Below are 60,948 nucleotides of genomic sequence, written 5' to 3'. Positions count from 1 at the left end.
AATGTTTAGGCTTATATTTAGTAAAAAGTAGCCTACTAGGCCTACTTTAAAAAAAAATATTTAGCCTATATTTAGATTTTAAGCTTGTTTACTTTCTTTTCTTCACTCTTATGTGTGTATGGAGGGTTTATTTGTTATTTTATTTTATTTTATTTTATTTTTTATAAATGTAAATAGTTTATAGGCTACTGCTGGTCCAAATCAGCGTCTCCGCTCGCCACCTGAGTCACGCGAAAACCGCATTACAGAGCGCTGCATCCCTCCACCCTTCAGAAAAACAACTCAGGGCCTAGCTGCAGGATTCTCTAAAACTTTCATACATGAGTCTTACTCCCCACAATCCACTGTATTTATAAATTATGACTGCTGGTCATTTCTGAGAATATTCGCGTCATATATCAATGTTCTGCTTCCATATACAGGCGTGTTTTTGAGCGCTCGGGGATTATTTCTCCTGCACAGTTGCGGATGGTGATCGCGCTGGGAGGGGTTGTGAGGTGTTCAAGATGGCGGCGCCCTGTGGAGTGCAGTTGCTCTAACAGGTAAACAGGTTTATCAAACGATGTTTTTTTGTGGTGATATTTTTACATCATACGCAGTGACAGTCTAAATGTTAAATTTGCTCGCTCCTCAGAATTTTACGTGCATTATAGAGTATTTCGGTCGTTGTTTCTGGTTTGCACTAAGCTTGTCGAAAATAAGGCTCTCTTGATTGGGACTGTCAGTGAAATAATAGTCCTCATTGATTGTTGCTGTTACGAAATGAATTTCAACAAATCTCCGCATGCATATGCTCGAGTTTAAGGGGGAAGTTGACATGCATGGGGGTATGTTACATTTGCTGGCGCATTTATGGAGACAGTCCCGCAGATTCTGGCCATTGTTCTCGCGCGCTGTTTACGCCAGTGGTCATTTCAACACAGAGCTACTGTCAGTGCATGCAGCCGAAAACACAACATCTATCTGCACATCTGCACATGTTTGCACAATTTAATTTAATTTTGCACCATGCATAGGTTAAAATACAGACATAGGCTATGTTGTGGGTTTTGTTGCGCGTTTGCTTTTAAACTGAAATCCTTTTGCAGGCGAATCATGAAATGCAGTTTTAAGCTATTGCCTTATTTTTATCTTATGATCACTGCATACTAGCATAATTTGCACTATGACTCTCATATATATATATATATATATATATATATATAATTATTCTTTTGTTTTGAATTTTATTTTTTAAAACAATGCAGTCTGTGTACAAGGATGTGTAAACGACATATAAACTGAAAGAGAGATTTGAGACCCAAAACTCAGTTAGGCTTTGAAAAGCAAGGAGTCTTCATGACAGCTTGTACACAACCTCTTTAAGGAATTTGTTTATGTGGCCCTAAACGTGGCATATAAAGCTTCTTTGTGCTGTTAACGGCCCTGTTTTCCAATTGGCAGGCGCAGCCACAGTTCGCGATGAGGTCGTCCAGAACTTCATCTTATTAGTGTGTTTTTTTTTTTCTTCTCCTCAGTGTGATGCATGCTCTTATTTTGTGGGATACGATCATGACGGTAATCAATGAACTTCTTTGTATTTCCATTGAGGGGTCAGCTTGCCATCACCCTTCCCTAGGTGGTTGTCATCTTGCACAAGTTATGCTTAGAGCAGTGCTTTGTGTTTTATAACAGCTGTTTGTTTGGTGGGTAACTGGAATGGTCTCCAGCAAGGAGAACGTGTTGTCTTATGTTGCATGTTTGGCTGTCAACTTGAGATTTTGGTGACTCACATAGTTCTCAAGATTAATCTGGTTAAGATGTAGGTTAAGACCCAAATCTGAAGAAAGTTATTGCTGTTGTCAAATACAAAGAAAAATCGCTATTATATGGGGAAGATGTCCTGTTAAAGGTTGTATCAGTGATTTCAGGCCCAAATTTTTTTTTAGCACATTCATCTAATCTTTCCTAACGATCCGCTAGCTGCCCGCCCCATAAGCATGCCGTCAAAAAAACGCGTCTCTGTAGGCAGCCTAGGCTCTGAGATCTGCACACAAAAACAATTGGTTTCACCAACCACTCAAAACCAAAACAAATAGTGTTCCAACCAATCACAGACAGGGGGAGGGTGTGGGCAGCTAGCGGATCGTTAGGAAAGATTCGATGAATGTGATACTTGAAATCACTGATACAACCTTTAAGCATCAGGGCTAGTGTGAGAGTGGTTCGAGCCAGTTAATAATAATAATAATTCGTTACATTTATATAGCGCTTTTTCTGAGACCTCAAAGCGCTTTACATAGAAGGGGGGAATCTCCTCAACCACCACCAATGTGCAGCATCCACTTGGATGATGCGACGGCAGCCATATTGCGCCAGAACGCCCACCACACACCAGCTTACTGGTGGAGAGGAGACAGAGTTGATGAAGCCAGTCAGTATATGGGGATGATTAGGAGGCCATGATGGACAGAGGCCAAGGGGCAAATTTGGCCAGGATGCCGGGGTTACACCCCTACTCTTTTTCGCAGGACATCCTGGGATTTTTAATGACCACAGAGAGTCAGGACCTCGGTTTAACGTCTCATCCGAAGGACGGATGAGACGTTAATGGATCTGTTACTAGAACTGGAACTTTTACTAGTCTTGCATTGTAGCATTGCCAGCTATTACATTTTTATAGCATTTACATTCATACAAACAATAATTTGTATTTCTGTTATGTATTGTACACCGTTTTGTAAACTGTGCTGATTTACCATTCCAAACTTTGGGGGTCAGTAAGATTTTTAGTAATAATACTTTTATTTATTAAGGATGCATTAAACTGATCAAAAGTGACTGTAATAATATTACAAAAGATTTCCATTTCAAATAAATGCTGTTCGTTTGAACTATTAATATTGAAAATATTAAGCGTCACAACTGTTTTCAACATTAATATAATAAGAAAATGTTTCTTGAGGACCAAATCAGCATATTAGAATACTTTCTGAAGGATCACGTGACACTGAAGACTGGAGTAATGCTGCTGAAAAATCAGCTTTTTAAAATATCTATATCCATCCATCCACAAATTTCTATAATTATTTATACTTTTTTTTTCTTTTCTTTTTTTTCTTGCGTACAGATGTGTAAATTAAGACGTGTATTGCATATGAAGCTGTTTATGATATTTGTTTACCCAGGGCCTGTGAAAATGTTGGCTGTACTTTGTAACATTTTGTAACACTTTGTAACACACTGGCCCAGCATGCAAGCAAAAGCAATTTCTTGCTGATTAGCCCTAAATATGCTGCTCTATCACTCCAGTCATAGTAAAACTTCACTGCTCAACTTCAAAATAGTGTGTTGCGTGTGCATAACATGATACAGTGTTCTTGTAGTATGTAGTCTATTCTAATCAGGCCATTGAGGCATGTCTCATGAATTTTCTTTGACTTCAGCTAGTACTTGTTGACCTGATGTTGTCAGGCTGGTGTGACAACTGCTGACTTTTTGTCATGTTTGTGCAAGAACAGGTCGCAACATGTGAATCTTGTATGCTTCAGATTCATAATCTGTTGTTTACTTGCCTGAAACTTCCAACCCACATTATCACAGTTGATGTTAATGAGATCTAGTACTCTTAATAATGGTACATCATAATTCTCTGTGAACTTTCGTATGTTGCAGTGTTTTTTTTCTCACTCTTAAACTTGAAAAGTTTACTTAAAGGGGTCATGAACTGCTTTTTTTTAAGTATAATGTTAAAAAAACATCTTAATTTAGAAGTAATAAGCTATTTTCCTGTTTTTGACCCTCTCAGTCTTTCCCACAGGATTTTGTGAAACTGTGGTGGGTGGACCTCAGTCCCTCTAGCTTTCATTGGAAGAAAATTTTGTACATTTTTAGGTTAAAGTCATCAATCTGGTGCACTTTGAGAGTTCAAAATTAAAAGCTCCAAGCCATATTCAGTGTGCAAATTGAACCAAAAAAAAGTCTGTGCGTTGACTTGACTTGTACCTAAACTTTAAAGGGGACTCAAATCTCTTTTAGTTGTGATATAGTGGTCAACATTACACTATTAATGTTAAAAAACATGTTACATAGTTGAAACATTTGCCAACATTGTCAAAACATTAATGTTTATTACATAGGCTTTATACATCTTGGTTGTGGCAAATACATTTTAAAGGGATAGTTCACCCAAAAATGAAAATGATCCCATTATTTACTCACCCTGAAGCCATCCTAGGTGTGTATGACATTCTTCTTTCATACGAATACAATCAGAGTTATATTAAAAAATGTCTTGGCTCTTCCAAGCTTCATAATGGCAGTGAATGGCTGTATGTCTTTGGAAGTCCATCAAAGCGCATCTATTGGTGATTAAAGTGCTCGACACGGCTCTGCGGGGGTTAATAAAGGTCTTCTGAAGTGAAGCGATACGTTCGCGTAAATATCCATATTTAAAACTTTATCGACTGAAATATCTAGCTTCCGGCAGACGGCCGTACGCATCGACTTACGCCAAAAGAGTAACCCTTTAACTTGACGCACAACGTAATGACGAACGCAGTTGCCCAGCCCTGTTTGTTTGAACCAAGAGAGGCGTCAATTACCGTCATTACGTTGGGCGGGGCTAAAGAGGCAATGATGTAGAAGTAGGCGTCGATCTTTTTAATGTCGTGTTAGCTAACGCCTTAGTCTTGGTTGTATTGTGTTAGTTTAGCAAATCATCATCAAGTCTATTGCAGATACTTGCTCTCGAATGTTCACGGACCGGCTTTGACCGTTCCAATATGTCGGGCGGCTTGCGTATAGCCTAGCGGCCCATAGAAACAGCCTCTAATGATATGTATATATTTATATATTCATGTCAAAAGATCAAGGAAAATTTGATTAGTCAATTCATGACCCTTTTACTTAAAGGCAGAAACTACAAATTGTTCTCATGAATATTTCATCGAGACCGGCACTTCTAGACAAGTGACGTGATGTAAGGCCTCAAATGTCTCTTGCAGGTGTGCCTGGAGACTGTATCGACGGGCGGCCCTGGAACCCTTCCAGGCTGGACAGGACACGGGACGCTGTGAGAGTGACGTCTGAAAGTCCTTCCCCTCTCCCTTGACTGTTTCAGAGACACCCGCCTCCGAACCCTCCATACCATCATGTCCAGGGAACAGCTCAGCGTAGGGGACCTGCTTCCTCTGCTGGAGACCTCTGACCTCCGCCAGCTGGATGAGATCAAGGGCCTTATCAATGAACACCTCAGCACAGGTCCAGCCAATTTTCAAACTTCTCGATATTTGCTACATGATTCATATTCTCCATGCGTTTTATTGCATGACTGACAGTCAGTGTGGATTCATGTTTTGCAGATCGAGGGTCCGTGCTGCTGAACGGCTTGGTGGATTATTTCCTGGAGACCAACTCCGCCCAGGCAGTGCACATCCTGTCCTCAGTGAGGGAGCCACACGATAAGGTGAATGACTGCTCACTGATATCTCTTTTTTCCTGGTTCTGTTTAATGTTTCACACTCAATTTAAATCCATGTTCCCTGGGCTTTTCACTACCCCAGTTTCTCTTGCTCCAAATTATAGGTAACTACATAGTAAAAGATTTTTAAAGACAAAATTGTCTAGCTTTTAGTGATGATTATTTATTATAATTATTGTATGTGATTTATATATTATTTGTATATCTATTATAACCCTAATAAGAAAATAAAATTATGCATTTAGTCTAAATGAATATAAAAAATATACCGATAATATGTCAAATAAACAAGATTTGAAATAAAGCTTAAAAAAATGACTACATGTGAGCTTACATGTTTAAGTCTCTGTATGCATATAATGTTCAACTACTAACTTCACTGATGTAGCTAGGTATTTTCTTGCTGTATAAATGCATTTGTATACTTTATATTCCTCAATATCTTAATCTTCAGCAGAAGAGTAAATTGAATCTCGCTGACTCTGAAGTGAATCGCATGTTTCAAGGCATGTGATTGGCTTTTTGCTACTGATGTCACACTTTCATATGCACACGCTCTATGGTCTCAAGATCAAAGCCTGAGTTGACAGAGAAAGTTGATGATCAGCGTCATGGTACCAACAAAGCCTGATTGGATTGGTTTGGTTTGGTCAACTAATTCTGTAACCCTGAGTTTGTTCAACTACCATCATGCTACGGGCCCCAGATCTTTGAAACCAAAAAATATGTTATAGAAAATACATTTTTGTTGCTATATTTTGACTTAACTTATGGAAAACGTTATAGTTGCTGACCAGAGCAGCTGTGATGTAATACTATAGTATAGAAAAAAAATCTAAATATACACTTATTTCATGCAAAGAATTATTAATGGACATGAATTAAAAATGACAAGTTGTAGCTTGAGCACAGTTAAAATGTATTATAATATAACACATTTTTCACGTTTTTCCCAAATTCAACCATTAGTCAAGACTCAAGTCTCCAGAGTAAACAAATTATAGCTTTTTAAAATTATTAATATTTTCTCTGCAGATGCCCTACCCCTACCCTACTTTTTTATTTTTTATATCACAATAAATATATCAGTGTAATTGAGCACATAATCGTTTATATAAATTACGAACAACCCATATCCTTAAGGTAAATAAACACTTGTGAAATATGAACAAATGAAAGGAGCTTTTCATCTAACCAGCATCATTTAAACTCCTGAGTCTTTGTATTTTATTTCATTTATATTTAATAATAATAATAACTGTCTAGGGCAGAGAACAACATTATTAACTGTTACGGTCTGGCCTGTAATGTGACTTGGCTGTGTTGTCTGTTTCTCAGCACCTTTTTGATAAAATGAATGAATGCATGGCTAAAGCCCCCTGTCGCCTGCCCACTCTCACTCTACTGGGTCACGTCGTCCGTAAGCAGCCGTCTTGGATCCACAAGATCGCTCGCTATCCGCTGCTGCTATCTCTCCTCAAATGCCTCAAGGTAAGCTCATCATGTTAAAGATCTTTCAGATATGCCTCTTGGTCTTGGTATCAAGTGCCTGGTTGTTTTGTAACATGCAGTATATATATGATAATTTGTGTGTTACAGACAGACACAGATGTTGTGGTTCTAATAACTGGAGTCCTGGTGCTCATCACACTATTACCCATGATTCCTCAAGCTGGCAAGCACCATCTCTATGAGTTTTTTGATATCTTTGGCCGTCTGGCTTCCTGGAATCTGAGAAACCCAGGTAAGAGTTACTAACATTCAAATACTGTATGACTCTGTTATGCAATATTTTTACCTCTGAGGTATGTATTATTATTCCTTAAAAGTCTCTGGATCATTTTAGTCTCCCACAGAAATCCAGAAAATATTATGAGGCCTCTTTAAAGTAACAGACGAAATGATGGTTAACTAGCTGTATGATCAATCTCTGTTGACAGGACACGTACCGGAGGTTTATCTCATCCACCTGCACGCAAGTGTCTACTCGCTCTTCCACCGGCTGTATGGGATGTACCCCTGCAATTTTGTGTCTTACCTGCGCTCCCATTACAGCATGAAGGAAAACATGGACACTTTTGAGGAGGTGGTCAAGGTGAGCTGTTAGTCATACAGTTTCCCAGGAGGTTTTCCAAATACATAAGATGTAAGGAAATTCCATCATTGTTTGCTCATCCTCGTTTTCCCTTACTTTTTGTTCAGTACAATAAAAGTAGAAGTGACAAAGTGCCTAATATGGATATGAGTAAGGATCTAGGATAGTAGCATGCATGAGTAATATATTGGTTATTGGTTAATATTATCAGTTGATAATTTGTATATAGATTATATAGACACTGTTAAAAATAATCCTCAGCAAATCTCAAAATGAATATCCATGTTTTATACCGTATACTATAATATTGTGCTGCCTAAAATTCACTTGTAGCATTTAAAACTATTATTGATTTTAGTGTTTACTGTTTTATTTTTAATTTATATAGACAAAATAGTATAGAATTTGATCAACCATTCATCAGTTATTAGCCAAAACATGAAAATAATGATTGGTATATGCTATCGTTCAAAAGTTTGGAGTGGTACGTTTTTTTAAATGCTTTTGAAAGAACTGCGTTTATTAGATAAAAAAATATAGTAAAAACAGTAATATTGCAAAATGTTATTACAGTTTCACAGGATCCTTCAGAAATCATTCTAATATGCTTATTTGGTGCTAAAGAAACATTTCTTATTATCAATGTTGAAAACAATTGAGCTGCTAATTATTATTTTTGTGGAATATTTTTGTATTCATCTTTGATGAATAGAAAGTTTAAAAGAACAGCATTGATTTGAAATAGAAATATTTTGAAACATTATAAATGCCTTTACTGTGATTTTTGATTAATTTAATGCATTCATGACAGTATTAAGAAGTATTCATTTATTTAAAAAAAACTTTTGAATGGTAGTTTGTCTGAATTTTAATATTGCTGCATCAATAACCAGTAAATGTCCAAAAATGACAAAAAGTACCTTAAATTGACACATATTGCTAATAGTGATTGTCATTTCATTCAAATATAACTAGTCATGTTTACTTTGTATTTATGCCTTTATATATTTCAGCCAATGCTTGAACATGTCAGAATACACCCTGAGTTAGTGACCGGAACCAAGGACCATGAACTAGACCCCAGCCGGTGAGGCAATACTGAATCATGTCACTTATCTAATCGCATAAACCACGAATGTCACAGTCAACGTTTATCCTTCATTTGCTCAATTTTTTCTGTACAGGTGGAAGAGATTCGAGATCCACGATATTGTTATAGAGTGTGCCAAAGTCTCTCTGGATCCGAAGGAGGCGTACTGTGAAGAGGGCTATGCCAGCATGCCTGAGCATTTCTGTGCTCATCTACAACAACGTCCGGCTGATTGCACTGCCAGCCCTTACGGTGACTTCCACAGTAGCCACGGTAACACAATCTCAATTACTTACTCAAACTTTGGATACTGGAATATAGCACTTAAAGAAGGGGTCATATGATGCTATTTTAAAAGTTCACTATCCCTCTGGTGCTGCTTGCTAGCCTGACTACGTCAGACTTCTTACTTCCGCTCAATTTCATTTCGCTTCTGTACTCAGTCTGAGACAGCGTAATAGCTTTCCGTTTTCCTCTGGCCTGAAAACAGCCGGCCAATCAACGAACAGAGGGCGGGCTGAGAGCCGTGACGTAGACGCTGATTGTACCGTGGATGCGTAGATTTACTTCACATAATCTGCAAAAGTCGTTCAAAGCCATGTTCACTCCGGTATTTCGCTCGATGGTTTTGTTTTCGCATCATACATGTGTTTACAGTGGAAGTTAGATGCGGCTGAGCCAGCGCATAACACACGCCATAACCAAAGGTTATGTGATTGCCTTACGGGAACCAATGATTTTAAACTTCAGACAAGCACCTCCCCGCGAGAAAGAAAACGCTTTTCAATTATGCCATGCCAGACTCTGTCTACGAAGCAAAGCGAAGTAGCAGAGTTTGGTATTACCAGGCTAGCTGCTCGCGTGGGGGTCAAAAATGACAGAATTATTATTATTTTTTATTACAATGAAATGAATATATATACTATATATATTTTTATTTAATAGTTTGTATTTTGAGGGGATTTTATATTACTAAATTATATTTATGGAATAGTTATGATCCATTTAATCACTTTTTGAGCATAGACCTGAAAAAGAAATTTCAAACTTAAACTGTAATAAATCTTGAAATGCTTTTTAGCACAGACTTAAGTTTGGTCTCTTTTTAAAGAAGACACTTGGCAGATTATTGCTGAAAAACTAAAGCAAAGTTATAGAAACTTAAGTTTATTATTATAAAAACTGCATAAAAATAAAAATTAAGTTTTATATGAAATGTATATTGTCCAAAACATGTTTTACTCTAAAACTGTGATAAAATCGAAGCCATAATTTCAAACAAGTTGTGTTACAAATTTGAGGTTGATGTGCCAAAACCTTTCCCAAGTTTCGTACCATTTAAAAATTTTAAAAACCTAAACTTAAATTAACCAAACAACACCAGAAGGTTTGATTATTGGGTGCAATAGAATGTTAACATGCTTTAATGTTCAAAAACACGCCCCTTACCATAATTGTGAGTTTCAGCTTCCAAGGCATCTAAAGCAATTGATAACACAGTTAATAATGTCGTCGGTATAGCCTAAGTCGGTTTCAAGCCGATCGATCTGAACCAATTTAGCAAGCACGACTTGAACAGAACGTTTCACAGTGATAAGTTTTTGTTTTGTAACTCTTTTACCTTTAGAGATACAACGTTATAATGGTTTAATTTGCCTTCTTCACTGTAACAACTTTATGTCCTGAAATAAACTTTGTCCATATACAGAAGTGTATATTTCTAATTTATTTAAACGTGTATAGCCGGCTTTGTATTCATCCAAGTTCAGGAAGCTGTCCTGCATAAAATGCGCTGTACACAAGCTAACTTTTGGGCTGTACTGCTCAAGAACAGCGTTATAAATAAATCTAAACCACTGATTCCTAATTTCGTCCATTTTCGGAAGGCCAAAGAAAGGGGTTTTGCTTTTGCCTTTAGGTGGGCATTATGCTAATATTTCACATTGTGACGTAGATGTTTGCGGAAGCAACATCTTTAACATTTAGTCTTCAACATAGAATTAATCCCTTTGTGAGAGACTTTAAGCTTTGTAACTTTGCAGATCGTATACATGCACAAACAGATACATTACGCACTAAATAAAAGGAAAACATTAAAAAGCATCATGTGTTTTTTTTTTTAATCCTAGAGATAGTGTTGTGATTATATAAATAGATGAAAGGTCATGAGTTCAGTTCCCAGGGAATGTGTGAAGTGATCAAATGTATATCTTTCATTCACGACCAGTCTTTAATTCAAGCATCGGCCAAACGCATAAATGTATTTGGAAATGAAGTTAGACAACTTAACCAGCATTCTAATTCAGTCACAGTCTATTTTCAGGCAAACTCTGCTTTTCTAGCAGTGACAGGATGTTTTTTGTGGACATCATTTTTCTGTCCCTTTCCAGGAAGTTCTTCCTCAGCTCATTACTCCACCCCTCGTCAGCCTGTCGTCCCTCCCTTGGCCCTGTCCTCTTTCTCAGGGAATCAGCCCCCCTATCGCAGCCCCACTGGAACCCGTCGGCAGGTAAGAGCACAACCAATGGTGTGAGTTTGGTGTGAGGTGGAACTACCTGTTTGAATCCAAGGAATCAGTACTCTGCATATAAAATGTGCAAATAAACTGATCCAGTGCAGGAATTGGCATCTGCTTCCCTCCTCCCTCTTGTTGTTTGTCAGCTTGTCAGCTGTTGTCCATAAATCACCCATCCCTGAACCCCTCCCTTCCCGTTGCACACCAGAGCTTGCCCTCCCTCTCCCACCATGAATCATCTCCTTGTTCTCCAGGCAGTCTAAGGAGCTGAGAGGAAAGGAGGGGAGAGGAGAGGTGTTGAGTCATTCCGGTGGGTGTGCAGGGCTTTAAAAAGAGAGAAACATGCCATCTCTTTGCTGACGCAGAAACGGTTGTCTTGACAATGTGAATGACGCAAGAGCTCTTTCTCCTGGTCTGTCACCTCCCACTATCAGGACTTTTATTCTGAACGCTCTGCTGATGGAAAACAAACAGCATTGTGTTTGTGTTCTAATGAGGCTCATAGCTATTGACATTTGGTCATATGTTAATGTTTTTTGGTGTGATCATGGTTCAAATTTCTCACAATTCAAGATTTGGCTATGTGATCACAATTATGTTGATTTGATACTTTCTATATTAGTGGGGCACTGATAGGGGATGCAGATAATGGCTATTTTAACACTGAGATTGGCAGTCAGATCAATATCAGGTAATGTTTTTGTGCTCTCAAAGGGAAGGTGCTTTTTAAAATATAGTACTTTTGCAGAGTTAAATGCAGTAATATATCACTTTACGTTAGTGCTAAGGCAGAAACATATAAATATACAATATTGGCTGATAAAAATATGCAATATTGGCCCATAATCAATATGTGCTTCCCTTTTTACTTTACTACACTTTTACAAGCATTATGGTATTTGATGCCGCAATATGCAAACACATTGTGAAACTGCTGGCAAAAGATTACATTTGGTGAAATGTCAATGTGTATACACTACTGTTAAAAAGTTCTGGTTTGGTAAGTTTTTGTTTGTTTTTTTTGTTTTGCTCACCAAGGTGCCACAAACTACTGTGGAAACAGTAAGATTGTGAAATATTATTACAATTTAAATAAATGTATTCCTCTGATGACAGCTGATTTTTTTATCAGCCTTTACTCCAGTCTTCAGTGTCACAGAATCCTTTAGAAATCATTTTAATATGCTGATATGTTGCTTAAGAAACTTTCCTTATTAATAATTTTGAAAACAGTTGCGCTGCTAAGTATTTTTGGGTGAAACTGGGCTAAAAAAAATTCTGGGTTCTTTGATGAATAAAAAGTTCAAAAGAACAATATTTACTTAAAATAGTAATCTTTTGTAACAATGTAAAAGGTAAAAGTTATCGCTGTCACTTTTGTGACTAATTTAATGTCTTTACTGAATAAAATATTAATTTCTAAAATCTTACCCTCTGAAGAAGCAGTCAAGGGACTTATTTTGTGTGTGCTTGTTTATTTATAGAACTCCAGCTGTGAATTTAATGCAACATATGGTGTTAAGGATTCCCTCTGGAGCCCCTCCTCCCACTGTGGAATGGCCACACCCCCTTCCTCCCGTGGGATGTCACCGAACCCGGAACTGTCCCAGAGTGCCTCTTACCTATCGAGCCGCCTCTACAGCACACCCGGTGACTATACTGTCTATGCTTGTCCGCAAACAACTTTGATATTTAGCATGTTGGGAGAGGTAGGCACATCAGGGTGTTCATTTCCTCAAGCACTAGTATGAATTTGGTCTTGTCATCTTTCCTGCAGCGGGTGGCAAAGTCACCCCGTCATCCAGCACCCCTGCGGCCGCCTCACCTCCTCCCAGCTTCTCCGATGACTTTACCCCTGTGTCTCTGCCACGCAGTACCGCTAGCCCACCATGCAAGGTACTTTTGTAGAGGATGAACTTTTGTGCAAATCTGTAGTATTTCTTAGTGAGATCTTCTGCAGAATACTAAAAGATATTTTGAAAATAGTTTTTGTCAAAAATAGTTGAAACGTTCTTCATTGAAGACAGAATTTAAATTTTTGAGTGAACCGTTCCCTTTAAGACTTCCTATACCTTCCCTTGTTGAAACAACTTCAAGTCTGCTCTGAGATCATTCTGCTTGTGTATAGTTTCACTGCAAACTCTTTGAACTTTTATGTGCTCCATAGGACGGTAGACCTTTAGACCACACCAAACCCGTCTTGGTCAGACAGGAGCCAGTCAGAGAGCTTGAGAAAATTGGACCTGAAACGATCAATCACAGAGGTATGTTACGAGTAAGAATTGTTTTATCATAACTAACATAGCCTAACATTGAAGTAAAGGTTTGATTTTCTTTAAAGAGTTGTTAGAACTATTTCTTTAACCTTTGGCATGGTTAACATTTTAAAGTGCTGAGCGGAAAAGGCAAGTGCTATGGGTCGGTCACATCAAGGACGGTATACGATAACTATAACTTTTTAACAATCATTGGAATTCTTTGAGTCCACAACTCTAACAAGACACAGAAAAATTATATCGTTGAAAAAAATGTGACAGCTAATCAGAATCCACCCAACTTTAAGGAGATGGAGCATTTAAAGCGGCATTGTGTGGCTATCGTGCGTTAGTGTGGATGCTAATATAGTTATTGTTATAGTTATCATTCTTGTTGTGAATGGGCCTTTAGATGTTTCATTATTAAGACCAAGTCTTTTATCTGACCCAGATGGCAGAGGTGAGAACATGCCAATGACCCTGACCGAGCTCTCCGTGTACATGAAGGAGCAAGAACAACTGAGAATCGAGAAAGAGCGGGAGGATGGTATGAACTAGTGTTTCTTTCACACTCACACTTCCACATTTGTGTCCTTCCACAACAGACAAACTAATCCAATAAACAACAATAATTTTCTGTCTCCCATCCTGTCAGCTGCCATCACAGAGGAGCTTCTGAAGTTAACCGAGGAGAAGCAAGATTTAGCCGGCCTTCGTGGCTTTGACTCTCCGTTCTTCAACACCACGGAGACCCTGACCGGCACGCAAGAGAAACCCCTGCCCTCTTCTATCCTCTGCGGCTTGATTAGAGACCCTCACAACGCCATCTCAACACCTGACAAGACTGAGATCACACCCGGGGACAGAGGAAGAGTGAGTAGAGGCCCGTCCCAGGAGCAGCCCTGGTCTTTCCAGCCAGTGTTCATGCCCATCGAACACCCAACGCACAGCAAACTCCATCGGAGCTCTTCCGCACCAGAGGACGAGGCCCTGAAATACGGCCTCTGCTCCCCTAGCCCGTGCAAACCGCCACCCCTGCCGTACGAGGCTCTGTTTGACATGGCCCTGCCTCGGGCCGCCTCTCTCTTCGTAAGGAGGAAGACCTCCGAGATTGTGCAGCGAGTTTCCTTTGAGAGGTTTCAGAGAGGTGATGTGAGCAAGCAAGGGGAGGAGGAGGGTGTGGAGGGGGTTGTGTCTGCCTCCCCCCTGGAGGTGCTGGATCGCCTCGTGCAGCAGGGCGGTGACGCCCATGACAAAGTGCTAAAGAGGTAAGCCCTTTTGCTTTCATGGTTCGCAATGATTCAAGCTTGTGGTCATGTGTGGTTAAAGATCTTGGTTTGTTATCAAAAGTGTGCAAGTTCAAATCAATGTTCAAATGTATGATCAATGGGTTGTCTCTGTTGTGTCCTTGAGACACTTGTGAACCCTAACCAGACTTTCCATTATTCCACCAAAACACGTGAAATGACAAAATCAAAGCCAATCAAGGCCTATTTGGAGAGGGACTTTCAAGTGGTCCCGGCAAGCTTGTACCCCAAAGTCATTGGCATTTGTTATTAAGTCAGGTCTAATCAGCTATATTTATATGTTTTATACAATACAGATTGTTTCAAAGCAGCTTCACAGTAACAAACAGGAAAATAACAGAATCAATGATGCAGACTTATAAGACGAATTCAAATTCTTCAGTAAAGCAACTCCAAAAAAAGGCAATAGTGTCCTCATTTAGCGCAAGTCAGTTCAGTGTTGAGTCAGTTCAATGACTGTAAAGTTCATCAATAATGAAACGAGTTCAATTCAGCTATAAGCAACTCTACAGAAGGCAACAGTGGTGTTATTCAGCTTTTAATTATAGTGTCTGTTCTCTAACTGAACTAAATGATTTTTATTAGGTTACTATTGACTGAGTAGCTTTTATAGTCTCTTTCTCTCTCTCTCGCACGTATTTGATCTCAACAAAAATATCACTCGCAAATGAATATTTTTGGTCGACCGTTTTAGGCGCTGATAACTGTCGATTTTGGAAAATTCGTTAATTATGAAACGAGTTCAGTTCAGCTATAAAGAAGCTCTACAGAGACATGAGTGTCATCATCCAGCTCAATTCAGTTCAAGTTTTGTTCTCATCTGCCATTTCTATATTATAGATCAGTGTTTTTACAATGTTTCAAATTGACTGTAAAATTCTGGATTTCAGAGTTTGCTTGGTCATTCATGTGCTTGGGACTCTTGGAATTACGATATTTTCGACTCCACTTAAACATCCACCCTGAACATCTTAACAGCCATGTAGCAACATACTAACAACAACATCCCAGAACACCTTAACATTTGTATAACATGCTAACAGTCTTTTAGAACACCCTCCTCATGATGAATAACTCGTTTTCTTTAGAAAATGTAAAACAATCTAGTTTAGGTTCCAATCTATAAGACTTGCTAATGGGGCTCTTTAAGAAGAACCGGATCAGACTAGTTACAGATTTGCCCACTAACTCGCTATCACACTGAAACAACTGTCTGCTTTGTCCTGTGTCACATCCACTGCCACAGCGCAAATCAGTCCACAGCGCAACAGCAGAGCCTGTGTTAACCAAAAACAATCAGAGCTCTTTCTGTCTCTCTCTCTCTCTTCCAGGCCATATCCGAAAACACATAATTGAGGTGTTTTGGCTCTGGTCAGAGAGGGTTCTGTGAGAAAAGGCTTGCTCTGCCAGAAAAGCAGTGCGTCCGAAATTATTTTCACATTGCCTCTGACCTTGTTGATTCCCTGTGTTTTTTCCCCTCTTTTTCCAACATTTCCGCAATCACTCTCAGATTGCCCCTGCCAAGCAAGTCAGCTGACTGGACACACTTTGGAGGTAAACAACCATTGCATGAGCACACATTCAGCTACTTGTGGAAAAGTGGTTCTTTCAGAGTACAGAGAAATAATTCGGTGTTTTCAGCCGGGGATAAACATTTAAATGAGTATTAAAGGTGTAATACAACCGAAAATGAACATTCTGCCATCATTTACTCAACCTCATGGCTTCAAAAGTTTGAAGTATGATATTTTGAAGAACAATGGTAATTCAACCGATTTGGACCCAATTAAATTTCATTGTAAAAAAAAAAGATATTTTATGTTCCACAAAAGAAAGAAAGACTTGACTAAATTACATTTGAGTAAACTAAGTAATTTGTACATTTAAAATAACAATTTATACCTAAAGTTACGAATCATGCTTTAGACATATATAATGAAAATGTACACTTGCATGTACACTTATACTTAAATGTGCCATAGAAAAATACTATTTTCATCTCCTCAGGGTGGACCCCGTATGGTGGCGGCCATCTTTATTATCATGTGACAAGCTGATTAATGCACACTTTATTTCAGTAACACCCCTATTATCGGACACTTTTAGTTGTGTAATAAATTAGTAATGGGTGACAAATATACCCATCTTTAACCTATCCAATACCTATATTTAATGGTGTTTGTAACTGAAACCTTTTTTTGCCATGCATTCATTCATATAGGAACCCTGTGGCAAAACATGGCAAAACATCTATTTTAATATTTAATGTTTAAATTCAATATTTTGGATTTATATGATGCTTGAAAAGAGCTACTTTTAAATGACCTTCAATGGAGAAAGATGTTTTTTGCAAGCAGAATAAAAAAATGTCTTAATTACTTTAATGCTTAAATCTGAATAATCTTTCTTTCTTTCTTTCTCATGCACAGGTTCTGCTCCTCTGGACGAGCTGCAGACACTGCGCAGTCAGCTTCTGCTGCTCCACAACCAGCTCCTGTACGAGCGCTACAAGCGAGAGCAGCATGCTGTACGTAACCGACGTCTGCTTCGGCGCATCATCAATGCTACCGCGCTCGAGGAGCAGAACAACGCCATGGTAACTTTAAACACAATTTCATGACCTCTCGAAAAGCGTTCGGTTTAAGTCATCGGTTAGAATTAATGCCACTAGATTTAAAATGGTGAACTGTAAATAGTTCTCCTTTTCGCAGGGCTAGTTTAGTGGCACCAGACATTCACCTTTGTTGACCACTAGAGGGTGGCAGAGACTAATGCAGTTGATTTGTAAATCTGTGTTTGTTTCAACAGAAGGACCAGCTGAACCTGCAGAGTGTGGATATCTTGTCTCTGAGAGAAAGTCTGCAGGTGGAGCAGCAGAGATACCGGCAGCTCTGGGACGACCGAGAGACTGTAGTTACACGCCTGCACAGCCAGATTCGTCAACTACAGCAGGCCAGGGATGACTACTACACCAAAAACCAAGAGTTACAGGTGCTTTAAACACTTCTCTCTTATTGACTCACACATAGTAATAATTTTTTGTATATTTTTGAAAGAAATCTTTTATGCTCATCAAGGCTGCATTTATTTGATCAAAAATGCAGTAAAAACAGTAATATTGTGAAATATTTTTTTTCTGGTTTATTAGTTTAAATTTAATTTATTCATGTCATGGCAAAGCTGAATTTTCAGAAGCCATTACTCCAGCTTCAGTGTCCCATGATCCTTCAGAAATCATGTGAATATACTAATTTGCTGCTCAAGAGGCATTTCTTTTAATTATAAATGTTAAAAACAGCTTAATATTTTTTTGTGGAATACAAATTCCGGATACTTTGAAGTCAAATATGATGCATTTATTTGAAATGTATTTTATAAAAAGATTTCTGTCACTTTTGAGCAATTTAATGTATCCTACCTTATTAATAAAAAATAAGTTGTATAAAAAAAACTTTTTGAGCCCAAACTTTTGAATGGTAGTGTATTTAATTTAATGGTAGCAAATGAGATGGCCACAACATTCAGAAACAGGATGATGATTTACTATGCATCTGTGATGCTCCACTCAGAGTAAGCTACAAGAATGCCAGAAGCGAATAGGTGAGATGGAGGCGGAGCTTCAGAAGGCGAATAATAAGGTGTGCCACACGGGACACCTGCTGAACCAGCTCACTGTCAAGGTAAAAATAATCAGCCCTTGTCTCTTGAGCTCAAAAAAGAGACAGTTTAAGTGTATTTCCTGTTGTAAATGGTAAAAAAAAATTACATTTTGAAGTGAACTGTTCCTTTAATTTTTTGAGTATGTTGTGATTGTGTTATTATCGTCATCATTTTCCCCATCATCGTTTTTTTTTTAGTTGTCGTCGAGTGAAAGTATTCAACAGCAGTTGAGTTTTCTGAATAAGCAGCTGTTGCTGTTGGGAGAAGCTCATAAACTGTGTGTTCAGGAGCTGCATCAGGCTGGACCGGATACTAGCAAGGTACAAGTCAAAAGAACAAAATACCCAGCATCTCTTTCATCTTTGCCATAAATCAGATTTACGTTATCTTCCTCCACCTCTCTCCTGTAGGAGGTGCAGATGCTGCAGATGTCCTGGGGGAAGGAGACAGAGCGTCTTAAGCAGAATCTGTTACTTCAGAGCCAAAAGCTGGATGCTGCTCAGCAGAGAGTGGCGGAGCTGGAGACTCAAATCTCGAAGAAAGAGCACCTGATCGCAGAACAAAAGAAGTTTCTTGAAGATGTCAAGGCTCAGGCCAAGTATGATCTGAAGGCTGTTTATGCCATACAACTTATCTTTACATTATTAACTCTTGAAAACTCCCACTCCGTGTTCTATATGATATGCTTTCTTGTTTAATTTCATCACTTTACAATGTCTGACAACTGTTCTTATTCGCCTCGGCTTAGAGGGGAACTGCAGGCCTCTGAGAGCAGATATCAGGCACAGAGGCGGGTAACTCTGGCTCTGCAGACTGAGCTTTTGCAGCTTTACAGCAGGCTGGAAACAGAAGACTCCTCTGCCACTGCTTTAGCCTTACCGGCAGAGGGCGCCACTGAGCCCCGCAGTTCCACCGAGCCCAGGTAGGACTAAAAAAACCTGAAAACTATAGTATAAATAAAATATAAGCAGGTACGTTGCATTTTTTCCAGCCCAACCTACTACTGCTTCTGTGTTTGTATGATTTTATGATATGCCATTGGCAAAAAATTGTTGGCAAACGTAACTGCTTTCTATTCATTATTAAAAGCACACTTAAGTACTTCGATACCACAGCTAAAACTACTAGCCTAACTAATAAAAGACAAGTGAACAGTCAGTAATAAAATAAGAACAAATACTCTAATTACAAGCATAGATAAATGCAATAGAATAAAGTTACAAATAAAGTCTTAACAGGAATATCCATGTACAGAAATGTAAAATAACAAATGAGACAACTGTCTATTTCTGCAGATATATTCGTCATTCAAAAACGGAAACCGACGCTGCAGATACACAAACCGTAAACAAAGCAGTGCGTGCTTACCGTTTTGAATATCGATACTGCTGATCACTTTCTTTATTCCACTATAATATTAAAATATTCGCCAAGGAACACTCGGGTAAGATGAAGTAAAATTAGAACAGCCTTCTATCTGTACCGTTTTGACTTCTTTGCTTGCTGTTTTGCTATTATTCTCATGCACTGACTCATTCACTAAGCTGAACAGCCAGAGTTCTCTCTCTCACCGACGGCATGATGAATCGGCCCCAAAAAAACGGCCTGACGTTACCCGACGGCTGATAGTTGGCTTGATGTGTCCTGGGCTTTAGAGAATTCTTGCTGAGACTATTTTGACATAATTTTGTGTGTGCATGTCCGTTCAAGCGCAAGAAGACACGAAAGAGGAATCAATACGGTGTTCGCGATAACAGTGTGCATATTCCGAATTGAGGCCGCCTTTTGCACTTAAATGGTTTAAAATCATTTGAATGTGTAGATTGGCAAGACAAAACTTTCACTCTATGATGGTTAAACTTGATATATGGGTAATGGCTAGGTAATTTTTCACTTTTTTGTGCTATTTTTCATCCTATATTAATTTTATTTTTATGTTATAGTTATATCTTGCATATCTAATAATTCTCTTTCCAAAGAACTTGCCTTTATTACTGTACGAAAAGGTAATAGGACACCAATTTGTTTCCTGTTTTTGTGTCATGTTTATTAATGGGTCTGTTTGTGGGTTACTTGATTATTGTGCATTTTCTGGCATTTTGGAGGCCCACCTCTCCCCCCCCCCCCCCCCTAAACCCCCAATCTTATTGTTGCATAAAATTCTTAAGATTGTGACATTTTTTCTGGTTGTTTCTGGTGTCACAGTGTCATAGTGGTGGACGGCGCAGTAAAAACAGCCACCAAAGAGGACGGCAAGTCATCTCAGTCTCCGCGTGGCAATGGCAGCACTTTATCTCCAGGGCAGCCCAAGGCCAGCCCTTCCCCGGCCAACTCTGTAAACGGCAATCGAGACACTCCCCCACCTGTCCTGGTGGAACCGCCCCCTCACCGTCCTCATTCCCCGCTGGGACCCCCAGGACCCATGGTCCCTTCTGACACCCCGGTCACCGTAGGCTCCTACCCCAGCGCCAAGAGCTTTCTGGGTATGCGGGCAAGAGAGCTGTTCCGGAACAAAAGCGAGAGCCAGTGTGACGAGGATGAAGCCCCGCCTCCGCGTCTCACTGGCCTATCGCAGGGCCTGAAGACTGAGCTCTGCGTGGAGCCGACAACAAAGAGTACGCCCATCTCCACTGCTGCGCAGAGCTTCACGCTCATCACATCTGCTAAAGAAAGCCAACCTGATGCTCCGAGAGCCAAAAACCGAAACACGTATGGCTCACGATGCCCAGAGAGGCCCAGGCAGCAACCGTTAAGGATCATGGACTATAACGAAAGTCATCAGGAGCACAGCTAAAGTTATGGGGAAATGGTGAAAAAGAGGGAGGTAGAGATGTGCGAATTTAGATTATTAGAGCATAAGGCAAGACTCTTTCAATTTTCAGTGTTATCTGTCACATTTCCACAAGCCGACAACAGGATTTGGAGCCAATAAATCAGTAAAACCCTCACCAAGATTAGATAATTGGAAAGCATGGACTAAAACAGCGTGTGTAGAGGTGGTCACACAATGTCTTTTAGTTACCCCACTGCGTTGTTCACCAGAAATGTCACCGCTGCTTCTCTTATTTTTTCTTTTTTTGCTAATTTATCCGCTCCCTTTATCCAAGTAATTCTTGCAGCATGTGAAAGCTTTGCATTTAGGCTGTGAGAAGCAATATAAGTTGATACATTTGTAGTAATGGTACAATGCTTACACCCCCTCACAGCTCACCCGCACAGAGCTGAAGTGTGTGTTTGGATGCCAGGAGGCGGGGCGGTCAGTCGGTTGGACGGTCGTCTTGTGCCAAGCAGGAGTCAGCGTTTCTGTAAAAACCATCAGGTTTTACCTTTTAGACATGTCAAGCTCAAGCCATGTTGATCTTTACTATGTTTCTGTGTATGTGCGACGTGTGTGTGTGTGGAACATGATGGCCTGTATCCCAGACTTGATTCTGGGTTAAATTGCACTGTCAGTTGTTATTCATTACAGAAAAAATCTGGATACAAGAAATGATACAGCCAAATGAGAGGAAGGTTCGACATGTTTTTATATTTTTTTAATTATTTATTTTTTGTCCTATCCTCCCTTTTTAGCTTTTCAAGTATTACCAGTCACGCACCAGTGCTTTTAAAATTTATATTGCATTGAACAACAGCCATAGATTACTAGTCAAACCTAGGAATCTTATCCTTCTGTAATCTCTATAAAACATCATAATTAAAATCTAGATGGCCATTTTGAAGCCTTATCCTACTATTAAATTAAAGTAATTCGCTTTTACGATACTAACCTTTAGTCATCATATTCGCTCAGTAACTGAAAATAGTATGGATGATCTGTCTTTTTTTCCCTCTCACTTTAGCGCACTGCAGATGTTCAAGTATATTATTACTAAATTTGCTTCCTGAGTGCCAAATACTCAATAAGACAATGACAGTATTTTGTAGGGCTTAAATGTACTGGTTTTTGTTGTATTATTCGAGCACATCATTTCTTATACTACCACATATCAGTTTGAGGGGGTAAATACAAGACTCAAGTTTTGTCGAGCTGGAAGTATGTGGACTGTAGCGATGAGAGCTATATGATGCCAAGTAAACAGTGTAAAATATCTCCGAATTTCCACAAAATGGCTACGTTGCTAGTCAAGTGTCATATACGAATTGCAGATGTGATAAGTCATACTCAAATTGTTCCCAAATCCTGTTGTCCCCTTGAAGTCTCTGCTGTTCCTTCTGCCTTGCTATCTAGAGCATGTACAACAATCCTCTTTTAATGCCAACAGCAGGAACTATGACTTAAGATACAAGGTACAATCAGCGTGAAATGAAAGGAACGTTTGAATATTAGCTCCTTTGCTGGAGATGAAGGTTCTGGCGGTTTGTTGTGGGAGGGAAGGAAGGGACGTCGGTTGGAAAAGGTTCTTAAAGCAGTTGCTTGTGTTAACTGTGAATGACAAAAATAAAATCGTCTTCAATGTTTTGCACTACAGATTTGGTGTTGTCTTGATTATTTTCCTCCTCGATTAATTTCGCTTTGATGTCTGGAATGGAAATGTAATGCAATTTTAGGCCTACAAGCTATGCTGGGAAGAAAACATCACTTCATTGGCTGTTGCCTTTAATGATTTGAAGCTGATTAATTAATTAATTTGCAACGTTTGCAACCGAAATAAATAGACTTACATTTGAGCACCTGGTGAAGGGATGTTTGCATTCTACTTTGAATTAATGTTTAATTAGCCATAATTGAATGCATTATAATTTAAAACCTAATAAACAATACTTTAGAAGACTCGGAACACCATACAGGAGTTGAACCACTTTTTGTGTCCGTCTTTAGTTTTATCATCTTTAGTCGCTTATTGACTTTGTATTGAAAGACATTTTATTCAAATTTCTCCTTTTGTGTTCCACAGGTGAAAGACATATTTGTTTGAACAACGTGAATGAGTCGTTTCTGTATGGAACTATGTTTAAGTTCCAAATAATGTTTAGGATCATAGCATTTGAAATTTTTTCTCTCCTAATTGAAGACATTTGAAATATATATTTTTATTATTGGCAAAAACGCTGATAAAACAGTTTGACAAACTGACAATTTTTTTTTTTTACGTGCCATGACTAATGAAATGCTTCTTAAAAGTAAGCAGATAATCATCAGCAATATTCATCCACACAGAAGTTCTTCACGTGATCGACGACTAGAGGGCACTGTTGCTCTAGATTATCAGCTATCAGTCAACAGGTGCAGTCGAAACGATATTGAGCGTTATGGCTCAAGGCAAGCATATCTGCAGATTAGCATGCATGTTCATTTGAGGTCAAACGATAGATTGCATGCAACTTTTTGCCCTTCCCTGCGAAAAACATACAGTTCTGTAAGATTTAGTAGATGTCCTGGTCTTGACACTAGCTTGCTGGTCTTCGCTGGTCCTCCTCGTCTCGCAGTTAGCTGGTTTTAAAGTGGTTTGAGTATGAACAGCCAGTTTACTAATCCAGTTTTGGCCTGGCTGGGAGACCACCAGTTTTCCTCAACATTTTAATATTATTATTATTATTATTAAAGTTAGGCCTGTTTACTTATAATAGTCATTTTCATCTATTAAGCCAGATGTCCAAATAGCATTTTTGTGAACTAAATGGAGTTCAAACAGCTTACAGTGACCTAAACATATGGCACATATGGTGCAATTATTCCCTCTCTGGGCGTCTTGTTTAAATTCAGTGGCAGAGTGAAACACAAACGAGAGCTACTACAACTGAGAAAGTAAGATTAGTTTATCAAACGTGTGCATATGTAGGACTATTTCATGACTGAGCCAAAAAAAAAAAAAATCTTATGTTTAATTTAGCAGTACTCTGAGGGGTCAGGGAAACTGATGCAGAATAATTGGACGCAGAGGGAATCCATACCAATTTGTGATTTCAGAATCTACTTGAGAAATTAGATGTCAGTGCAAATATGAAATTGCTCCTCAATGTTTTCAAAGATTGTATGAAATTTTAAGTATAAATCTTAAGTATTCACAGCAAAGGGATTTTTCTCTTCGCTCTTTGCCAACTTGAAATGCAACCCAGTGAAATTGTCAGGACACAGGAGGAGGCAAGCCGTTGGAGTTAAAGCAGTGCCATGCAGTCATGATTGGGCTATAAAGAGTCTTATTTTTATTTCATTATTTCTCCGTTTTCTCTTGAAAGTGATGTAGATTCCTGGTATCAAGGGCTCATCTTTATTATTTTTTTTCATGCATTTGAAAGTTATACCCTAATTAAAGTATAACTGTATCCAACTGTGAAAATGTGTGAAATACTTTCAGTATTGTATCTAGGTCTTGGGTGTAATTAGAAGCCCAGTTAAGGCAAAACTAATTACAATTAACACGATTAATAATTATTATTTGCAGCATAACATTAGCACCCTACCCCTTCCAGCAACTGCGTCGTGTGATTAAAAAATCATAACATTATTTTAATGCTGTATCATGCATCCTAAAATCCCGGTTATATTTAAATGTTTTTGTTTATTCCACATGGACACATGCTGAAGCAGAAATGCAAAACAAGATCATTTTGGTAAGCATATTTCATACTGACACTCCTAAAAACGACTTCATTTGTCCTCATTAATAGCTTAAAAGTCCATGAATAAATAATCGTTAAAGAGGATACTTTTTGCTTTATGTTTAGCTAAACGCAAAGTGCACAGAAATAGAATGAATATGAGCGTTTATCCCTGAGCCCACCCCTGCAATCAGATTTATACAGCTGACACACACACACACACACACACCTCTACACCCGGTTTCACAGGAGGGGGGGGAAAGCTTGCCTAGTTAGACCTTTGAGATGAGAGTAAATTCAATTAACTGAGGGTGGTTTGTGCTTTCCTCACTGAAATCTGTTAGCCAAGTAGACTTGAAAACTTAAAAAGGAGAGAAGAAAGGAAAAGAGCAAAAGGGGAAAGAGAGAGAGAGAGAACAAGGGATGCGCGAGCCAATCCCAGTGGTTTAATTATTTTAATTATCATCCTCTTTCGGCTTTTCTAAAAAAGGGGCCATTAAAGGATGCCCATTTGGGTTAATCTGGTTTAAAAAGCAAGATGGAGGGAGAGATAAAAGGCTACGGATGTCATAACTAATCAGGGGAGTAAAAACTGCTATTTATGATCTGGGACCGCTGTAAAAAATATATATTTTCAAAATACCTTTCTCCTGTTTCAGATAGGCTGCACCAGCAATTCTATACTTTTTTTTGCAGCCACTGTCCACAATCACCGTGTCAAATGTCAATTTAATGTCAAATGTGGACAGTTTTCTAAGCTGACTTTTTATATTTTAAGTAGCCTAGGCCTAGGCTATGTTATTTTGTTACGGGCGAAATCCTATCTTTTCATAGGAATCTACAAGTAGGCTATAGCCTAAGCGGACCAACACACATCTGCTTGGAATTTTTTTGGTGCTTCACATAGCATCATATTTATGTGTTTATATCACATAAATAATTTATTTATTATATTGACAACATATAGGTGTAAAGCTCCTATTTGACTTATAATTTTCCACAGCTTATATTTTATTTATTTATTTATTTATTATAATTTTTTAGTCCACTGAAATTTCTTGAAAAGATATTTTTGTAGTGTTTCTTCAGAAAAATCCAAAAACACATTAAATAACATTATAACCCATTAAAGAGATGTGTATAGCCTCGCTTTCATTCCCGTTAAAACCAAAATGGCGCTGCTGTGAATAAGGTCTACAGGAGTTGTTTTTTGTCTTTATCTCTTTTTGACCTGCACCTTTACGCGGCTTTCTGGAATACTCGAATCTGATTGGTCAATCGCGGCATTCAGCTTTGCAACCAGAGCTACACCCCACTCTACTCGCTCTCACTTGGTTTATAAAATCACTCCCAGCGTAATCTTGCGTCTGTTATCGATTTTAGTGAACATTAATTCAGAGGACTTCAGTATTAATATCAGCAGTGTTTATTTTGTTGCTAGGTCGAATGTTTAGTAGGCTACATGTCACTGACTTTTTTAGTCCTGCGAAAGCTTAAAAGGTAATATCCAGGTAAGGTTAGCCAATAAAATAACTCAAACTCAAATCATTATTTAATGTCCAGGTGTTTATGTATTTGATCAGTAGCTGTGTAATAAGCATTATCTTTTACATACAGTGACATTTTTTTAAGTAGGATATGTCACTGCTTGATGTGACCCGCCGCCAGCCCATCTTAATTGAACCATTCAATTTGCTGTTAAAGCATTGCTGTGACGGACACTCTATGTCTTTTCATTGAAAGTTACAGATAACCTGACACCATACTCAAGTGCAGAAGCCTGGCTAAAACCTGCACAGGTGTTAACTTGAACCACAGCATGAAAAGGAGCAGAGAAAGATCCACTTTCTGAATAAATCAAGTAGAAGCAATATCCAGCATGTGTAGAGAGATGGACGGGAGCCCATGTAATATTAAAAGCGCCGTGTCTGGCAACGCAAGCGGTGCCACTCCTTTCATTGCTCCTGCTCCCTCCACTACCCGGCCACTGGCTCTTCTCTCAAGGTGACACTTCAAAGCACCAACGCAGACGTGGAAGGCCTGGCTGCCAGCATGGAGCCAGCACAACCCTCCTCCAACCCCCTTCCTCAAACGCGCCTGCTACCCCCGCTGGGCCAGGTCAACGCCAAGAATCCACACCGCTTGCCACTCGGGAACCCTTGTCAAAATCTGCTTCGTATCCTTAATTAATAACACTCCTTTCCTATTGCAAACACAAGGGGGGAGAGAGTGCCCGTCTGGAGTCCACTGGCACTGTTCCTTATGGAGTCTCCATTCCGACAAAGAGACGTGCTGGAAATGGAGGCGATGTTATCTGTTACACCAATATCTGTTGGAATTTAGAGAATGTGTTTTATTGCATTTGTGGTCCTGTAATGTCAGTGTTTTTCTCACCTTTTCTATCTTTGTTTTTACTCAGGATGCCCATCATCGAGACTCAACCAGAGGAACGTGCATTTGTGAACTGAAAAATGCAGCAAACGGAGGTAGGCATCAAGACACGTCCGAATCCAATGTTCTCATTCAACTGCAACATGCCTTTGCTGTCTATTATATCCCAGAATCCTGTTCGGGTTTGATGGTTGGTGGACAGAATGAAAAGACTCAAAAGTTTTGAGTTTAGCTCAATTGGCAGTGTAAATCACATGTAGGTGATCTTTAATACTTGTTAAACTTCTATGATAATTAAATTCAAATAAGTTTCACCCCCCAAAAATTTAAACTCTGTCTTAAAGTAAAGCCTATAGTTAACAATAACTGATAACTATATAACATTCACACCAACACATAATAACATTCTGTTTATTATACAGTAAGTGGGAACTGCAGCAATGTCATCTGTCACTTTAAATGATCGAGCTCTTTGAAGCAGGATGGATTGTAATTGGCTGTTAGTGTTTATTGTTCATCAGCTGGAAAAGTTATTCCAATGCAATTGTTCCTCTATGTCATTATTGTTGTAGTTGTGATGTGGAGTTTCCTATATTGTCATAGAATTCAAACGATTATAATTATTTACTCACCCTCATGTTGTTTCAAACCTATATGACTTGTTCTATTGCAGAACCCAAAAGAAGGTATTTTGAAGAATGTTTTTGTTTTTTAATACAATTTAAGTCATCTATGGTGTCTACAACAACACTGGATCTCATTGACTTAAGTTGTATGGACAAAAAACCTCAATGTATTGTATTTATTTGTGTTCCGTTGAAGAAAGCAAGCCAAGCAGGTTTGGAACAACATGAAGGGAAGAATAAATGATGGCAGAATTTTAATTCTGGATGAACTATCCCTTTTAAAAAATTTAGCGTTTTGTGTGAGTGAAGGAGTACTTGAGCCCTACTAATGGGGCTGTGGAGAGGACGTTAGGCAAAAAACACTGGGAAACACTGATATAAAGGGTAAGAGCAGTTCACAAATGATGAGATTGTGCTATGTTTGGATTCTTAGTTTGATCACAATCACCCACCACACACACTCACCCAGACAGTCACACAGCGGCATCAGCTGGTTCCAACCATAATCACCTCTCAAATCTGAAAGGAGAGTTTTACGGACACTGCCGTGATCGATATTTGCCAATCCATCCTCCACTATCAGCCCAAATAAAAGGCACGGGCGTCAGACGGGGCTGCCGAAGCAGGTCGTAGGGAGGTCCTCTGTGCCTGTTTGATGTTTGTGCAGCGCTCATCAGTGTGTTGAGGCTGGTTCACCTCTGCTGTTGTGGAATCAGCAGGTCATTGCTGTCTCAACCCCGCGCAGTGCACCGCTGATTGCCTAGCAGTTGCTGCGAGATTGCTTTTCCACGGTTAGGGGATGCGCGTCCTGCCAGTAAGCTGGGCTCTGTTTTAATAGGGCCTCAACTCCTAACTCAAAGGTCGCTGTACTCCTTGCTGCTCACACAGGATTGTTTATGGACTTAGTTCACTGCAGTTTTCTGCCCATTAGATGTGCAATGTGTAGCATGTCTGCTTATTTAGCCTCACGGACACGGCTGGACTGGCCATTGGGCATACCGGGCAAATGCCCGGTGGGCCGACGTGCTTTTTGGGCCGATACATCTCATAAATACTTTTTTTTATTATTATTATTTTTATTTTTTTAACGGCCCATAAAATGTGTACATCGGCGGGCCATTCGTTTTGTTTTGTTTTGCTTGCGTTTTGGGTTTGTGCCGGTGTAATGCATTGGTCAAAAAAAGTCAGTGTTAGTTTTTTTTCTGACAGACCAGCCCATGAAACACGTAGATCAGCGGCCCATTGGTTCTTTCCTTGATTGACACTGGGCTGGCCCAATCACAACTTTAAACGAGTGAGCGAGCGTGCAGGCAGCAGTGTCAGTGTGTAATATCTCTGCCAGAATAGTCTGCGAGATGGAGAAGAAACGCAAGGAATGTGCAGATAAATAGCGTGAAAAAATAGAACCAGGCCCTTAAAGCAGACGCTTTATGTGTCAAAATATATGTTTTCTGACCTTCGTCAGCTCCTGTGGCAGATGATGATAGTGAGGACGGAGGATCAGGAGAGAGATGAGAGAGTGTAGAGCCTGCGGTAAGCAGAACTACTTTCAAAACACTTAGGCTATGTCATGATGGAGTGTAGGAACCCATAACCCAGTTACAGATTATTTCCACATCTGCATAGTTGACGATTACCGCAATTCACTAGAAATTTAATGACAGGCGTTTGTAAACCATGTTTTCCGCCAAAATAAAAGCTTGATGCAGTTTGCGTCAAAATAAAAGATCATGTGCTTATCTCTAAGGGATGTCCCGCGTGACGTCACGCCATTTGGAGCAGCCATCTTGACGGAATAGAAAATGCTAAACCGCTGGTGATAATACAGCCAGAGACGGGCTCTGATACAGCTCGTCGCGAAATATTCATCTATTCTTCTATCATGCCCGAGCGATGCTGTGATACCGATAGCCTGCTAAGCTTGTGTATGCTTTTAATGAAGCTCCGGTGTAGCGTGATGGGAAGTGGATAAGGTAACTTAGCTGTAAATGTCACCGAACCATAGACGCACCGAACTCAATGTCAGGACGTTTTTCCACATTTAATGCCTGTAAAAAGAACTTGTGGTGCTATATGGATCTATGATTCCTAATTCCTTTATCTTCCTCTTGTATATTTCTTTTTTGATGACATGACGTGAACAGTTAGCTGACGGCCGCTGTGCTAATAATAGATAACGTTAGTGGTCAGTGTTCGTCTAAACCAGTGACCGCGACGCTGAAGTGTGTGAGAACAAATGAATAACATCAGTGTGAACCACGAACATTTGTTTATGTGGATTAAATATTTAAATTTTAATCATTCTGTGTCATTTTTCAATGTCAATCTTTTCATTATTTACATGTTTATGCCCAAAATGCTATATTATTCAAAGTAGTTGACTGTCATTCTCCTCTATGCTGTGTACGTTATTGATTAAATAGCCTAGCCTATTTAACATCGTTACAGGCACGATCGCGAGCATTCATTCATTCATTCAACTATTTTAAAAGACTGGAATAAACACCAGCACACACAAGCAATCTTTTTATAGTCAATTTAATTAAAAAATGTAAACCCAACAGGTATGAAATGTCAGAAAGAGAAAGAAAAAAAACAGTTAATGGGAAGACGAGCATAGGACTGCTGCAGTTTACTGGATATTTAGCCTATTTATTATTCAGATTGCACAGTTGTAAAGAAAATATATTTATAGGAACATTTCAGCAGGTTCAAGATAATTAATACAATGACCATTATATACTATTATATTATTTTAATCAATTCGCAGCCATAAAACATGTGATAATCCGCATTCTCATGTATGTAGGTCCGCTGAAGTATTCCGTCAAAATGGCTGACACGCGGCTAGGGGTCACGTGACTGGGAGATCCCTATAGAAATTGTTACAAAACTAATTATGAAAGTGTCCTTTATTTTTTAGTGCATTTGTTTTACAAAATATGGCTATTACTGTCATTGGATTAATATTATAACTATTATATAGTAGGTGTAATGTAAATAGACACTGTAACTAAAAGAGGTTTGAATTTTTCTTTGTTTAATTTGCACACTGAATATGGGTTGGAGCTTTTAATTTTGAACTCTCAAAGTGCACCAGATTGATGAATTTAACATTAAAATGCACAAAATTTTCTCACGGGGGGGCATGCCCCCGAACCCCCCTAGAAGAACCAAGGTCCACCCACCACAGTTTTAACAAAAAATCCTGTAAGAAACACTTGTATTGCTATGCCAGAGCCGCTTATAGCTTGTTTTAGGATTCACCACTGTGGAGTATAGTTCGACTGTATTAATAAATGTCAAATTTGTACTTATTTCATCTGTAAACTTACACTCGTTCCTATACTCACTCATTACATGGCATTAGTGGTTTTAATGAATAGGAGTTGGTATGCATATAATTAAGGGCGTGCAAAGATGGGTGGTGTTTATGATCATATAGTGGGCCGGTCTGGGCCAAAATGCCCGGGCCGATTTTTTGTCCCAGTCCAGCCCTGCTCACGGAAGATGTGTTTCTCTGTTGTCTCATCTAACAGTCGCATGATGTAGTTTTAATATTGAACCAGAAATTTAAAGCAAATACTCTGCATGATATTTAATCATCTTAAAGGAATATTCCATGTTCAAATTAAATGGTCAGTTTCAAAAGCATCTGTGGGGATAATGCCGATTACCAGACAATATTTTCGATTTGTTTAAAAAAGTTTGAACTTTTAAGTTTTAAAAAAGTAAGGCAATTTATGAGTTATTTCTTTATTTTTTAACAAACTGAGAGATGGGTTGAAATTATTTTCTGCGACCAATGCTGTCAATAAAGCTTAACATCTATTATTGTACCTGGATAATTACTTGGATTTTCACCTCTCTTTGGATGATAGTATAGTTTATATTGGCGTAGTAATTATTAAGACAACTTAATTCATTAGTAGGTGTACCAGTCAAATAGAGTCAATGGCTTATGGGTTTTTGAGGGCAGAAAATATTTAGCAGAGCTAATGCGCAGTGGAAACATTAGTGCCCTACTTCCATCAGCTGCCAATGAGGCCATCCTCTACAGTCCCTGATGAGCTTTTGCTTTTGTTAAACTGAATGCTGTTTTTGACCATCGCAGACTAATATAGGAGGTCATAGACTCTTGTGTTTGTATTTAAAGGGTGAAGTGCACAGCGACCACTGGTGAAGCAGAAAATGGTGTTCTGTTCTATTTCATTCTCAAGACAAATGAAGCTAGTCCAAGGCACTGTACTGTAAGGACTTGCATTTTTGCGTTACATATGTGTTAGTAAAACAGTCTCTTCCTGTTAAACCCTTTAAATCCTGACATCATTTTTTATGAAATAGACTAAATATATAACATCCAAAAAAGTTTGCATATGTGTTTTTGTTAAAGGAATAGTTGACTTAAAAATAAGAAATTCTGTCATCATTTACTCGACCTCAAATTATTTCAAACATGTATGAATTTCTTTCTTCTGCTGAACACAAAGGAAGATATTTTGAAGATGAAGAATAACCAAACAGTTGATGGACCCTATTGACTTCCATAGTAGGGAAAATAATACTTTGGAAGTCAATGGGGCCCATCAACTGTTTGGTTACCGACATTCTTCAAAATATCTTCTTCTGTGTTCAGCAGAAGATAGAAATTCATTGAAACAACTTGAGGGTGAGTAAATGATGACATAATTTTCATTTTTAAGTGATCTATTCCTTTAAGTATCATATTTGATACATCAGGCTTCTATGGCTCATAATATGATATAGGAGAATATGAAACCCGAGGAGGATAAACACCTCATTTTATGGAGAGGCCCAAAATGAACAAACAGGTGCAGTTTAGTGTTGCTGATATTTATGAACAAAAAAAGTAGATTAAATTCTGATAGATTATGTAAATCAGTGTCATCTTTATAATAGTAAAGCAGAATACATACATAGTTTACTACTTACATAATGCATATAAATATTAGCTGTCTTTCTATCTCCCAATAATATGTTTTGGTTAGATGATATTTAAAGCTGCAGTCCATGTCCAAAATGATCCAAACATTTTTTTGGAGCAAGTACATAACCAGCCAGTGTTCAAAACTATCTGCTTGCCTTAGCTCGATTCAAAACGGTAAGCTTGTAATAATGTTTTTAATTCCAGTGGTACTGGTGGATTTCCGCGGGAAATTCGAGCATGTCTTTGCACGTCACATCTGTACACATAAAGAAGGAGTCTCGGCTAGTAGGCTATATTGCGTGTGAGGATGTTGGAGGTGGAGAGTTATAGCCTTTTCTCACAGCACTTGATATAATTAAACATCAATTTGATGGCGGATCCAGAAAGGTTCATAGACAATCACCAGTGACAACTGGAGATTCACCCGTTGTAAAATGCAAAGACTTCGGACTGGCTACAGCAAAAAAGAGACTGCAACCGGGCCCATGCGAAAACAAGGATAAATATCGTAAGGGCATTAAATGTAGTCACGCAAAGCTGATGTTGTTAACATTAACAATTTGAGAACAAAGTATAATTTGCTATATGATATATCACGTCAAACCGTGCAAATTATAAAGTATGAGCTGTCAATCCAATGACAGAAAGCATGTAGAAGATTGTGTACAACAGGTTTTTCAGCAATGTTTTGATCACGTTAATAATTTAAAAGCCTTAGAATCTTGTGTATCAAATATGATACAGTATAGGTTATAATGGCAGTTCCTTGCCAATCAATGCAATGAAAAAAGACTTTATGACGTTTAGTCAAATGTCTAGCCAAGCAAGAATAGACCTGCACAATCATAACTTAATATTATTTCCTTACTTTTTACATGAATACAGCATCTTGGATTTCTTTTCATTTTTAGCAGACAAAGGGATCCCATCTTTGTGGAGACGGCTAGGACGTGAGGTGGGTTGATTGATTCATGGCCTGTAGTTGATCAGAGGGAAGCCATAGATTTATTAGTAGGCTTGACGACAAAGGGAGGAAGAGAGTCTGCATATGTTAATCCACTGGCTGAACGATGATCAAAGCTGAAACATGCTGGGCCCCTCTGAACGCCTCAGGGCAAACCAGGCTCTCCAGCAGTCTACTCAAAAGTGCAGAAGAGGAGTAAACAGATTAGAAAAATCAATACGCCATGTTTGGGGCTTGGCTAGATGTTATGGCTCATGGGGAGCTGGCCTTTAAATGCATATGCTGTAAAATTGAATCAGGAAAGTCGAGTTTAAGCTCTGACAACCCAGACTTAGACTGTCAATAATTACAAAAAAGTAGAACACTGTTTGTTGTCCTTGCGTTGGTACTTTTAGCAGATTTCACTACAGTATTGTTTACAGTGTTGCTGATTTAGATGCGTGTATATACTATACCGTTCAGAAGTTTGTGGTCAGTACAACTGCTTACAACATTGATAAGAAATATTTCTTGACCGCACCTGTTGTATAAAAAAAAAAAAAGTGAGCATAAGAGACTTCCTATGGTAAACTTTTTTTTTTTTACGTGCTGACTTTTGTATAGTAATATGTGTTGTACTCAGAATCCATAATGCATCTGTAACCCATGTCACTAAAGAAATCCTGTTGATGTAAGAAAAAGGAAAAAAGACTAACACTCATGAATATGTAAAAGTTATTTAATTTAAAGGAGCCGTATGTAAGATTGTGGCCAAAACTGGTACTGCAATCACTTTCAAATTACTATAGAGCGGTGTATCCCCTCCCCCTCCCCCCTGACGCGAGGTTGCCAGATAGGCTGCAGGATCCAGCAGGAACGTAGGCTGCTACGTAGCTGTGGTAACTAGAGCAGAGCTGGCAACCCCGATGCCGAAACACTACTGACTTTGTGATTGGTAGATAGGTGGAGGGTGGCGCTTCAGGCCAAAACACAACATGACAACATCAACATCAGTTGAGGGCTGCAACTTCACTTTTTAAATGACAATATCCTGGCCGGACTACTGTTGTCAGTGATATAAGTATTTGAAATGAACATGATTTCTTAATGTCTAGTGACATATCAGGGCCATTTTATGATTAACTGAAATACATTTCTTACATACAGCTCCTTTAATATCTGTGAAGAGAAAATAAGAAAATACATAAATTAAAACCATAAAACTTATTAAGAAAAGTTATTTAATTTAATAAGATGAAGATTGGTCCAATTAGACGAGTGGGAAGTTAGCCCCGCCTTAACAGGTGGATCCAGGACACAGACGATGCAACACTCCTTGCGATATAGAGAAGCAGCTGGCGCCATCCTAAAAAGAAGAGAAGAAAAAAATATAATACGCTCTATGCACGAACACTGCTGACGTATTTCCGCGTAATCTCAGCGCGTTCTATAGCGAAGTGTACAAGTGGCAAAACTTAAAAAAATAAAAAGCTTTATTTGACCTATTTTTATTGATCATTTTCCTAAATACATCTGACCAGTTGCTAACGCAGCCAGTGTTGTCACCATTTCCTTCTCCCCTTGAGCGAGTCTAATCTTCTGGTCACTGGTCCAAATCTAGAAACGGTGCACTCCCTTCACGCTCATTTCCGTATTTCACTGTTTGAGAGTGAGGGTTGCACTCTCTCCACGACGCGCGTTACACATCCAAATATTTTTGGCTGCTGGATGGAAGCAGGTTGGACATCAGCTTCTGAGTATCCTCTTGTAGCTGCTGTACTCATGACTACACAGTAAAATCTTCAGCTCATCTCCAGTTTCATTCTTGGCGTGTGACTCATCTCTTTGATGGCAACTGGTCTAGATTTCAAAGCAGAAGTGAACGCTATGTCTACTTTCACTGTCAGACCCTGAATCCATTATATGTTCCTCACCACCAGTAGGCTATGCTTCAACCCAGTTGTGTGCGAACACCTGTATTCTCTATGGCCCTCACTCTCCGAAGTTATGGCTCCCAGAGGATCAGCTGTCACTTTCAGCTTCTACCTGCTCACCGTGCTTAAACTCCCTGTTTGTCATGCTTGCTAGGACTCCTTAGAGGGTTAGTTCACCCAAAAATGAAAATGCTGTCAGTAATTACTCACCCTCATGTTGTCCCAATCTTCGGAACACAAATGAATATAATTTTGATTAAATCTGAGAGCTGTCTCACTCCTCCATAGGCTTCTCTGTAAAAACTTCAAGAAAAAAAGAAAAAGAATAGTTGAATAAAGTCGTTATTTTTGTTTGTTTTTGCGCACAAAAAGTATTCTTGTTTGGTTGGAACAACATGAGGGTGAGTAATTACTGACAGAATTTAATAGTTCTCTTGTCTGAGACTATTCTTGCCATAAATATGTGATTAATATTACTCTCAATTAAGGCTGCTCTGCAGATTATCAAGGGTGGTTAGCGTCTCTCTTTAAGCGTCACTTTCTTTGCAAAAAAAAAAAGCAGCCACTGAATAATAAAAATGTTGATTTTCTTTTCTCTTTAATGAAAAATTCTGTCAATTGTTTTGAAAGGATACGTGAAATGACTTTTTCCCCCGTTAGCTTGGTGTCTTTTAACTTCCTGCTTTTTAAGATGAGTGACTTGCGGTTATTATTTTTGTTTAATCTGCTAATAGATGTTTATCCCCTCAGGCTAATGTCTGAAAGTAGCTATCAGTTTTACTTATTTATTATGCACTTAATCTACATAAACGGCATGGAACTCCACCAGGATGTTCATGTGTGCTCTTTCTGTTCCGTTTCCAGCTGTGGGTTTGAAGCAAAGCAGGTCCATATTTTAAGAAAGCGGTTTTGCAGGCACCTGTCATGAACTCAGCATCGAGTGACTGGCAGATAACAGGATGCGATGCGTTCCTGCAGGATGATTGGCAGATCACTTCAGAGCTACTGAGTGGAGAAGATGTTTAATTGGAGAGCTATTACTTTGCTGTTGAATCACAGTGTGGAAGATATTTCTGAACACCCCCTCCACAATTTCATTAGACTTAAGGATTGTATGTTACCTGAGATAGTTCACCTAAAAGTATAATTCATAATTTACTCACCCTCATGCCGTTCTAAATCTGCATGATATTTTTTGCAGAACACAAAAAGAGACCCAGCTACACTGAAGCACCACTTCCCCACACTTAGGGGCCATTTATATGACACCATTTTCAAGAAGAAACGTAAAAAAAAGTGTTTTGGCCGTTCGTTTACACAACGGCATGAAAAGGGAAAAGGGGAACTTTTGAAAACAAGTTTCAAAGTGCAACTTTTTGAAAACGATACCGTTATCCTATCCATCTAAACAACAAAAATGCGAATTTGTGAAAACAGTGACGTCATGCGAATGCGTATTACGTGTTCAGTCTATAGGCGCTTAATGTTTCTTTACAAAGGGACATCGGCCTGACCTGTCATGAAAAATACCGCGGTTTTAGTCGTTTTCACAGATCCTTTTGAACGGGGAGAGCAAAAAAGGAAAACACTTTTACGTTTTTGGTACACCGTAGTCAGGTAAACATACCCTGTTTTGCCTGGTCTCGTCTGTATCTAGTGAGTTACTTGCCTGTTGTTGCCGATTCTCCTCGATCCTCTTCGTCTGCCCGTCATCCTCTTCAGCTTTGCCAACCTGGAAAGCAGACAATCTTAAATAACCAAGAAGTTTTAGTTGCATTACTTAGTGTTAAAGGATAGAAATGGATGAGAAATATCAACAGAAATTAATTGCAGCTGATAATAAATTAATGGGGGTTGCTGGGATTGCCATTACTGTGGTGGTTATCCCTCATTACTGGCATGTGATAAAAGTGCTATTGCATTTGTACGCCCATACCACTGGTACCCACAATGCTTTGATGAAGTGAAGGTCTGTTACCCCTCAGTGCTCTTGACTCCATTTATTTATTTATATGTTTCTGGATAAGAAGTGTAGAGACATTTCAGCTGCCAAGCTCAACTTCAACTTCTAGCAATAAGTTGGAAGGACCCATCACAACTGAAAATAGCTAAAACCACACTTATGCTCAGTGTTAGTATTCAAATCTCTTCTAAACATCCTGACTGAATAGTCAACAGCATAATATGTTATCTGTTGCTTGGCTATTGAGGTTATAATAAGAATATTTTACCCACTACAAAGCCTCTGTGGTATCCTCTCTCCTTTTCCCGATGTTGCCTGTTCAGAGCTTGGCTTTTCTACCCCATCTATCTCTCTCCCTCTTTTCCCCTTCATGTCAGAACAAATGCTTATTTATACTGCCTGGGAAAACAGCTGTTTGGAGGCACCAGTCGACTGGGTGACAAAAACAGTCTGAATGTGTAATGAGAAGAACACGGCAGCTTGTCTCCACGCTCTGCGGGACGCCTCACTCTGCAAAACAAATAAAGGCAACAAAACGAACGGAAACGATGTTGGAAAGTGCTGTGGCAAAGTTTAATGTGCTCTCTAATTACATTTAGCCACAGTAGCAGATTGAGTACATGGACGCAGAGCTAAAGGTTTGGGGGTGAATCAGCGGTTGTTTGCTTGACGCCACATTCGGCGTTGGAGGTCAGCGAAAGGTATTTGTTTCCAATCAAGGCCCACTGCAGCAGAAGATATCCGACAACAGCATGGGGAATCAGTTTAGTCGAGCGTATGCTGTGCTTGATTGTTCTACGCAGGCTTTGGCGTATCTGCTGGTAATTGGGAGTGCAACTGGTCCGCTGCAGTAATTAGTGGAAACGCTGCCTGATTACACTGCGCGGATCACATTGGGATCACTCTGATTTTAGAGGATCTGTCAGTCATTTTCCTCTTTGTAATGTCGTCTTTGTTTATTTTTTTACTTGTAACATTTTTTAAATAAAAGCTATATATTAAGGTCATATTTTTTCATACCTTAGATTAGGGTCCAATTCTCACTATTAACTAACAATTAACTGCGACTTTTGCCTCAAACTCCTAATTACTGCTTATTAATGGTAGTAGTAAGGTAGTTGTTAAGTTTAGGTATGGGGTAGGATTAAGGGATGTAGAATATGGGCATCCAGTATAAGGCATTAATATATGCTTTAAGTACAAATAAACAGCCAGTATCCTTATAATATGCACTAGTTAATAGTGAGAATTGGACCCTAAACTAAAGTGCTACCAAAAAAATCTTGCCACATTGATTGAAGGTACTACCATAGCACTAGGCCTTTAAGCTGTGGTCACATTAGCAAAATTTCAGCCAAATTTTGTGGGAAGAAATGTCAAGTCACCTTCAAAATCAAGCATATTTCTGTTAGTCAAAACAATGAATTCATGTGACCAACTTGAACATGAGTGAAATCCGCTTGGGAAACTTTTTTGCCCTCATGGGAAACTCCCATTCTCACAGATTACTTTTGAAGTGACTGGATTTTGCCCACATAATTTCACAGAGCAATAGTAAACGTGACCACAATTTTAGGCTGAGGTTATTCAAAGGTTGTTAATGAAAGTCTTCAAAAGTTATTATATAGTTTTTGCTTGTTAGTTTTTTTTTTAGTTCATTTTAAAATTTCTTTAGTCCTGTCATAAAATAAAGATTTATTTGTACATCACTTCATTTCAAAGCAATTAAGAAAGTCGTACTGTAATGTCAATAATGCCTTCGTGTTTTACCATATAGAGCAAGTTTTAGGGCTGGGTGACATGATGATATAAAACGATGATAGAAGTTATCCTCCGGAATAAAAGTGCCAGGCCTTTCAAACAAGGGTGAGATGAAAGGGTGCTAATGTTAAGTGATGTGACAGACAGCTTGATTCTCCCTTAAGAGGTCTATTAATTTTATTTAAGGGATCTTTTGTGGCGGGTCCATGACGCATGGCTTTCTGTGCCGGAGGGACTGTTGAAACAAAGGTTTGGAGCGTGTCTTCTCCCAGCCGGACCCAACCCGGTGTCCTAACCATCTCCTGCACTGCACATGAAGCCCTCGGGGAGCACCCCGGGACGACACGACTTTAATAATTGAAAAAGCACATGGTCCATGATTAGCTTATTAGGGCAAGGGTAACTAATTACCTAATTTTATTGTCAAAGGGGGCAGAAGGGGGCAACAACAGGGAAGAGTCTGGATCACAGGGTCCCCATGCAGCAGGAACGGTCTCGCTCTCTCTCAACCTGTTGCAATGTGCCTCACGGCATCCCTCCCCCGTCCTGCTGTTCAGGTTCGTGTGACATCTGCTCCGAGACGCTGCGTGTCCCCCCGTGAGACACGCCTCCCCTCCTCCCACCTCATGCAGATGTTGCAGTCCCCTGGTCTGGTGCAGGCCTGCAGAGCGCGCCAGACCCGTTTGAAGTGTGATGAAACGGAATGGAGCGAGCCGCTCGGGGGCTTTGGGAGCTGGTTGAGGTGTGTGTGTTGGGGGGGTTTGTTGAAGGGCCAGTGAAACTGGCTCATTACAATATCACTCAGAACCAGATCCGAGGGTTGAGTTGTTCCCCCTCTGCTGTTGCACGTCCCCACGGGACGGGATGGAGAGTTGTCTGGAGCCGACTACGAGTGTTGCTTTCTCTGTCTGTCTCTCCCAATTTTGCGCTCATTGTCTGTCTTGTCATCTGCCCCATTTTCTTTAGATTTATTTTACGTTTTTTTTTCTTTCTGGGCTTTTTTTTTTTTGCACAGTCCAGGCCTGCATTGAGCGCCCTGCTTTGCTGAGTAAGAGTTTGGAGCAGTTTTTAGTCAAAGAAGCTGATGTAGCTGTCAAAAATTAATCATAATACATATTAAAGAAGATAAGATTGCAAATATGAATTATTATAGAGAAAAAGAAAGAAAATGTAAATGATGCTTGCCTCTGACAAACTGACCATGTTAATTTTAGAGTCAAAGCAGTTGCTGGCTTTCTGGGTGGTTGCTTACTAGCCCAAGTCAGAAGTGGCAGGTTTTAAATCAGTATTATATGGTTTGGGTAATGGCGTACCTCTCCTCAAGTCACGCGACCTGAGATATCATTTGATTTTGTTGCACAAACGATGCAAAAGTTTGTTCAAACCTTAAAGTATGAGCAATAGTAACATTGATAACCACTAATTACCACTAAATGCACTTTTTTTCTATTACAGAAATTGTATAGTAAAAAAGAAATTGTGCAGAATCAGCAACATTATTCATTGCGAACACTGCAAAAGCACTTTATATTACTATACAAATTTGATATTTATACTGTGACACATTTATAAATACACACACACACACACACACACACATATATATGCTCATTTGTAAGCAAAAGTAGATGCCAAAATATGACAATTTTTATGTGTGTTCTACTCATGGTAAGCTTTAAGAATACAGCAATTTATTATTAATGTTATTAAAGATATGTCATGTATAAGTGTCCAAACTGCTAAGGTTTGCATGAAATATGGGATGCCGCATTAGTGGGGAGGTTAGGTGAAGTGCTGGAGGAGAGGTAAACTGTTAAAGATCAAAGTGAAAAACAAAAGCAAATTTCAAACAAGCCTCTGGAGTTCAGCAAGAAACTTTTTGGTCCTCTGATAATACTTAGATCTATAAATGTTTCCTTTATTTATTTATTTATTTATTTACTTGTTTATTTTTAAAATTATTCATTGCAATAATAATTTGGGCCTAACAAGCACTTGTGGGAGACGGCTTTCTTTCGCATCTTTCTTTCACCGCACTATAGTGCAGGGAGCTGTGGGATTTAGGGAACTATTAGAGAGATTTTTTTATTTGTAGCTAATGAATGCTATGCATTCTATTTTTTGCCCTTTTTGTATATTTGGTTGTTGTAACTAGAGATTGAATGTAGTGTCAGAGAATTTACAGGCCAAGAAATTCAAGGTTCTTTTGATTTATATATTATAAATATGTTTATATTATGTGATTACACACACACATCAGCCAATCACATGGCCGCAACTTTATTTATGCATGTAGACATGGTCAAGACGATCTGCTGAAGTTCAAACTGAGCATCAGAATGGGGAAGAAAGGTGATCTAAGTGACTTTGAACGTGGCCTGGTTGGTGTCAGATGGGCTGGTTTGAGTATTTCAGAACCTGCTGATCTACTGGGATTTTCATGCACAACTTTCTCTAGAGAATGGTTTGAAAAAGAGAAAAGATCCATTGTTGGTCAGAGGAGAATGGCCAGACTGGTTTGAGCTGATAGAAAGGACACAGTAACTCAAATAACCACTCATTACAACTGAGGTCTACAGAAGAGCATCTCTGAACGCACAACATGTCGAACCTGGAAACAGATGGGCTACAGCAGCAGAAGACACAGCGGGTGCCACTCCTGTCAGCTAAGAACAGGAAACTGAGCATATTCGCACGGGCTCACCAAAATTGGATAATAGAAGATTGGAAAAACATTGCCTAGTCTGATGAGTCTCAATGTCAGAATTAGGTTAGGGTCAGAATTTGGTGTAAGCAACATGAAAGCATGGATTTGTTTCTGCCTTGTTCAGTTCAGGCTGCTTCTGGTGTAATGGTGTGGGGGATATTTTCTTGGGACACTTTGGGCCCCTATAGTACCTACCTGAGCATTGTTACTGACCATGTCCATCCCTATGACCTCACTGTACCCATCTTCTGATGGCTACTTCCAGCAGGATAACGCGTCATGTCATATTCAAAGCTCAGATCACCTCAAATTGGTTTCTTGAATATGACAGTGAGTTCACTATATGCAAATGGCCTCCAGTCACCAGATCTCAATCCAACAGAGCACCTTTGGGATATGGTGGAACGGGAGATTCGCATAATGGATGTGCAGCCGACAAATCTGCAGCAACCACGTGATGCTATCATGTCAATATGAACCAAAATCTCTGAGGAATGTTTCCAGCACATTGGTGAATCTATGCCACGAGGAATTAAGGCAGTTCTGATGGCAAAAGGGGGTCCAGCCCAGTACTAGCAAGGTATACCTAATAAAGTGTACCTAATGAAAATGTATATAGTGATAAACAATGACAGTTCTTACTTAACCTAAAGTTTTTCTATACTTATCCTAATGGAAAGTGCCCCTACTGTTGCTATGTATGGTTACCTCCTCAGGTGAACACCTCTTCTGCTCGCAAGCATGTTTTTTTTTGCTCCAGGTGAAGTTATGCATTCTAACTTTTGGTTACAAATTTTTTATTTGTAAATGCTATTGAAATATTCCTTATTTAATATGAAGTAAAACTGTTATGTCATATTTTTTTTACTTTAATGCTTGACTAATTTCAAACCCATCCGTAATTCACACTCCGGTTTACAAATACTGCAAACTACTAAATCATATAGAAATTCAAGCCGTTTGTTGATGTTGAACAGAAATTCCACTTGTTGAATCGTGATGGTTTATGAGTTTTACAGGCACACTGACCACATGTCATCTGAGTAGTTGAGCATCGTCCCAGTAATATCTGCTCTCTGAGAAGTTTGGCGGTGACCGGAGTCCACTCAAAACAATACAGTCAAACTGTTGTTTCAGCGTTAACTTTCAAACGTTAAAAAGACTCACGTATGAAGACAACTCTGTGAACGTGGGCTTATAATGACCTCCCTGCTGAATCCGTTGCAGCGTTCCCCAGATGTCCCACTGAGCAGTGCTCAGAGACTTTGATGTTTGCAAGATGCAACTCTCTTTGTAAATATGTACGTTATTGAGAGATGGAACGCTGTTGTTGTCGGTTTTATGAAGAGTCTTATAGAGGCCTTATGCATGCTGAATGCTTGAATATTGTGGGGTGAACAGATGGTATGGTTTTCCCATTTTTTTAGACTTGCCAGAGGCTCACATCTTCAGCCCGGTCAAGTATAGGAAGTCTCAACTCATCTACTATGATTGCCCTTGGCTGGTAAGAGGAGATTGAAAACAAAGATGTCTTTTTGAATCTACATTGACAGGCCAGCTGTCATCAAAAGCATCACATTTTCTGTAATTTTATGTAAACCATTGCAAAGTTTGGTAGCCATTTCAAAGTGGCGCTGGTCGTCAACATAACACATTTAATCAATGATTATTTATAGAATATTGAGATAATTGCTTCAGTCTAATGACTTTTACCTCTTACGTCATTGTCTTCAAGGTTCAAAGCTTCAATGATTGTTTACCAGATCCAGACTGCATCTTTAGGAGTGTGAAGTTGCTATGTGAAGGTTTAGGCTTTTGGGAGCCCCTCCTCTCAACCCCGTGTTGACAGCCCACATGAGTGCTGTGCATGGCCTGCCCAAGGCAAGACCACAGGCGACGCATCTCTCCTGTGGGCCTCCTTCAGGATCCTCCATACCTCACATAGCCCATGCAGCACCCCTCTCTCCTTCCCACCGTCTGCTTGTAGAAGGTATAGAGAAGATTTATTTGGGGGTGTCCTCAGGCATCCAGGTTTTCCGATGCCACCCCGTGCCACTGCCACAACGTTAAATGACTATTTTTGGAGTGCAAATCTCAACTATGTGACTTTCCGCTCACTGCACTAATGCACCGTGACTGCTGGGCTTTCTAAGGGAGGTATGAGGGAGGAGGGAGGGGGGAGGGGGGGGGGGGGGGGGGGTGTACCTTTAGTTAACTGCAAGACACGTATACCAGACTGCCGCTTTACCACCATCCACCCCTCTACATTTCTTGCTTTTTTTTTTTTTTTCTGTCTTTGTGTCTGAGTCTTGACTATCAACATTAATGAGACGTTCTTCAGCTGGCCGGATTCACAAAGAAAAGGTGAGGAGGAAACAATATGGTATTCTGGAAGCTCTCTGACTCTCTGCCTATTTGAGTCTTTTTGATATAAATGAAACCCGGAGAGCGGGACGGACACTGCATATGAAACAAGCCCCTGTATCGTTTGCCCAGTAGAAATAGCCTATCCCAGTAGGAGAGAGCAAAACTCTGTATATAGCGTGTTGTGCATGCACTTTGCAAATGCGAGGTTCGAGAGTTGCTGGAATTGCAGTAATAGTTCAATTCATAATTAATAGTATCTGATTTGCCTGATTGCATTTTAGCAGTAAGGGATTAACTATATCTACAAAGACTTAAGTATTTATGATCCTTGATAGAACTATTAACGGCAAATAGCCATCTCCTTGAATATTGATTATTGCTAATTAAAAATTCATTTTGATAAGGAAGTCGACAGTCTCTCAACCTCCTCAATATTTTCGCCTGCTTAAAGTTGTCTCTGCTTGCGGTTTGGGCTATCAAATGCAGAGGAAAGCTTAAGGCACTCATTAGTTGCACCAAAGGCAAAGGACATTGTGTTAAAGAAGGGCAACTGTTGAATTTTTTTCAAAGGTTGTGAGAGCCAGGGAAAAGGGGTAGTTACTGTTGTTTCTCCCAGATTATTCTAGGTCATGTACAATTTAGAATCTATTGACAGGAGCATACTGTTGATTGACCCTGACAATTTTGACAAAAACAAACAAACAAACAAATGAATAACATGTTTACAGTAATACTTAATATGGATGCCTAGCGGGCAAGTGTGCAGCACTGCGAATAAATAAAATATGGAACTATAATACTGTTTTGAAAGTAACCAAAGCACTTTAGCACATTACACGTGTTAGCATTAGACTGGTGTGAAAGAATTGCTTACCGACCATGCCTGTGCAAAGCTTCATCAAATATTTACACTCAGAAAAACCAAACCCTGTTACTTTGCTTCATTTAGTATATGTGGAGCCATGAATATGCAAATTAGCCCCGTCTCAACTCACTCACACCAGTTTAGAGATCCACTCACTTAACTTTACTGTAGTAAATGCTGCACAATGGCAAGTGGAAATGCTGTCAAACTGATTCAGAAGAAGTGGAAGAGTGAATTATACAGGCTCGTCTACAAGTCGATGTATCAGAATGGTAATGCATTTTATGTATCGCACTCTACAACGTCAGACACATAATGGTAATTAATATGATTAGCCTTTTGCTTGACTACGTTATCAAACAGCTAATAATGTGTTGCTTATGTTACACAAACCATGTTCCCGTTCGCCATCAGAGTCAGACAGCTGCAATCAGCATCAGCAACTTAGAACGTCAGTGGAGAAAGGCATATATTTCATTGTAATATACATTAATTCACCTGCTTTGTTGCTAAATGTACACGATTTTTCATATCAACAGAAATGTGTCATTTGTAAAAATTATATCATCATTTTTATACTCTTATTTCGCTACTATCAAACTTAATGTCAATCTCTAAATTAATTCTTAAAAGGATGGTTTCCATGCCATTTCAAACCTGTGGGACTTACTTTCTGGGACTTTGGAACAAAAACAAAAAACTGTTTTTATCCATACAATGAAAATAGGTGGGGTCCAAAACATCATAAAAATTAAACAAACAAAAAAATTTGGGGGGTAAACTGTCTCTAATAACTGCTTAATCATTCGATACTACAATACTGTTGAACTAATATTAAATGATGGCAAATGATGGCCGTGGCATAGTCATTTGTGCTGTCGCTGTCAATAAAAGTTGCAAAAGACCAACAATTTAAGTGCAATAACTTCAGTCTTTGAGAAGATGCAGAGGCTGCTGTAAAAAGTCCAAAATGGTAAACTGGAACAGGGGAAACTTTTCCCCAGAGCTGTGCCCTTTAGCAGACAGAGATTAGTCGCTACTCTCTTCACGGCTCTGGATAAGTTAACAAGTCAGCAAGCTTTATCACAAGATTTATCCAACAGTGTTTGAAGTCAAGTTGTTACACGCAGTTTATATTATAGATTTACTATGTCTGTCATAAAACAGATGTAAGTTGGATCATTAGAGAAGTTTTTGTTAGATACACCGGTCTCTCTGAATTACAAACGATTTTTCTTTCCACACTGAAGATGATGGTGCTGAATGACATGACACAATCACAGCCAATCAGGAGATATTTTATGTTTAATGTGGTAATGTGGAGTGGAATTGTGGACCAATGAGATTTCATTGTAACTTTACAAATGATTTCCATTTAAAAAATGATTCTTTTGAACTTTCTAATAATCAACAAATCCTAAAAAATGCATCATGGTTTCTACAAAAAAACATTTTTCAACTGTGATAATAACAAGACATGTTTCTTGAGCACAAAATCAACATATTAGAACGATTCTGATTCATGTGACACTGAAGACTGGAGTAATGATGCTGAAAATTCAGCTTTGCCATCACAGGAATAAATCACATTTTAAATATATTACAGTTTTTCACAATTGCTAAGACACATTTCTTGAAACATTGATCCATTTTCTCACAACATTTAAAACAAATCATCAAACTACTTTCACGAAACCCTTGACTCTTCTGGCAAAAGCAAACAATCGGCACAAAACCATTTCACCTGTACTCAAAATCTAACAGATCATACACACATCCTTCAGTATTAAAACATTACAGATCATTCATTAGACACTACAACAAAAAATGGAGAACAAGGCATACAGAGCATATAGTTACAGAAACAAATGTATAATGTATACAGTAAACAAATTATGCAGTTACATAAAAAAGTATTGTAATCAAAACTTAGTAAGGTGAATATATTGCACACTGAATATACTCCAAGTATTGGATTGAATATTGCATAGTATTGAATGTCTGTATGTTCAACACTTGCATACTGTAAAAATACAGTAGTTCAAATTAGGGTGCGAATTACACAATGGCCTTCAGGCGCGTTAGAAAGATTGGGTGCACACTGCACATATATATATTTATGTATAACTATTCTAGTGATGAACACATGCATTGATTGACAGATAAACAGTGTTGTTGTTGAGGTTTTATAGTGTATGTAATGTTAATGGAATGGCCCATTTCAGTGGTGCATGGCCAAAATTACAATTTAAAATCAGTCAGACTTGCAAATGTGTCTTCATATGTGCAGGTAAATCCCCCCCCCCCCCCCCCTTTGTGTTGATGTCCTTCAGGAGGGATCAAGACTTCTTTCAACTTTGTGTTGGGTCTGGCCTTAGGACTTTGTTCATATCACAGGCAACGTTGTCTTTTGCCAGACAAAGGGGAAAAACCCTCTAGTGTGCCGGATCCTGCCTTGACGACACTCTCCACACCTTGCTTTGTCTCTTCCTCTTCCTCGTCCTCGTCCTCATCCTCTTCCTCCTCGTCCACCACCTCTTATACATATTCTTCCCCTCATGGTTTCCATCCATTGTTCATATCAACATTCAGTGCACCTGTTTCCACCTGTGCACACTGTCTGAATTGGCTTATATTTCGTACAGTTGGTTTTGTGCTTAACTTTTGTCTCATGCAAGCGCATCACAGTGCAAAATGTGTTTTAGAGAGTGAGAATGTGTGAGTTTTGCAAAAAAGGCTGAACTTGTTTTGGTTTTGCAGAAAGAGTGATTTATTTAGGGTTTAGACCATTGAGTATTTGTTTTGGAGAATGGGGTTTAGTAACTTAGCAATTTTGAAAAACTGTCAAACAGAAAATGGTCATTTTAAAAGGTAATAATATTTTAAAATAATGTCAAAAACATAAAAAATCTTACTGATCCAAACTTTTGAATAGAAGTGTATGTGAAAAAGTCCTTGCATTAAGCCAACAAAAAGAAGTGTCTTGACGTTGTTATGACATGATCAGTTTCTCAGAGAGACAAACACTTCAAAATTTATAATATTTTGTAACATTTTTATTCATTTATAGTATGCTTCTTAGCTGCTTAAGAAGACAAAATAATACGTTTTTATTTTTTTTATTTTTTTTTAACATTGATAAATGACATCTAATCTTTGTCTCTTTTGAAAGCACCACTGATCAAATCATTTTGGGAGCACATTAGCAACGCCGTAATTTCATATTCTCAGCCTGTGAAAAAGTATGTTTGCCAGAGTTAGAGTACAGTCAATCTGGATGCATGTATTCACTTTTATCAGGGCCTCTTTGTTTGGCTCATTGCTCTCGCTTTCTGTATTAATGAGTGTGTTTTGCTCTGTGCATTTGCTGCTGTTTGGATTTGTTTGTCTCAGTTTGTTAAGGGTTTAAAAGGCTCGAAATAGCCCCCCCCCCCCCAACAAATATGGCCAATCATGCTGGCAACCAGGATACTGTTTTTCCTCATGACTGTTCCAGTTTATGAGAACTTGTTCCCACACCTCAAAGCATTTGCTACGGCCTGCTAATTGACTGTAACGCCTGATGTTGACTTGAGAGCCAGCAAGTGTCAACTTGGACAGTGTACATGCAATTACCATGGCTAACACTGGTCACAACTGGTGTCTTAGCATTTAATGAGTTCTCTCTTTGCAAAATTGTGGCCCGCTCAGTCTTCAACTGAGAGTAAACACACTCAAGAGGTCCTAAAGGAGGCCAGAGACTTGACACTTCCACGGGGATGCAAGGATAACGTACCGCGGAGTCCCGTGAGGGCCGCTGATGAAATAATAATGTGTTGGGTACAAACATGCAGCTGAAATTTGCACATGCTGCATGAAAATCTTTGTCTTATATACCGCCTATGACGATTCTTAGTGAAAAGTTATCATGCAAATAGACCCCCCTTGTCTTCTCTCCTTTGAGAGCAGTAGGCCCATTGTCTGGATTATGTTATTGTTTATTTTGAAAACAATTAAAGTAGTTGATTATACATTTCATAATTTGTCTTTCAGGAGAATTACGCTAATGCAGTCTGTTTGAAGATGCTCCTAAGACGGGATCCCCAGTGAAAGGAAGGTACACACTTTTTGCACTAAAAGGATAGTAGTAAATATCATAGTGTGACTAATTGCAATTCATCTAATCAGGACTTCTGCATGTCAGTGTTTACATTTCATTAAAACCATTTCATGCTGATTTCTTGCAGGATTGTAAGTGCAGTTGCAGAAAAAGGCACTGTGTTTCCCTGTACTGATCTCAACCCAATGATTTGGCATAACCCTAAACTGAAAATACTCTCATTATATTTACTCACCCTCATGTTGTTCTAAATCTGACCGTCTTTCTTCTGTGGAACACAAAATAATATATTCTGAAGAATGTTTAAATGATTTCCATACAATGAAAATCAATGGGGTCCAAAACAAATTTTTTAAAATATCTTCTTGATCCCCTTAAGAAAGAATAGTATAAAGATTTGGAACGACATTAAGTAGACTGTGTCTATTGTTGTGACTTCAAAGTACAATCCTGGCAAATTCAAAGGGATCACATACTTTTCGCAGCAACTTTATTGCATTGAGTAATTTCTGCCGAGACATAACGCAGGTTGTAGAGTTTCCTTCGACACTTACTTCAGGTGGAATTAATGTTCCATTGACATTAGAGAAACCTAGTTCCTGTGGTTGTTCCTCTGTTTTTGACCAATCAGCATCTTCTATTTACACTCAATGCTCTCGTTCAACTTTTTCCTGTTTTTATAATAGACTCTCACCCAACACGGGCCACTCTCTTTCCCACGAATGTCACTGTGCGGCCTTTCACAATGAAAGAGGTATGAGAACCAAAGAGAGAGAGAGAGAGAGACATGTCAGCTTGCGCCCTCAGTCACGGCCGGTTAGTTAAAGCAAATGCAGTTGGCCTCCTGAGAGAGCGCGGGCCAGCCGAGGGTGCCAATCACAGCTGTACCCGGGGCTTTCCTGTGTTCCGTTCGCCGCAAGCTACTTTTTATTAATTTAATAAACATCCTGCAGAGAGCGGTGAGCTTCAGCCACAGACAGCAGCGCTGCTCAGGTCCTAATGAGAGGAGCTTACTTTAACCCGACGCACATAAAGGAGACAACTCCAACAAACGTATCCACACAACCTTTGACACACAGACTCTTTAACATCTCATATTCCAGAATGATGTGGGCCGTCTTATTTATTTATCTAATGCCTAATTTATTACTATTCTGGGATTGGCAGGCACTTTGCAGGGGCTAACGGAGAACACCTCGCATGGAAAAATAATGGTGATCTTACTTTAAAAGCGGCTTCTTCCGGCCCTGATCGGCTCAGCGTGGACAGTAGCGGCAACGGGAATCATTAAACTCGCCCTCTTCCTCTCAGCTCATGAGTATACACACAGCAACGTGGTAAAAAACACTCTAACCATTACCATAATGCCTGGATAATGGCGACAAGAGAGTCTAGATGTCAAACACCGGAAAGTGTAAATTCCCCCGTAATAGAAATTTCACTTCTTTGCCTTCATTTCTCTCTTCCTCTATGTTCCCTCCTGTTCCCAACCCTCTTTATTCTGTACTGCTACATATATTCATGAATTCATGTTTGTGATGAAAACTTATGCGGATTGAGGGTAAAAAAACAAACATAAAGTGTATTTTGACGAGGATCTGCCTCGTTTCAGTGCCAGAGACTTGCACCAGCTTCAGTCCTCAGGGACGCACCAGGACGGTAGACCCTCATTCCGTATTTCTCTTCCTCTTTTCTCCTTCCCCCTCCATACTATGCTCTCTCTCTCCATCCTCTACCTTGGCCCTCCCTTGCTTTCCCCCCCCTCTGTCAAAGTCAGTTACAGACAGAAGATTTCTCCTTCTTAAATAATTCACAGGTTGATTAATAGACTCACAAGGGTATAATTAGACAGGGGAGAGACAGTGGCTAGTGTAACCAGTACAGTGCTTATGGGAATTAGAGAGCAGGATTAATAAGGAAACTGAGAATACTGCGAGTGTTCAGAAAATGTGTTGGTGGTTCAGGTTGGAGAGCTGAGCGGGTTTGGGATGGGGGAATGGGGGGAGGGCTGTGTACTGTATGAAGCACTTTCTCCAGGAGCAGAGAGCCAACGTTTGTTTGATGTGGAAATTGGACAGTTTGAATCCGTCTCTTTTAATTTTTCACAAGTTACAGGGACCCCCTTGGTATACCACACTTTTCTAAAGGAAATCAAATTAATTTGCCTTTCCTTTTTACAGTCTTCCTTTTTTTGTGGCCCCTTTCTGAAATGTCTTATCCAGTAACCCCCCCCCGTCTTCTCCTTTTTATTTGCACTCGTAGATCTATAGGAGGAAGTGCAGCTGCTATCATCAGCATATAAACTCAGAGCCGTCGCCTCTAAAACGGGATTGGGCTACTTTTGCATTCTGAAAGGGACGAGTTTTGTTGTGCGAGATTGCCGTTCGTTGCGAAAATCCGCCAGACAGATCTCCGCTTCAAATGTAAACAGCTTCTTATCCCTTCGCCTGCACAGAGCAAATCAGAAATGAAACAAAACGTATCAACGCAGAATCCAAAAACACATTTCAGAGACATTTATTTTCACCTTACAGTGAAGAGAGGAGGAGACTTATGGGACTTCACTTATGATGCTGCATATTATTTTGCTGTCTTACCTCTTGTCTTTTGTTTCTCATTTAAAAGATGCATTTGTGGAATGTATTCTCTGTCCTGTCCCATGTGTGCGTTTTGAATGGTAGACAGCAAAATCCTTAGCGTGGTCTGAATGGGTCCACCAAACAGAGCTGGTTGTATTTATCTGCCTCTTTTCTCTCTTGTTTCTTCCATCTGTCTCCTCCAGATGTTTTCTTCCATTCTCACAATGCATCTGATCTGTCAGTGAAGAAAAGGCAACATGACAGCACTGTTTGCACAAGCTCATCCCGGGCCATTTCATCCTCCGCAGCAAGACATGCATGCAATGAGCCCCCAGGTGATTCAAATGGGGGATTTGATTCAGTTTGTCTCTGAAAATGAGAATAGTTTAAATGTAGCTATATAAAAACTTGCAGCCTCAGTACTTGTTGCAAGCTATTTGTGTTGTATAGCTTGCTAAGATATAAGCTTTTCAAAAATGTAAATATATACATTAAAAAAAAAAACATGATAAAACTACCTAGAACACTTTAAAAATATGATTCGTTACCTGTCCCCGGTCTCTAACACTACACTTTATTAATACATATAATGATTAAAAACTGTGTGTGTATGTGCATGTGACTCCATGTCCCATCCAAGTATTTTTCTCATAAGCAATCCATAAAATTTTAGATGAAACACGTTTTAGCCATAACAAAAACTGGTTACTACTTTGAAGCATTTTTTTTTTAAGAATGTATATATTCTATTATGTTTTTATAGTTTTAAAATACATTTTATATGATTTATTGTAAACAAAATTTTTATTATAAATGATTTATCCATGAACACTATTATTATTATAATTTTTTTGAAAAATAATGTGCCTTCATAATCTTTAATTAAAATAATTTCTCCTCTCTCTGATGATGTGTTTACTGACACGAGGGCGGGACAACGTGTCACTCACATGTGATCTCAGCAATGGCAAACCACAACTATCCAATCAATTCTGATGGACAAAATCAATTACCACCCTACTTTTTTTTATGTTTCATAGGGAAGAAAATACTGTAGCAACTTCCGTTTCATGGTGACTTTAAAATAAAATAAAATAAATCCATGTCATGACCCCTTTAGTTTAGTAGCGTTGCTACTATCAGTAACCTAAAAGGGGGCGCCAGTGTTCCCAGCAGTTTTGGTTTATTTATCTAGGATGGCATTAAAGCTCTGTACACCTGATAAAGGGGGTGTCAGGAGGCCTCTGACAGCCTCAGAGGCTGCTGAGTTTTTGCGATTTGGTTGCTACGCCGCCAGAACAAGGAAGAGCCTATGGCAACTTTGAAGTTTTGACAGACGAAGGTCTCTGAACATCCCTTAATCTTGACTTTCCTCAGACAGTACACACGGCAAGTTCACGCTGTTTGCTTTCTGCTTCTTAATGACACAAACAAACCATTCACCCACCACACATCATAAGATTTCATCAACCTTAATGCAAGCTCTGGCTGATTTCTTCAGACGCAAAAGCCCCTTAACTCTCTCAGAAACTAGCCGTCTCCAAAGAGCGTACGCACGAGCGTGTGGGAAGACGCGGCTTTCCGCTGGGTGCAGATGAGCTCTCGCGTGTCGTGTGGGGCTTTTTGATCGTACCTGAGTGTTTTTGTTAGCATGCTGCAGGAAACTGCCTGGTGTGATGTGTTGAAAACCAGATCAATAGCAAGCAACTGTAAACGGATGGCTCTGTCAAAACGGATTGTCCTGACAAGAGACAGACTGTGCGCTTAACACGCATTCATCAATCGAACTTCATTTGTCCCCCAAAACAGAAGTAAATATAAAATGGGAAAGCAGTAAGGAGTGTTTTGTCCATGAACTAAAGTTCATTTTACATTGCTTACAATTTATAATAATAACCTATATGCCCATACTACCTAATAGGGCATAGGCCTTTACACAAATTGTGGGAAGTGTAACTCATCCAACCATACATCCTACAGACATCAATGATTCCTTGTATTGTGTAGTTTGCAATCAGTCTTTCTTTTTCTTACTTTCATTTGAACACAAAATAAGGACGTTAAATACATTTTATGTCCATATAATGAAAGTCATTTAAAATATATTTTTCTGTGTGTGTTTTCACAGAAGAAACGAAGTTGTTATACAGGTTTGGAATGACATGAAGGTGAGTAAATGATAACAGAAGAGAGTATTTAGAAAGTATTTGACAGAAGAAAATATTTAGTATTTTTTATAATAGGCTGACAATCTGATATTTTTTATTTATTAATAATTTTATTCAGCAAGGGCACATTAAATTTATCAAAGACAATAAGGACATTTATAATGTCACCAAAGATTTCTTTTCCAAATAAATGCTGTTGTTTTGAACTTTCTTTCCATCAAAGAATCCTGAAAAAAGTATCGTAAATATTAAGCAGACCAACTTAACTTTGATAAGACATTTTTCTTGAGCACCAAATCAGCATTTTAGAATGATTTCTGAAGGATCATGTTTACAGGATTACTGTACAGGAGTAATGATGCTGAATATTCAGCTTTGCCATCACAATAATAAATTACATTTTAAAATATGTTAAAATAGAAAACAGGGAGTTTTTTTTATTTATAATATCATACAATATTACTGTTTTTACTGTATTGTAGATCAAATAAATGCAGCTAGATAGATAGATAGATGGCTGATTGATTGATTGATGGCTGATTGATTGATTGATTCAATTATTGATTGACCAATCAGATTCCACTTTCATTTAAAGGCATTATAGAAGACATTTTGTTCCACTGAAGAAAGTCAGTCATACAGGTTTGGAGCGACATGAAGGTGAGTAAATGATGACAGTTTTTCTTTTTTGGGTGAACTTTCACTTCCATACATACACATCACAGGTTGTATACTTATGGACCAATAGCGTTGCCAACTTGGCACCTGTTTGAGTAGTTTCCTGACTCATTTGAGTAACTTCTAGTCTTTTAGAGACGATCATGTTGTGTTGTTTAGTTCTAGTCATACTTCCTATCTCTCCCACCTTCTGTTCTCCATCTCCCTCTCCCTTTTCTTGTTTGTGGCAATTGGAGGGCCAAATGGAAAGGACGGATTGTCTGGCGTAGTAAGTAAAGTGGAGTGTAGTGGCACAGTGCAGGTGGGCAGGAGAGGGCACAGAGGTTAATTACTCTATTACTGGGTGGCTCAGGCAGGAGCTGTTTAAACAGGACCCAGTCAGCGGGGGATTAGTCCTCATTACTCCAGCTAAAGCTATGCCGCGGACCCTTCCCCCGGCCCCGCACTGCCTCTGGTTTAGACGTGCCAGAGAATATTCATACTTACCCCGGGGGAGAAAGAGAGAGAGAGTTAGGGAGGCTTGAAAGGGCTGACACAAACATGGAGAGTGGATGAAAGGCAAAAGGAAGGAGAGTTTGAAAGCAGGAAGTGGAAAGAATCAAAGGAAGATTGAGCAAGAGAGAGAGAGAGAGTGAAGGCAGAGCATCACGATTGTAAATCTTGGCTTAACTTCTCCAGATCAGTGGCATCAATCACCTGAGCTGAGCATTGCAACAATTATCCTTCCAGTACCCACACGGGCAGATTAACATCTCCACTCCGATTACACCCTGACCTGCTCCCTCTCCTCTCGGCTCAAGGGTGTCTGATGGCATGGGCTGATGATCTTGTTCCTCTACCTGAAGAACGCTGTGTGAACTGAAATGGGGTCGAGATTGTGTGCGTGAACTGGACTTGTTGGTCAGTGCGTCAGTGAACTGGGTTTGTGGGTCTTTGGATCAAGCTGGATTGTTAATTAAGCTGGTTTGTCTGATAGCAAGAGGTCTTGGTGGGCTCATTGTTTTTTGGCCACTGTTAAGAGGTTGTGTTTTTTGTGGCATTTATAAAATAGGAAGAAACCTTCCACTGAATCCATGCTTTTGCACAAACCATCAGCTAAACGTGAACACTATGCTTCAGCTATGCTGGGACTCACCTGACATGTGCAGTATAGCTCACGTGCCTTTGTACATACACACCGGCCCATATACAGTTGCGTGGCTTAGTGTTACCAAAATGACCCCGGTACCCTCTTTTTCTGTGCCTGTACTGTAGAAGGCGACACTACAGTGCTGTTATACAGCATATACATAATGAGTGAGCAGTGCACGTGTGTAAGGCACAGGTTTAAATCAGCCTGTATAATTTCCCAATACCATTCATCATTTCACTTCTCTCTATCCATCAACTTCCTTGTTTACACACAAAATTTTGGTTCTGGACATAAAACTAGAAATCTAGATTTTTTTAATGATAACATATCAACACTAATATATTAGTAGGCAAAGATACATGGTTCTGTAGTAGCTACAAGTCAGTGTATCATATCATATATATATATATATATTTAAAGTGTGTGTTAGAAAACCACACTACCCAAAATCCACCAGTCAGAGATGTCATTGCTATGGAAAATGCAGCAAAAGAGCAATAAACTTAGTAGTTTTTCACATAATCAATGACAATAGTCAATATTTTTATATTGTACCATGCTCGAACAATGCAAAACATCACTGATTTGTTTGTAGGTTTCTTTCTATTCTTAAACTGATGTTTTTAAGAGAAGTCTTTATCTTTTTCCAGTTTTCAAATACCTTGTTGCTTCAGATCCAAATTTGTAATATTTGTCATTCGTAATATTTCTCTAAGAACTGGTTGATTATTAAACTATTTTTCAAATCCCTATGGAGAAAAAGAATGGGAAAGATGCTTCCGGAAACCATAGCTGCAACAAAAGTGAGTGGTTACTGTTGTGGTCTATTAATATCATAAGTCCTTAAAAAAAATCACAAGAAACATATACATGAGAAATCTGTCCATGATGCTTCAGATGGCAGGGGCTTAAATAGAGCAACCACACGCGTTTGTTTTTAATAAAATTGTAGGAACGTGCGGTTACGCACACACGCTCACAGAGAGATTTCTGGAGAGATATGAGAAGAAGAAAAAAAAAAAAGCTTAATTTTGAGAGATGCCAGCCCTTCAATATGTGTGATTTAGCTCAAATCCTGGACAGAGCAACCATTATATAATTGAGGAAAAAATCAATGTAAGCAGCTAGACGTGGCCGCTGTGAGCAGGGTTGCATCCATATTGAAAGTGTACAAGATCGATCGGTGTCTGGGATCAGCTTAGCTTCACTACCCTAATCACACACCGTGCTGGTCGATGCTGGAGCCTGAGCTATTGGCACTCACAGCATATGTTAACATTAGTTTTTCTCTGCCTGTTTAAAATCCACACCTGAGATCTTGGCCATTTACTGGCAAAAAAACAGGGATTATATTAAAGATTGCCTGAGGTGTGAGTGAGATCCTCTGCCCCGCTGGTTGAGGACGTTTGGGTGGGCATTGGAGGAGAGAAAAGAAACACACAGGATATTTATTTTATCGACGTTCTGCTGTAGAAACAGGAAGATTTAGCGGGGCTCGACTGTTAAAATTCCCACAGAGCGTGCACACACGCATACACATACAAACACAGTTTCCATAAGAGGGATGAAAAGCAGTCAGTCAATACTTGGGCTGATTTGCACTGGAATAAAACTTAGATAGGAAGTCAGATAAATCTATAGGTTTAATCAGAAAACACTCAAAATTCAAGTACAATGAGATTTTGATGTTGATGTCCTGAGGTGCTTGTTTCAGTTTAGATCATTGGTGTAGCTTATCATATCTTTTATATTTGGAATTTCAGACACACTAGAAAATTATTTATTTAGAGTCGACAGGAAATTTAAAGAGATCTAAATGTAGGAGTTGATGTTATGCTTTAAAAAATGGATTGGATTGTAAAAAGTTGCTCTAATTTATTTACTTATTTTTTTAATGACATGCTATGATGAATCATGTACAATAACCTAATGTTTATATACTTTGATTTCATTTTGAGCTTAAGTCTACATTAAACACAACATCCTTAACGGAGCGTTTATTTACACTAAGTGTGAATAGCCCACCTTGGTGGCAGAGGCTATTCACACTAACTCCACCCACTGACGTCTTGTTGGGCCAGGAAAAATTACGGAAGATGCTGGATTGTCAACAATAGCAACAGTAGGGGTAAGGTGCGTGGTAGAAAGTTTTTCGCCTTTTGCCGAACTCGCTCTACTCCCTTTTCCCATCACTTATCAGATCGGAAAGGCATTTATTTTCAATAAAAATTAAATATTTGAAAAGTGGAAATAAAGTGTTTTGCGTGTGTTTAATAATAAAGTGTTTATCAGTTAGGGTTCGGTGTAGGGAGGGCTTTATTGTCCCAAAAAGGCGACCATTTAATAATTTACACTGTTATTTAATGCGTACCACTTAATGTACAACACCACTGAGGTGCAAATAGTATCTGCCACTATTTATAAGTATAAATAGCATCTAACTACTATTTACAATTATTGCAAAGAAAATGCTGCTATTTTTACATAATGTAAATAGTTATCTATCGCTATTTTCACTTAGTGTAAATAGCAGCTATCGCTATTTTGTACTTAGTTTTTAATAGCATCTATCACTAAGAAAATATGCTATTTTCACTTAGTATTAGTACTGTATTACCATCTGCCTATCATTAAATCTAAATGACCATAATTATCAATTTAATTTAATTAATTTTAACAGTAAAATTTGTGCATCAAATTGTAGAAATTTTGTTAAGTTCCCTATTTGTCACGTCAAGTCAAGTCACCTTCATTTATATAGCGCTTTTTACAAAACCGATTGTTTCCAAGCAGCTTTACAGTGATAATAGGAAATTAATGCAACAAAGATTGTTTTGACTTTACAGCAGCTATAAAAGAAAGTCATTGCCTAGGTTAAGTACGTTTTTAATTGATTCATTTCCGTTGTAAAAATCATTAGTTATTAACTTACACAACACCGGTTTCAACTGAAAACAGAAAACTTTTAATGCGTTCTGGCTGTTTATTTACACGACAACAGCGTTTTGGTGGCCTGAGAATGCAAACTTTAAAGTAGGTTTCAAAGTGCAAGTTTTTGAAAATGAGTTTTGGAAGCGATACCATTATCATCACCATGTAACGGTGACGGCGTGCACATGCGTATTACATGTTTAGTCTATAGGCATGCGGGTTTGAATGCGTATCTGCGCAGGCGCGTAGTCTTTCTTTACAAAGTGACATTGCCAATTACTTGTCTGGCATGCATAATAGTGTTTTTAGTCGTTTCCGCGGATGACGGGAATCATTTTGATAACGTTTTCATCTGTATAGAGGAAAAACATCTGTCATGGAATTTTTTTATTGCGTTTTTGTGTTCTCTAACTTGCTCGGCCAGTGAAAAGCCATGCTCCTGAGGGAGATGCATCTTAGAACCATGTCGTCCTGTGGACCCTCAAATCTGCTGTTGTGCATATTGGAGCATTTAAAGCTTCCGATGGGGAAGAGATCATAGCGTGCTTCCATATTAATTGCCCTTTGGAATGGCCCAATTATGCTATTAATGGGCCCCGGTGTGAGAACTAATGGCTGGAGACCTTTTTTGCATAGCATTAGCTTAATTGAGCTGCAGATAGAGGCCTAGTGTGACTAGCAGGTCAAGCTAATGTTACCACTGGTCCAGCAGAAGACCTTTAACTGACAGCTATATTAATTAACAGCTATCCAGTTACACAGGCTTTAAAAGAGATGAATTAGTAACATGTTTGGTGAAGCAGCATATTGGTCTTCAGCCGAGAGGGGGAAAAAAAGGTCTGTAACACTGGATGGCAAAGTCTTTCTGTACTGTTAAGCTGCTAAAATATGGCGAAAATTGTGGTGTGTTCTTAACTTCTTATAGGACCATGTGTGGTTGATGATGGATTTTGTTTTAATGGCCCAAACAGGAATGGTTTGCATGTCAGTAGTGCTATTAGCTCGTAATCTAAATGAACAAGTTTCTTTTTTTGGAATAAGTGAGTATTTTACAGTAGAAAAGTCCTTATGGAAAGTCCAGCTGCATCAGAAAGTAGGCTGAACGAAGCAGGTCAGGCAGGAAGCTCTTTTGTTATGTAAAGAGCTGCTATTTGATCCTCGCGCAGGCAAAAAAGGAAAAGAAAAGGGAGCCGTTCAGATAAACTTGCCTCATCAGATAATTGAGGATGCCTTCGCTCCAGTTTCTCTCTTTTGCATAAATGTCTGATCAGTTTTCAGAGGCTGATAACGGCACGCCTGTCCTTCTGCGGGCTCTCTGAAGCGCTCCGGCAGGGTGGCTGGGCTAAGAAAACATTTGCAGGATGATCTTTCTGATCTTCATCATGTATAGATAACATATTCCATTGTGTATTTTTTGCTCAGTGCTCATGATTTTTAAGCTTTTGATGTATGTGTGGCATATAAACTCCAGTTATGGAAAATGTGTATTTTAATAGTGTAACAGCTAAAGATTGTTTAGAAGTAATAAGTTCCATGAACTTCATGTTTATTGAATCAACAGTGGGTGACTCGGTTGACTAAGCAGGTAAACAACAGTATTTTTATCTTTCTTATTACATTTGTTTTGTTTTATTCTAATTTTCCAACAGACTTATCTAAAACTTAAAACAAGTTTGCATTAGATATTAATAAAAATCTGTTCATGTTAAGGTCAGTTAAAGTTCATTTCTTGTCCCACTTATTTGTTTTTCTGTATTAAAAAGAAAATAATAAGCCAATAAAGCATACAAATAAACTTAATTTGAGATTTATGCTCTGAAAAAAGATCATCTTACACAATTTTGCTTCTCAAGTAAATTCATGTTATAAAGATGTGTCAAACATTTTGCTGGAAAACAAGACAACAACACTGATTAAACTTTTTTTTTTT

At 38.9% G+C, this 60,948-nt stretch overlaps 1 protein-coding gene across 1 annotated transcript; it reads left to right on the top strand.

The window, feature by feature from the left end:
* The first annotated feature begins 447 nt into the window (after positions 1-447).
* Positions 448-22,854, top strand: tsc1b (TSC complex subunit 1b). Its single transcript, XM_084386737.1, has 22 exons — positions 448-542; positions 4,986-5,241; positions 5,343-5,446; positions 6,800-6,952; positions 7,061-7,205; positions 7,402-7,556; positions 8,570-8,643; positions 8,741-8,919; positions 11,037-11,155; positions 12,646-12,811; positions 12,939-13,057; positions 13,329-13,425; positions 13,868-13,963; positions 14,072-14,684; positions 16,234-16,277; positions 17,153-17,319; positions 17,532-17,714; positions 18,293-18,403; positions 18,581-18,703; positions 18,794-18,981; positions 19,132-19,305; positions 20,589-22,854. The coding sequence occupies exons 2-22, from the start codon at positions 5,133-5,135 to the stop codon at positions 21,175-21,177; spliced, it is 3,708 nt and encodes a 1,235-aa protein (XP_084242863.1). The 5' UTR covers positions 448-542; positions 4,986-5,132; the 3' UTR covers positions 21,178-22,854.
* Positions 22,855-60,948: the final 38,094 nt, after the last annotated feature.

Source organism: Rutilus rutilus (assembly GCF_951802725.1).
Source record: "Rutilus rutilus genome assembly, chromosome: 18".
NCBI lineage: Eukaryota > Metazoa > Chordata > Actinopteri > Cypriniformes > Leuciscidae > Rutilus > Rutilus rutilus.
Note: the sequence above shows the minus strand (reverse complement) of the source record. Positions and strands in the feature narration are given on the sequence as shown.

Coding starts and splice junctions, on each gene's coding strand:
- tsc1b (XM_084386737.1), top strand. CDS start 5,133: ATGTCCAGGGAACAGCTCAGCGTAGGGGACCTGCTTCCTCTGCTGGAG. Junction 5,447..6,799: donor TGAGGGAGCCACACGATAAG/GTGAATGACTGC, acceptor TCTGTTTCTCAG/CACCTTTTTGATAAAATGAA. Junction 18,704..18,793: donor CTGGACCGGATACTAGCAAG/GTACAAGTCAAA, acceptor TCTCTCCTGTAG/GAGGTGCAGATGCTGCAGAT.